The 65,036-nt window shown below is 34.4% G+C and overlaps 8 protein-coding genes and 1 long non-coding RNA gene across 31 annotated transcripts; 3 read left to right on the forward strand and 6 right to left on the reverse strand.

Annotated features, from left to right (window-relative positions):
• Positions 1-4,432: 4,432 nt before the first annotated feature.
• On the reverse strand, positions 4,433-5,539 carry LOC110620699 (NDR1/HIN1-like protein 10). The gene has a single exon (XM_021764519.2). It carries the CDS (start codon positions 5,376-5,378, stop codon positions 4,485-4,487), a length of 894 nt encoding a protein of 297 aa, XP_021620211.1. The 5' UTR covers positions 5,379-5,539; the 3' UTR covers positions 4,433-4,484.
• A 2,839-nt stretch (positions 5,540-8,378) lies between these two features.
• On the reverse strand, positions 8,379-15,922 carry LOC110620712 (exocyst complex component EXO70A1). Its single transcript, XM_021764530.2, has 11 exons — positions 15,591-15,922; positions 15,389-15,484; positions 14,681-14,886; positions 13,519-13,764; positions 12,835-12,973; positions 12,509-12,721; positions 11,348-11,553; positions 10,433-10,630; positions 10,250-10,349; positions 9,103-9,335; positions 8,379-8,971 (listed from the first exon to the last, which is right to left on the reverse strand). Exons 1-11 carry the CDS (start codon positions 15,747-15,749, stop codon positions 8,854-8,856), a joined length of 1,914 nt encoding a protein of 637 aa, XP_021620222.1. The 5' UTR covers positions 15,750-15,922; the 3' UTR covers positions 8,379-8,853.
• A 3,451-nt stretch (positions 15,923-19,373) lies between these two features.
• Positions 19,374-21,526, reverse strand: LOC110620622. The gene is made up of 4 exons (XM_021764423.2): positions 21,145-21,526; positions 20,866-21,027; positions 20,532-20,745; positions 19,374-19,780 (listed from the first exon to the last, which is right to left on the reverse strand). Exons 1-4 carry the CDS (start codon positions 21,349-21,351, stop codon positions 19,662-19,664), a joined length of 702 nt encoding a protein of 233 aa, XP_021620115.1. The 5' UTR covers positions 21,352-21,526; the 3' UTR covers positions 19,374-19,661.
• A 4,924-nt stretch (positions 21,527-26,450) lies between these two features.
• On the forward strand, positions 26,451-27,637 carry LOC110620992. The gene is made up of 4 exons (XR_002488887.2): positions 26,451-26,618; positions 26,708-26,767; positions 27,043-27,126; positions 27,230-27,637. It is a non-coding gene; the product is annotated as an uncharacterized LOC110620992 (long non-coding RNA).
• A 100-nt stretch (positions 27,638-27,737) lies between these two features.
• On the reverse strand, positions 27,738-34,291 carry LOC110620990 (protein CHROMOSOME TRANSMISSION FIDELITY 7). 23 transcript variants are annotated; one of them, XM_021764964.2, is made up of 12 exons: positions 33,962-34,262; positions 33,758-33,819; positions 33,108-33,211; positions 32,147-32,199; positions 31,838-31,884; positions 31,631-31,698; positions 30,179-30,464; positions 29,635-29,905; positions 29,454-29,549; positions 29,249-29,317; positions 28,610-28,959; positions 27,738-28,033 (listed from the first exon to the last, which is right to left on the reverse strand). In XM_021764964.2, exons 7-12 carry the CDS (start codon positions 30,352-30,354, stop codon positions 27,892-27,894), a joined length of 1,104 nt encoding a protein of 367 aa, XP_021620656.1. In that variant the 5' UTR covers positions 30,355-30,464; positions 31,631-31,698; positions 31,838-31,884; positions 32,147-32,199; positions 33,108-33,211; positions 33,758-33,819; positions 33,962-34,262; the 3' UTR covers positions 27,738-27,891. The 23 variants fall into 23 exon arrangements, with proteins under 23 accessions (XP_021620656.1, XP_043815020.1, XP_043815019.1 ...); XM_043959085.1 differs by having other exon boundaries at positions 33,048-33,211; XM_043959084.1 differs by having other exon boundaries at positions 30,179-30,459; positions 32,513-33,211.
• A 3-nt stretch (positions 34,292-34,294) lies between these two features.
• LOC110620989 (mediator of RNA polymerase II transcription subunit 27) lies at positions 34,295-37,548 on the forward strand. Its single transcript, XM_043959077.1, has 7 exons — positions 34,295-34,843; positions 35,182-35,347; positions 35,578-36,043; positions 36,601-36,660; positions 36,755-36,823; positions 36,973-37,016; positions 37,096-37,548. The coding sequence occupies exons 1-7, from the start codon at positions 34,561-34,563 to the stop codon at positions 37,268-37,270; spliced, it is 1,263 nt and encodes a 420-aa protein (XP_043815012.1). The 5' UTR covers positions 34,295-34,560; the 3' UTR covers positions 37,271-37,548.
• A 1,452-nt stretch (positions 37,549-39,000) lies between these two features.
• Positions 39,001-43,295, reverse strand: LOC110620040 (receptor-like kinase TMK3). The gene is made up of 2 exons (XM_021763600.2): positions 40,335-43,295; positions 39,001-39,743 (listed from the first exon to the last, which is right to left on the reverse strand). The coding sequence occupies exons 1-2, from the start codon at positions 42,763-42,765 to the stop codon at positions 39,235-39,237; spliced, it is 2,940 nt and encodes a 979-aa protein (XP_021619292.1). The 5' UTR covers positions 42,766-43,295; the 3' UTR covers positions 39,001-39,234.
• Positions 43,296-47,495: 4,200 nt separating this feature from the next.
• LOC110620041 (ribosome biogenesis protein NSA2 homolog) lies at positions 47,496-50,377 on the forward strand. The gene is made up of 9 exons (XM_021763602.2): positions 47,496-47,633; positions 47,749-47,868; positions 47,979-48,046; positions 48,639-48,747; positions 48,873-48,941; positions 49,172-49,229; positions 49,563-49,798; positions 49,885-49,936; positions 50,043-50,377. Exons 1-9 carry the CDS (start codon positions 47,631-47,633, stop codon positions 50,108-50,110), a joined length of 783 nt encoding a protein of 260 aa, XP_021619294.1. The 5' UTR covers positions 47,496-47,630; the 3' UTR covers positions 50,111-50,377.
• Positions 50,378-51,281: 904 nt separating this feature from the next.
• LOC110619998 (protein LEAD-SENSITIVE 1) lies at positions 51,282-53,160 on the reverse strand. Its single transcript, XM_021763536.2, has 3 exons — positions 52,894-53,160; positions 52,731-52,804; positions 51,282-52,174 (listed from the first exon to the last, which is right to left on the reverse strand). Exons 1-3 carry the CDS (start codon positions 52,911-52,913, stop codon positions 51,492-51,494), a joined length of 777 nt encoding a protein of 258 aa, XP_021619228.1. The 5' UTR covers positions 52,914-53,160; the 3' UTR covers positions 51,282-51,491.
• Between the last annotated feature and the right edge of the window lie 11,876 nt (positions 53,161-65,036).

Here is a 65,036-nt window from a genome sequence, read left to right on the forward strand (position 1 = left end):
ATTACAAGTATAATGTCTGTCATCTTAGCCTATATATGGATTAACTCATATCATTGAAACTAGCATCAATGGCGAAACAAGGGAGAGGTGGGGAATCTTGCAGAAACCCAAGAACCAACGATGTCAAGCGTAGAGCAAGATTTATTCAGAAACAGCTCCCACAGGCATACATGCAACAAACAATTCACAAATCTAACATTTGATGAAATGCTAATCTGCTAGCTATATAAAGCAACCACAATGAGAATTTAGCAATCAAGATTAACAACATTAAAGCTTATTATACCAAGTATATCCTTCACTTGATTGTCACCCAGGTACTGACACAGAAGAAACCAAGCCACAAGAAAAAGGTGTCGTTTCTCTTACTCCGACCTCAGTGAATGAGTAATGCATTTGGGAAGAAACACTCTTGGCAGACAATAGACAAGCAAGAAAATCCATTAAACATCCCACTTAATTTTAAATCCAAATGCGAATTTGGTACTTGGAAGGCTGTCTGATTCAAATGTAAGACTTCTCACATAAAGAAAGTGTGAAATAGATGCATGCACATGAGGAAGAAATAAACCCAGCTTAAAGGTGTGTCCTCAGCCCACATCCTTAACAAGAATAAAAATAAATAGCCAAGGAGAACATTATTTCCATAAACAAATCAACCAATGCGTTGTACATTTTCAGTAGATGATTTGCTTCACCTAGTGTTCATCCTGACATACCAAATTGTGGTCCAGTACTATTGCATTTCATGGCCTTGTGAACCATTAATGCCTCAACTGAAAGGTCAGCCTCAATGGTAGTTTGATAAGCATTCCCATGAGAATGAATGAGCAGTATAATCTCAGGTGAAGAGAAATAAAGTTGTCAAAATGCAACATTTACACCACACTACAAGTGCTACTTTCATTAATGTTTTCTTAAAGGTGATTCGCAATAAATTAAACACTAAGGTTTAGTAAACTTGTAGAAACAACTGCTATTAGAGAATCTGTTTTAATGAAACTAATTACTTAGACCTCCTCTTCTGGCAAATGCATTAATTAGTCCTTGTCTTTTTGTTCAGTATACCTTTTAGCCCCTCTATCAAGTTCAAATGAAGTTTTATGTTAATCAATGTGTTCAAAGGAGAGAAATTTATCATCACATCACAGAGACTAAATAGTTTAACGCTCAGAAAATAAAGACTATATAGTTGTATTTTTCAATTATAGAACTAAATGAGATTCAAACTAATGCCTAAAATGACCAGAGAGACTGAAGAGTAAACAGAACAAAGATACTTAGTCTAATTAATGTATTTTCTGAAATAGGAGGATCAAGTAATAAGTTTCATTAAAATTGAGGGACCACATAATAATTTTCCCAAACCTATAAATAACCAGCAAAACTTCAGATAAGACAAATTTGATTGATGCATGTGAAGTTTAATATAACTTCATTTCTTCAACTAGACCTCAACTAGTTCAGAATTAAAGCTTAGTTGAGTGCTCTCCAAAATCTAAATGGTTAATTTGCTGACAAAAAGGCTAATATATTATGATATGGCAATAAAATGAATCAAATTAATAATTGATGGTGATGAGAAAAACTCAGCAGATCCACACAAACAGATACAAAACCTCACACCCACATGAACATACACATCTATTGATCCAGCAGATTCCAGGAAGATGCTTTTAATATCTGCATACAAATTATATAATGAGCGAAAATAATTGGAAATTTAACAATCCTGGGCTCATTTCCATGTTCATAAACCACTACATGTTTAACTTCGCATGTATCTCAACAATGAAGATGGATCTAGTCTTTTGTACATAAGTCTCCATTTTTCTCACTGGCATAATAAGTGGTCTGAAGTATTCAATCAGTATGGGAATTAAGCAGTAATTTGACCCTGTGATTGGATTAGTCAATTAGCAAGAAATCTGTAATTATAGAATTGCAACTACTGAATTAACAGCATTTCCGATTAAGGAAACTTGCAATCTCTGCATTTATACATAGATTACAATAAGGAATTGAGTGTAGCAAATTGCAGTCTTTTCTTTTCTTTTGCAAAGGTTGCAGGCTCCCTCACTGAGCTTGGAGGTTATGATCTCCCTTTTGAGCTAGCAATGACTTTCACCATAAATTGAGGAAAGAACAAAGTCAAATCCCCTTTTACCCATGATTGCTCCCTGATGCAATCCACAACCAGGGATTCTATTACCAAGCCTTTGGGTTCTTATTATGTCCAAATATATAAATTTGGCCTTAGTGGCTTTGTACTTCAACACTAATCATAGGAGGCTTGACTTATTGCCTTATTTAAGTTGTTAGTTGGATGTTGCATTTAATATATGGGACTACTACATGACTATAAATAGCCATGCTTGTCCATGGTTTTGGGCATAGGAGTGAAAATGAGATGAGAGCTAGAAATCCCATCCTAGTAAAAGTGTAGAGCTCAAGTAGAGAGAGTTGCACTAAGGTTAAAGTGTGATAGCATTGTATCAAGTTTGTAGGCATTGATTTCTTCAAACAAAAAAGTTTGTAAGCATTGATATGATATAAAGTATGCTTGATATTGTACATCAGAAATAGTCATACTATTGCATTATCTTGTTAAGATTAATAAAGTAATGTGCTTTTCTATCCTCAATAATCTTTCCAATTTCTCTAACAAATGGTATCAAAGCAAGAGGTCAGGGACAAAAGAGAGTATGCATTCTGTTGAGCCCATTACAGATCAACCTCAATAACAAGAACACAATCCAAAAACAAAAATGTGCAACCGGTTCCCTTGCTACTAAGATGTGTGACCAAACACAATAAGTTGAATTCCCTAATAAATAATTTCCCAGCAAAGGCCACTTGTCACGGTCCTTCGGTGTCCTTGACACAGGTTGACTTAAAACAGCGAGCTCAAGGAAGGGCTATGACACGCTACTCTAGGAATAACTACTTTAGAATATGGGCATTTGTGAAGAAAACAGCTATATATAAAGAAACCAAAATATATCCCAAGTCATCAATGGCATTGACAATGACACAGTATATACCTTATATCCTAACCCAAATTAACTGTACAAAACAACCTTTGAATGTTCATTAGTTTCCAGAAAACAACAATAACACAAAATTAATTTAATTACTTGACATATTATAATCTTTATATTTTGTTATTTTTAATAAAATCTAAGAATGATAGTGCATGTGGCACTTATGAAAATAACTACTCACAAATAAAACTCGCAGTTCTTCGGTTTCCAATGGAAGTAAAGGTTCCTTTAATCCCTGAATAGCAAATTCCAGCTCGATTGCAATTAGCCTGCAATTATGCTCTCTTATTCTCCTGAAACCGGACAGAAGCAAAAATTCTAACTACGAAATCCACCGAGCCACGATTTCTTCCTTATAAATCTCCTTGGCCACATCCTCACCCACATTTTCGCTCACAGCAATGAAGTGGAATTTTGTTGTTGACTCATTGTTCCCGTCATGAACAAAGGGGGCAACTGAGCAGTGGCGAATCCTAACTCTTCACTGTGGAAAATCAAGGCCGGAGCAGTCATGGTTGATACCGAGCTAGTTGTTGGGATTGTTTATAAAGAGAGTAAAAATCCAAGTGGCTGTTAACTCGAATTGAGTTAGTAGAGACGAGAAACGGTGGCCGAGGTGACACCGAACTCGGTGAGGAGGGGTGTGAAGACGAGATAGGCAGTGATGAAGAGAAGGGCCATAATTGTTAGGAATGCGATGGAGGAGGGTGGGCCTAATGGGGAGTGGGTCCGGAAGGGAAGTAGATGGAGGAGGTCTTGAGTGGCGGCGGAATGCATAGGCATACGCATAGACAGTGGCGGTAATGGCAACAGCAACAGCAGCAGCTGCATAACCGGTGGCGACGTAGTTCGGGAAAGCCAGGTAGTCGTCGGTGACCGTCTTATTGTGCTATGGTTCTCAGGATGAAGCCATTGACCCATTGTGACAATTGAAAGTGGCGAACAGTGTACGCAGATGAGTGATATACTGGTTGCCTGCTACTACTAGAGCAGAGCATGATAACGACCCGTTCCATATTCCATACGCGTCTGAAAGTGTCCGCTCCGTAAAAAATATCCAAATCCGATGAAATCCCCATTTTGTTTATGTCCAATTTGGCACTTGGTTGGGATGAACCGTAATGCCTCAGGCCCAAAATATTTTTCTTGAAATGTATATATTTGGGCTGAAGCGTAATGGACCCAAAATATTTTTCTTGAAATATATATATACACATTCGAAACTCGATTAATCAAGAACTCGCATGGCCATTGTATTCATTTTATTAATTAAAAAATAAAAAAATAATAATTAATATAATAAATACATTTCAAAAAGTATGACAGACAACACTTGGAAAAGTGGCTGTTTTTAGCATTTTTAAAGATAAATGAACAACCCATAAATGGGTGCACAAATATATAGTTATATATTAATTAAAAATTAAAACTAATAATTAATTAAGCAAAAACTAAGCATTCACTAGTTATATCATCATTGGTATATTTTCCATTACCCGTATTGCCCACAAAGCCAACCTCCAAACTCTCACAATAAACTCTCATATTAACGTGCCTTGCCCACCATGTTCCTGATTTGAACGTCGTCCAAAGCGCAAACCTCAGATTAAAACTCAGCTTCCCCTTGTTACTTTTCCTCTCCTCCACCATCTTCTCCACCACCCAGCTCCCTACACCGGCCTGTCTGCGATCTGAGTTATTCGATACTAAAGTCGTTTCCATTACAGTCTTGTTGTTGGTTTCCAAGAAAAATGGATTCGCAAAAGACGTTGCAAGAAGGTTATCGTCCTCGTAGTAGAGATACGCCTCCACCTGATCAAAATATACTTTGAGTTTTGTGTTGGGATTCTCGACTGTGACGTTAGCGTCCCACTTAGCTGAGAAGCTGGAGACGGTGCTGAAGTTAGAGACGCTGAAGGTATTTATACGGAAAATGGGAACTACAGGTCGCAAGATTAGCCAGACAATGATGCTAGACATGCACATAAGAATAACTAATAAAAATAAGCCGCCAACGACGGCGCGGACGAAACCGGAGACTTGGTTTTCTTGTTGTTGCTGATATATTACATGGTTGTAATAGGCAGCCGGCGGTGCTTGTGCATAGGGGTAATTATTATTGTATCCATTGTTGTAGCCTTGATAACCAGGCTGGCCATAAGGAGGATAACCAGATTGCGCCGGTGGATAGCCCATAGGAGGAGGGTAACCCACCATCGGAGGATAAGACGTAGCCGGAGAATTTGCAGGTAGAGAAGGGTCGTCGCCATCGGAGGAGGTTTGGCCGGATTCTTTCTTGGGTGGTTGATGTGGATCAGATTGAGAAGCAGCCATTGGTTGATGTGATGATTATATCTCTCTCTCAACGACCCCGGGAGAGAGAGGGGGAGAGAGAGATTTCTGGGATGGAAGCAATAGGGAGAAAGAGAGAGGAAAGGGAAGAAAAAAAAAGATGTGAAAATGGAGTTTATCAGGTAGACAGATTTGAGATGAATGTCAATTAACGTTGGATACTAAATTTAGACACAATGGAATTGGCTGTCTTTTTTGTCTTGTCTGGTTGATATCACGATGATACTCAGCCATCAACTCGTAATCAAACGACTTCTACTATGCAGCTTACCTCAATCTTAGCTGTTTTTATCCTATTTTTAATTAAAAAAATCTGAAAATTTTTATAATGCTTTCGATTTTGTTGGAAAATCTCTAAATAGATTAAGTTAATATGAGGGATATAATTTAGATGTATTAGTATATTTTAATTATTTTGAATAGTTATTAATAATATTTGATTTAATCAGAAAAGGAAAATGAGTAAGGAAGGAAAATAATGTTAAGACATTTTTATAATTATTTTTTATTAGTACATTCCACAAGGACTTTGGAATCAGATTTTAGTGTAATTTATGTAACATTTGAAGAGTATGTGCTTATCCACTCACAGGGATGCAGAATCCATTTTCTTTTATTTATGAAATACACTATAAATTTAGTATTTACAGGGGAACCTAATAATTAATTTCTCCATTGTGACAGCCTCTCCATAGCTTCTGCCTTTCTGCGGCAAGAAAAGAAAATGCAAGAAATGAAAGAAAAGCATGTTCTTTGAATTGAATGACATTGAATAAGCCACTGTTTGGCTGCTGAGAAATAGAAAGAAATTTTGAAAAGAGCAAAGTGATGACAGGCATTTCAGTGGAAGGAGAGTTGTATTAGATAGACTCATGGATTGCTTATGAACTGTATGCTTTTCCATTCAACAGGTGCAGATTTTGGATACTTGCTTTACATTAGATGAATCATACAAAACATCACAGACAAATGCATTGCCTCGTCTTTGAGAAAGCATTAACACCTCGTCTGGAATAAATAATTTGTGAGAAAAAGAAAAATTCTTACAAAATATGTATTATTCTTTTTTTTTTTTCTTGCGAATTTCTTGATTCCAGATTGGGTAATAGAACCAGAAAGATAGCTTATTCTTCTTTTTGACACAAAAATTGCTCAGCTTGATCTTCAAACCTAGCTCATTTCTCTTCATTAGTTTCATGTTTTCTCAATGAATAGTATTCATTAAAATGCATCCGTTGATTCACCTGCAGGGAGGTCAGGCTATGGATAGCTCATGCGTGATACGTATTGTCGTTTCATTGGTGGTGTTCCTTTTAAAAAAATTAATTTTTTTTATTTAAAAAAAAAGAATAATGGAAAACCAATTGAATCTTATTAAATTTTTATAAAACTTTTATTTTAAATAGAGAGATAATCTTTGAATTTATTCTCAAGAAAAAAAAAGTAAAAGAGTAAGATAAATCGTTATATTTATTCTTCTGCATTTCATCTAGAAACTAACAGTTCAATGGAATAATCATTTATATCCCAAATTTTTTCCCTTTTAGTAGATTGGGAGATGGAAATCAATTTCTAAATATACGGGGATCCATGTATGACTATCAATCCATCTAAACAGTGATTGACTTAATTTATCAATCCATCTAAACGGTGATTGACTCTCAAAATTTGTTTAACTAAAGTTGAATTAAATAATTTCATTTTTTAATATAAAAAAGTTAAAGAAAACAAGACATAAATTTTAAATCCCATTTGATAATTATTTACATATAGTTTTAGGCATATAATTTTTAAGATGAGAAACTGAAATTGGGGAACAAAAAGCATGCTTAAAATAGGTCGTAAAGTATAATTACCCATTTACGAAGAAATTTGGGGATTACTAATGCTTGTTATTGGTAAGAGAATGGTTATGGTTATTCTTTCTTAGTACATAACAATAACAGTTAACTGTATATCCCATCCATAAGTGGCTGTGGGTAATTTGGCACCCTCCAAGACTACCATTTATTTCCATTCTCTCCAAAACATAGCTGCTTTCTATACTCCCCAATCAGGTACGGTATGGTTGATCATTCCACGGTTAAAATCGAAAAATCGAATCAAATTAACTAATAATTTTATTTTGTTTGACCGGTTGAATTAAATTAAAAAATCAAATCGAATTAAATTATTTAACGGTTGACTACTCTATATCCGTTGATTTATTGACCGTCCTACCATAGTTATATGCCTAGTTGATTTGTTCGTTCCATCTTCATCTGTTTGATCCTTCATCTACTCCATCATTTATTTGATTTTTCATCTATTTAATTATTGTATACCGATTATAAATGGATTTGAGATCCATATATTATTTAATTTTATATATACTGTATATATTTTGAGGTGTATTCACATTTGGTATTTGAGAATTTAGAGTATGCAGTTTGCTAAGTTATGTAAAATTGTAAATTATTAAATTTTTATTTTAAAATCGAAAATTTAATCAAACCGAACCAATTAATTTAATTCGATTTAATTTTTCTTCCACTTTAATTCGAATTCAATTAACTTTTTTATTAAATCAATTTTTCAAGTTTTTAATTTCAACTCAAATCGAAATCCACTAAATACATTTTTTAAATAAAAAATTTAAATTTAGTCCTCAACTATACAATAGGCTTAAAATATCAAAATTTATATTTTAATTTAAATTAAAAAATTAAATATGTGTAATTAAAATCAAATTAACTAAAAATAAATATACAGAAATAAAACCAAATTTAACTAAAGAGAGTACAACTCACTCTAAATTTAGTCTTTTAATTATAATTTAAAAATAAATTTAAACTGAAAAATAAAATAATATTTTTATCTCATATTATATAATTTTAGAATAAATTTGACTTGTTGCCTTTCTCATGTCCAACTCCTCCCAAGTGTAAGAATCTTCCACAAGCCATTCATTAGCGATTTCCCAAAACGATCAGAAGAGCAAAATAATAAGAAAAAGAAAAAAGAATAATTTCCTTCTTAGTTCATATTGCAGGGCAATCGGAGTTGCTCCAAACAAATCATTTTTCCTCCTACAGCAATGCCCAATTTCAAATGGAAAGGCATGATTGAAAACTTACATATTTTCCTTGACAGGGAGAGAGTGAGAGAGATGCTATGAGATTTCAACACTCTCTCTCATAAGCATGGCCCAGAAGCAAAATAGAACCTCTCCCTTCACTCTTCAGTAAAGTCATTTGTGATTTATACCACCTAACACCCTGAGTACAACATGGAACTCCAGGTTGTACCCACAAGGATTAAAATACACGAGAAAAAGAGGAGTGAAGAAATAGAACTTCCAAATTCAACGAATATGTCAAACCACCTATTATTTACCGCTTAATTGTACAATGAAATTCAACTGTTAGTAATTGCCTAAGTTTCCAGATCACAAAAATCACAGATTCTTGCAAAATGTTTACCGTTTTTGTTCATTCCATGTCTTACCCTCAAAGAATTCATTCAGCATACGATCAAGATCCTCGGGAGAGTATCTGATGTACTTATGGGGATTTTTCCCACCCTCAATCATAGGCCTGTAACATGGAAGCAATAGTTGAATTCTTTGACAAGATAGAGAAAAAGAAAGGAAGATTGTGAATTCAAAGCATAAGATAAAGAAGAAGGGAGAGGAGGAGAAACATTTCACAAAGATATGAATACATACCCAAAGCGTTTCAAGAAAGATCTGAAAGCAGGCAGGAGGACTTCAGCAACAGCAAGCCTCAAAGACTCTCGCAATTCACTGTCAGGAACAGTCCACTGAGATTGCCTCTGATGAGCCTCCTCGAATTGAACATTGAAGGTCTTGAACCTGTCTTTCACCATTGCTCTTGAAAGTCCACCAGAACCCGAATCACCTCCAGGACCACCACCCTGAACAGTGAGGCATTGCAGAATCTGCCAATATCAGATAGGAGTTGATTAGCATGACCTTTAAATGAGCGAACAAACTAATAATTATTAAATCCAGATAGTCAAACAAGCATTGTAGGTCTAATAGTATACATGCAACCAGAAAACACAGATGCAATCCTAAAGCAAGTGAAAGAGAAAAGCCTCCAATTTGAAGGGATTGGAAGTGTATATCAGACTCACCATAGGGCCCATAATTTAGGAAGCCTCATCCACTAGGACATGCATTTAAAACACTGCAAGCTTTTGCGATACTAAGGTGTGGTAGTTTCTCTGGAATACTGTTTTAAGCAATCAGAAACTCATAAATTTGGCAAGAATATTACCATATTACCTGGTTATGAGCAAGGCATACTCAAAATGAACACGAATAGCTTAGGTTTGTAGAGATATTTCCCAATGGATCTAATACATTGCGTGCAAATAAGAAATACACATTACATTGACTAGTCAATTTTAGATTAAGCATTCAGATCTTTATAATCAAAGATAACAAACTTCTTTAGGATAAGAGGATATCTTCAAGCAAGATCAAATTTGAACTTTTCATATGTCAGAAACTGATGGTGTAAGATATTAGCAGAGCGCATACCAAGTTGCTGCTATTTCTTGTGATAAATATGCAAAGAATAACAAGCAGTCAACTAAATGTTTATAACTTGTACTTTAAAAGGATGTGTTTCCTCCCAATACCTCAGTATTGATCATTGCACTTAGCGGACAGAATGATAATAGGTCCATTTTTAACTAAAACAAATTTTTACAATAAAATAATCCTGCTTCCCGAATATTATACAAGGTCTTGAAGAGGAAAATATTAGCATATTCAAGCAACAGTTTAAAGCATAAGAAAAACGAAAATGAAGAGATTGATGTGTAATTAGTTAAATATGAAAAACCTTTGCCCAAGAAACCCTCTTGTACTGATTAGCATGCTGTTGTACTATCCTTCGGTGGATCTGCACCCAGTCATCTCCCAACAAATCCTTTGCTTCTGACCTGTAAGTAAATAATAGCGTAAAATACGCATGAAAAGAGCATCCAATATATCTTAAATAGAGGACACTGCATTTGAAACAAACCTCCGCACAGATCTCACTATATAGTGAATGTTGTTCATAAGAAATAACTGAGTCAGTGCAGGATCTTTATACTGCCTGGCTTTTCCGTCTAAGTTATTCTGAAGAGCCTGCATAATCCTTGTAGTTACAGATGCTAACTGAGCTTCTGGGTCACTTGCATCAAACTCTTGAAAAAGTTGCTTCAATGTTGTTTGGTAACTATGTGCATCAAAAGACAAACACTTAGACGCAAATGTTGGAAAGATACTTCAAGTACAGGACACCATTGCAAGAGAAGTATATTTACAACATTGAAGTGAGGGTGTAGAGGAGAAAGATGATTGAAAGAAAATTGCCGATGCTCTAAACTTGAGAACATAAAGTGAAGCAAGACAGCTACTAGAGATTTTAGGTCTACGTATATTAGCAAGAAATTTAGGAAATTTAATTTAATAGTATTTTACTTATTTAGGATTTTGAGTTGATTTAGTATTCCTAGAGTATAAGTTTCAAATTTTCTTATTTTGGAATATTACAAATTCCTATTTCCATCTAGGTACTTTGGTAGAGTTTATTATTATTGACATTTAACCAAATTTGAGATTTTCTGTTCATTCCTTTTGAGTGTTCTTTGTAGTTCTACATCATAAAACAGTCGGGATTGAAAAAACCTCACTAGTTCAGGTAAGAAGAAGTTGGAAGACAATTAAATTGTAAGGCAATGCTCCTTAGAAGCAATCAAACATTCAGTTCTGCAAGTGAAGGAGAGGGACTAATACTAAAGTATTACCAAATGTTCTAATGAAAAAGAAGCTTGAACTACTTAACAAAGAGTACTGCATAACTCATGAAAGTGATTTTTTTTTTTTTTTAAAAAAGCTACATGATAAATTAACAAGCTACCTAAAAACAGGAAAATAAGAAATCATAACTTACTCAAACAGGAACTTCACATAGTTTATGACATAGCTGGTCAAGGGATGAACAGTTCCATCAAGAACAGCAGTTTTGGTAGCATCTTTCTCAACTGCTTCCTCAAAATCGCCAAATGTCTCTTGTGCGGTCTGAGCAAGCCGCTTTGTCAAACTCATTGCAGATTCCCTCATTTCAATGCAAGCTTTAGTGCCAAATAGGAATTCAATCTGCACACCAGGGAAAAAATTACAAAATAACAAAAATTAAAAAATATATATATAAAACAGGAAAAGAAAAAGACAAAGGAGGGAATATGCACAGACACAAAACTTAAATAAATTTTGTAAATGTTAAATGTTTCACTAAAGCTTTAGTATGAAAAGAACAATAAAAATGCTTTTAGTTCCGTTGTAAAAATTTGGGATTTCTTCCATCTTACAAAACGTTTGTTCTCTACTAGTATTAACTTTTAACACACTTCTTTTACTTTAGCGATGAAATTAGTTCCACCATAAACATGGACACTTCAATACTTCTAGTCATCCCAGCCCCTAACTCATTTATCTCGGCTGTAAGTTAGCTCCATACCAACGTCCCTTGACTCTTTATAAGAGTAGAAAATCACATTTCAATTTTTCTCAATTGCCATTTCTTTTCTAGCTTCCGAAATTAACAACTAGACCATGTCAACTGAAATGTTGGTGTATGTTTGCTTAAAAAATTATTTGTATAATTCAAAGATTTTAGTATCAAGAAATGGTGTTTGAGCAAATTCATGTGGAACTCAACTTTCATTTATTTTTAATCACCTCCATTGTATTATACACAAAGTAGATGGCAGTATTGAAGGAAGATGCTCAGGTTGCAAGCTTAAGGCCCAGGTCCATTTATGACTTAGAATAAAGAAACATAGACATGGCAGATCATTCAAAAGCTGATCTAATGGGCAAACTAAACAAAATATGTACTTCAATTTGACTCTACAACTTACAAACCCTATCCAAGCTATCTTTATATCATCTATGGGTGGATATTCAAGTAATTTATTACCCATAAGCTTAGTCTGGTCAATGATTCTAATAAGACTTCCCTCCAAAAGTAAAAGAAACGAGCGAACTAGATAACAACAAGCCAGATACTTACGTAATCACGAAATTTGTGCACAATTAGAACTCATCATACCTCAGAGTGAAGTTCCCTCATTATCTCATACATGTCTAACAGAACAAATAATTTCTCTGGTGATCTCTTGCTTTTGGCTATAGCCTCTCCAAAACTAAGAAGCACAGCTACACTGTTTACTGTGACTTCAGCAAAACATTGATCCCTAAGAGAATCAACACCATCAAGAATTTGATCACAAATTTTCTTTTCCGCAGCAAAAAGCAATTTGACCTGTTTTAAACATTTCAATATATTTGAGAGATTGAAAGAAACTAGACAATGGAACACACAAAAACACAGAATAAAACCTTATTATTTAAACTGCATTTTACTTAAATCCTTACAGCAATCCGCATGTAATGTATCCAATTTCCGATCTTGGCCTCCAGAACTTCCCACTGCATTTTCTGCACATCATCTTTGCTGAGTCTTTCAACGCCTAATTTCCTGAGGCTGTCTTCCAGAGCTGAAGCACGGATGTCCCTAACAAATATAAACAGCAAACATCGCCATAAATAATGCATTAACATAAAAACTATTAAAGAATAACATATTAGAAGATACTTTCATAACAGAACCAGCATTCTCCTTCTCACTTTTCTGCATTGTAATTCAACAAGCTATGCGCGGCATACTTTTGAACAATTATATGTCTACTGTGCTGCTAAAGTTTGCCATTGAACAATTTCAATCAATGAACCGTAATGCAACTTGAGATTTTCCTAAATTAGATGCATACAAAACTTACAACTCCATTATTGAAATTCTCTACTCCAATCTACACAGGATAACTTAGAAAAATCTCACCATGCAATCAACCAAAAATTTTCTTTGAATGTCAGTGCTTTCAGCATACAATCAAGTTTCTACAGAAAACACATTTAATATAGCATTGCAGATTATTATGTATTTCATGCTTCCGGCTTAGTTGAAGGGGCAGGTGAAAGATGGCTCCAATTAAGATTAAATGACATGACAACTAAGAAGAGGAGAAATGCAATAGCACATTCAGGAAGAAAAAGAATCACCTGTACATTCTAAATAGCTGCTGTTGATGGCCAGCTTGAACCATTTGTTGTGATAAATCATGTAACAGTGGTATTACCCTGGGAGGAATAAGAGTTGGAACCGTGTAAATGGCAGTTTCCAAGCTCTTGTTTTGATGTTCAGAACCACTCTTTCCAGTAGCTTCACCGTGGTGCCTAGGTGATCCTGGTGATGGTCGTAGAGAGTTGGGAAGGCATTCAAAGAGACGATCAGGTTCCACAGGCTTGCTGTAGTTTCAGAAGAAACTTAATTTATTTAAGGGCCTCATCTAGTCACACTGTTACTAGGCCAGATAAAAGATCTTGACAGCATAAGGCACAAAATCAAAGAAATATGAGTAAGCTTATTTCATCCGACTCAAAAAGAACAAGAAACTCAATGGTTTTCCTACATGAGGATAAATCAAGCAGTCTCAAGGCATCTATCAGGCAAAGGTTGCTTATTGCTGGTCACAATTAATTTCACTGTGCAGTACACTTCAGAGAACTCTGGAGGTGGAAAAAAGTAATTGTAAAACTCCATGTCAAATGCACTAAGACATGATAACAATAGGTAATATTATGAAGTACATTTAACATGAAGACAAATTCGTTAGCAACTGAGCTTGGCATGTCCCCTTCATGCCTATCAAAAAGTAACTCAGCTAAATCAGACAACTCCGAACTTTTGGTACATATAATAAAAAAATGAAGGACATTAAACATGCTGTTCCGCGAATTCAAGTTCTTTAGAGACTTCCTTTAGAGGTTTAAACAAAAGAGGGGATAGAAGAAAAGAAAGGTTCAAACTTATTCATGCTAGTAGCAAAATTCTGCACTTTCAGGTTAAACACATAAGGAAGCAGAAGAAGGTGAAGATGAAGATAATGAGTTCAAATTCCTTCATTCTATTAGCAGAATTAGCTGTATCATCTACACATGTTCTACTAGCCTTACAAGGGCTGAAAACGGTCCTCCTTTTGAAAATTCAAGAATAAATTGTGAGATTCCCCCAAAAAAATTAACTAAAAAAATTGAGTACAAGAAAAACTAACCTGAAAGCTTAATCAGTGTTTGTGTGTAAGAGAGAGATTGTAAAAGTATCAAATTTTAGTTCAAAAAATGTTCGCCAAAATAAGACAAATTTAAATGCCCAAAAAAAAACCTGTAGTTTGTCAGTAGATGTCTGAACTCTTCTTCAAGCTTTGAGATAGCCTTTGTGAGCAATTGATTGGCATGGTTGAGGAAACCATCACTACTCTTAAAATTTTTATTGCTGCTGAAAAAATTGACATTGCTTCTTAGCTGATCTATTGCTTCTAAGTAGCTCTCTAAATCTTCATGTGGCCCTCTCAGAATTTTAGCCTCTGCCTAAAAACTCAGAATTCCCGATGGAAAAATAGTTAAAAACCAGAGAGGAAAAAAAAACTTAGTATTTTTTTTTCTTTTTAATCTAGTGAACGAGAAAATGAAGAGCAATGCCAATGATTCAAAACATAATTTAATATGGCCCTTATGCATTATATCAGAACAGAGTTTATGACACTTCAAATGACCAGAAACTACCAAGAAATGTGCAATGCAGACCAATATGAATCGATAGGCTGGCATGTATAATAATTCCTAAACAGTGGGACTCGCTTAGAATATTTAAATATGTTCTAAGATTTTTCCAAAATTTATACTAGTTCACATTTCCAATTCAGTTTTGTAATCTATCAATGATGAAAGAATCTTCAATAAAATATGATATCAAAATTCACCTGAATCAATACGAGAAACTTATGACTCAATTATTATCTATCACTCTGATGCCAATGGGAATAAAAAAGAATTAGAACAATAAAGGAGAAACAAACAATAAGGAAGGAACCTTTCGCGTGAGGTCGAAATGAGTTAAAATTCCCTCTGCGGCCTTCAATGACTTATCGATATTCTCATGTGCTCTTCTAATCGAATGCGTTCTTATCTACACAAACATAAATACAACAAAAAAGAAACAAACCACCAGCATTACCATCAGATCTCATTTCAACACGCCATTGGAGCTAATTATAGCTAGAATAAGCACGTACCTGAGTGGGACGCATGGCGGTTTCCAGGGCGGAGAGGCGGTGGTCGAAGGAACCGAGAATGGCGACCATGCTATCGGTGATGGTCTGGCTCTTTTGAAGCGACTCCTTCATGAATGCCGCTCTCTCTCGGAGAGCCACCATGGTTTGAGGCACTCCCATTACTTTTGACCTTTTTGATGTTTTTACGTCCTTGTTTGTTTCCTTCCTTCCTTTATGTATTGAGTAGAGAGAACGAGAGGGATTAGTTTCCTCTGGTATTCGCTTTTGAGTTATGTTTCCGTCCTCCTGAACGAAGATGCAGCTGACAGGTGGGGACAAAATATGAAGTAGTTATGAAGGAATATGGATTTTTGAGGGTCAATATCCGGCCGATCAGTGGGTGGGCCCGGGTTCTTTGTGGACCCTTCACCAACTCCTCAGTCCCCTCTCTCTTTCGTTGTATGCAGGTCGCCATCACCCACATTCAGGGAGCCAAAAGGATCAAGGCCCTGCAAGCATGCAAATTCTTTCGCGTGTGTTAGGCCGGTCTTTGTTAAAAGATTTTGGAATAACTTTTTAGTCCTGTGACTGTTATAATTTGAAAAAAAAATTATTATTTAGTTTATGTGTTATTGAAGTTTATAATTAAAAAATATATTAAAATATTTTTATATTAAAAAAAATTTATTATTTAATTTATCTGATAATTTTAATAATTAAATATTTTATTATTTAGTAAACTGTTTATAAATATTTTAAAATTTTAATTTTATAAAATTCAATAAAATTTGATTCAATTTTTAAATGAATAAATTTAAATTTAAATTTTAAATTCATTTAATAAAAAAATTAAATTTAAACTCTACGACACTTATGAATTTAGCTCATTTTTAAGTTTATGAACAAATTTATGAATAATTTTTATTAAACAATATGAGATTAATACGACACTCATGAATTTAACTCATTTTTAAGTTTATGAATAAATTTATGAATAATTTTTATTAAATAATATGAGATTAATATCACAACAGAATTAAGCTCACACTCTTCATAAACTCGCATAATCTAAATATAAAGAATTTTCAAATTTAACATTATATAGTATAATTATACTTTTAAAACTTATAAATATTTAAAAGAACTCATTCTTGTATATATAATTTTTTAAATAAAATTGTTTAACTTTAAATTAAATTTTTTTATATATATAAATAAATTAAACCGTTTTAAAACATGAACCAAATTTGAGTTCATTAATACTAAATTCGAATTCAAAATAAGTAAAATTTGAGTTTTACTGAAACTCGAAAAGAAACCGAAAAAAATTTTAACGATCCAAACTTAGCTCTTTAAAATTCAGTTTGGCTTGATTTATTTATACATCTATTATTTAATCGTTATATTTTACAAAAATTCATTGATTTTTAATTTTGTAAAAATTTTATTAATTACTTTCTTTCGATAGAAAGTATTTTAATTTTTTTATAATATTTAATAACTAAAATTAATAAAAAAAAACTAATCAATATATTTTTAAAATATTAAAAATATTTTACATATTTTTTAAAATAAAAAAGCCAACACGCGACATAGAGATTAAATAGTAAAATTTTTTATACATTTAAAACTATATTTTTTTTCAAGTAAACTATTCTGCCTCAATATTTTACTTCCATTAAATTCAAGGTTATTCTATCAAAATTTTCTATTACTCCTAGGTTGGAGCAACAACTAGGGATTGAGCACATCTCTCCCATTTCTATTCGTAAGATTGTCAAAAGGCTTTCCTTGAGTTTGATTGCAGGGGCGCTAATGTGATCTTCCTTCAGCGGACTGAAACGTGCTTCACTTTAAGAGAGAAACTGTCTCTTGGTGGTCGGTTCATTGGCAACGCTAGATAGACGCAATCAAACAATATGAGATCATCCGTCCAGAGTGATTAGTTTGACCAGGGCTCAAATCAGACTTTACCGAGCAATGATAAACTTAAGATCTCCATATGTAAACTTGCTAGTCGAAATAAAATTTTTAACTTTAAATATTCTTAAGGGTAAAGTGTAACAGTTTTCTTCATCCGATTGATATAAAAGCCAATACCTTATGTGTCGCAAATTTGATGGCATTGGCTGTTAGACGCTCTTTAAGTTGAGACTTCCTTTCCATCTATTGATTGAACTCCCGTAGAGATGGAGTACTAACTGCTCCTGGAAAAAAAGCTGTACATCAATGGTAGAATTCACTCCCCAATGCCACGACTAAGAACGCTTACAGCTTCACTAGTCTTCCACTAAGTTTACAAGCCGCTTAACTATTGTAATTGACTTCCAAGATCTCAATTTTCGAGTTGACAGGGAACGTAGATAAGGTGAGTGAGTCATAAACTTAAAAAATGATCAAAATATACATAAAAATAAATTATATTTACATACTTGCAAAAAACTATATGTTAATATTTATTGAGCAACATAAATAAGTCAAATTAAATTTTTTTTACTTTTTTTCATGGCCAAATAAGCTCAATTCAAATTTTTTACCAATTAAGTCTATATATTTAAAGGTCAAACAAGTTCTAACATAATATAATTTTTTTTATAATTTAAAATATTAAAAATTTAGTATTTTAATTAACATATCTTTTTTTTAAAAAATATATAGATATAATTTTTAAAATTATAAAAATAAAAAATTTTATTATATAAAAATATTTTTATTATTAAAAATAATATCATATTAAACGATGGCTGTAAAAATACAGTATTTAATTGGCAAAAAAATTAATATGAAGTTATAGGACTTGATCTTGGTAGTGCCGTAGGGGTATCTCAGAATGCAACTACTAGTCTTTGCTATCTAAATCAACCCTTTCACTTGATATTTGTCTACACTTAATATATGTTATAATGAAATTTATCCTTTTTAAAAAACTATGTTGATAAAATAGTTACTAACCCATAAGTACGTTATAACAAAAAATGGGAAACTATAATTTTAAGAAAAGTGAGAAACTATAATTTTAAGAGTGAATATTATTAGCACTCCGAGGCACTGGTGGAAAGTGCATCCTGATGGATTTGAGAGGTCTAAGATTTGACTCCACAAACCTCTATTTAAAAAAAAAAAAAAGAGTGAATATTATTAATAATTTATTTTATCAAGTAAATTAAAATTTTATTTTATATTATTATTTTCCATAGAGTAAAGTCATTCCAGAATTGTTTTAGCTGTTAGAACCTCCCTTGCTTCATATCCATATTGGCCTCTATAAGCTAAACTGTTTCTCTAACCATAGGCTCCACCAGAGAGACCCACGAAACTTTCTTCTCCTTTATTTATTTATTTATTTATTTTTATGTCGAAGACCCATGAAACTTTCTGGGTAATTACGCTTCATGACTTGGCACTATTGAACTCTGTGAAATCCATGAATATCTTTACTTTACAATTCAATTGTGACAGAACTTTGGAAGGTGATTTGGAGAAGGCACCAAATTGAATTAGAATTTGATACATCATCTAACCATTTGCAGAATAAAATAAGTTTGAAATTTCACAAAAACACAAAAGAAGAAGGGTGAGGGAGAGCATTCCAATGGCAGAAGTTGGTCATAATTGTTTTCCTGTATTGTCTCATGCCAGAGGCTGAAAAAACACAACACTAAAGAAAACAGTTCTTTGCAGAGTATGCATTGCTGCCACAAGCATTAAATGTTTCACAAAAGAAACCATATGAAAACAAACCAAGTACCATCCAATAAGCTTAAGATTATTCTCTATATATATATCTTAATACTAGTCAATTGACTTCAAATCAAGATCTAACCACACATTTTTTATTTCTACAAAGCTTAGCATAGCATAGACAAGTTTCTCTTTTTGCTTTGCAATTGGTAGAGGCATACACATATGACAACATAGATTTCATCTAACGACTATTTCTTCAGCTCAACTGCACAAAACCCTAAAAGATTATTTATTTATATTAGCCTCCTAATTTTATATTCTTATCCTACAAGTCTACAGGTCTTATTCTATTATTATCTTTCTTGACCACTTTCTAGTTTCCACATCTAAAATTGGAGAAGAGAAAGCTCAATAAGTCCACTCCTGAGGCAACCCCATTTCTGGATGAAGATGACAATTGTTGACCCCTACCCTTCTCACTGAATTCCTCTGTTGGGTTGCCTGAATCTCTTGTCTACTTCTCATACCTACCATAACATTAAATAAGGCACAAAACAGAAGACATTAGATTAAAGATCTAGCAGAGGTTAAAAAAAATTATCAATATCATCAATGCAAATATTCTTTCTTTTATTTTTTTATTAAAGATCTGGGAAAGCTCAGCAAACCAAGCCAAACAGTATTCTGCATTATACAACTGACAACTCGCAAAAAAGCAGTTGAACTTTAAAAGATCTTTTTTTTTTCATTTTTTGTTTTTTTACAGAAAGCAAGTGTAAATATCATAAATAATAACAAGGCCCCAGCCACAGCATTATTATTTTATTTGGGGTCCATCCATTAAAAGAAAATAATTAAAGGAACTATAAGCATACACATATATTTAATCTGATCCCCAAATTGTAAGTTCAGTTTAAGATGGGAACTATAACCATCATTTTTGCCTAAAAATAGTAAAGGTCTTCATCTCCTGACATAATGCCAATTCTTGTTTTGGTTCTTAGTCAAACGGCTCAAGACATAATTCCATTTACTATGAACATGACAAACAAATAAATTGAAACAAAATGCACAGCTTGGTCAAATCACCATTAAGAGTCAAGCAAAGGATAACACAGAGAATCAATTTTCCACCTCATAATCCCTTAATATCAACTGTGTTTCAATTCTACAACGCATGTTAGCTTCACCCTTGAGAAGAAAACTACCCCAATATCAAGATACTCGTAAGAAGAAGACTACACAAACCAAAAATGAAGACAAAGCACGCCAACTTACCTTGCTTCCTTTTTACATCAGTGGTAGCAGGAGTGGTGGTTGTGGGGTTCACAATGCGAGGATGAAAAACCCCAGTACCCCCAGATTCTCTCACAATACCACCACCGCTTCCTCTAACTCCAAATCCACTTCCTTGAAACGGGTCCAGCCGATTTTGGAGAGGGTTTCGATGCCTCTGCATAACCCTAGGCCTTGTCTCCATGTAGCTATCAACCTACACATAAACAAACCATCAATGTTTTAGATCCCCGTATTAAAGCTGACAAAAAAGCAAGGCCTTTGATAGGACAAGCAATAATAAAAAGAAACGGACTTATATTTCCTGTTTTTCCACCTGTGGCTGGGCTTGAAGCTCGTAAAACGGTTCAGACCGGGCCAAAACGGAACCGGTGCCGTACCCATTAAGTCTTTGACCAAGCTCAGCACCGCCATTGAAACCAAGGTACCCAGATGGCAAATGGCTAGCGTATATATCTCGAACCGCCAGTTTAAGCCCCTTTAAAAACCACCAAATAGAGCCAAAAACATCAGTTAGCCAGCCATGCAAGACACCGCCATTAAAAAAGATTAAAGAAAATAAAGAAAACAAAAAAGATTATAAGGCTCAAAGAACCTGGGAGTTGAGAGCAGGTTTTGGAGGGGGACTTGAAAGAGATGAAGATGAGTGATTTTGGAGCAAAGAAAGAGCAGCGAAATGGCCAGCAAGGTCCTCCATGCAAGAGAGGCGATAAGGATTGTATTTTGAAGGAACTTCATTGAGGAAAATATCAGAGGGAAGCCAAAGTTCCCCGTCGTCCAAATTTGGAGGAAACTCCGCCATTAAAGAAAGAAAGAAACAGTAGCTAAGGAGATGGAAAGAGAGTGAAACATAGCCAAACAGGGGGTTGAAGCTTCAACTTGAAGAGTTGGAAGCGGGATTTTTATGTTATTTTTCTTTTTGGGAATAGGCGACAGTAAGGAGCAAAGAGAAGGAGAGGCTCAGGTTTCAAAATGACGTTACGATAGTCTCTCTCTTTATAAAAAGGATTATTGGAAAGTGATGGGAAAAAGCGAGTGAAGAAAAACTATAAGGCCTGTTTGGTTGACAGAAAATACAGATGACAATGCGTAGGTTATTCTAATAAAAATATAAATTAATTATTTCTTCACAATAAAGACATTTTAAATTTTTTATAATAAAAGTTTATTATTTAATTTATTAATTTTTAAAATAAATTAAAATATTAAAAAATATATTAAATCATCCTTTTATAAGTTTATAAACATAATAAGGGAAATTAATATTTATTAATTGAATGTTTAATTAGTAAAATTTCAAAAAAATATAGCAATAAGTTAAATTATTTTCCATTTCTTTTTATGTTTAATTTTTGGAATGTTTATTAAAAACTCATCCAATAATAGGAAAAATTTTCATTTGCTCCATGTTCGAACATAATTAATTATTTCGCAACCGATTATGTGTTGGCTTAGAAGAAGATAAAGCATAATGAGGGTGATAACATGTTGTGAGGTGAGCAACGTGGAGAACAGCGGCAAAAACTAGGGATGAAAATGTTTCCATCCCATCAAATCTTAATAAATTGAGTTTAAATTTTAAAATTAATTTATATTATTAATTTAGATTAAATTTAAATTTTATATATAAAATATTTATTAATTCTTAATAAAATGAATTTGAAATGAGTTTAAATTTAAAAATTAATTTTTGATAACTAATTAATTTTACTTAATATTGTTTATTTTATATTATTATGCCATATAATATAGGTATTTGAAGTTTATATTTATTTACTAAATTTAAATGTATGAATTTTATATAAAGTTGAACGAATCCAATGATGTTTACTAAGTTTTATTTTTAAAGAAATATAATTTATAATATAAAATTATATAAACATTGTATAATTGAAAAATATTTTAGATTAGCTTAATTTACTATATATATTTTCTCTTTTAAAATTTCGTTTACTATATATCTTATTGTATATACATATGTCATTACATGTGAATAATTTTATTAATATATGTTATGCATAGTTTGGCCTCTATAATTAAAATCAACAACAATGTTACTAATATTTTATGATTATAATTAAATAATTTAATGAATTGTTATTAATATAATTTTATTATATTAATTTGTAAAAAAAATATGTTTATATATTTCAAAATTAACTATTTTTTAATTTCATTTATTTTTCATCGAACAGTTACTTTAAAAAAAGTATTATTCATGTAAATTTTATAAAATAAAGTTCAAATTTTCGTAAATTAATCGAAATTTATAATTTAAATTTTCATCTGAAAATGACAAACACAAAAAATAGTGTGAAAAGAAATAGAGGTCCAAACGAGGCCCCTGAGGTACTCAGATCACGTGACCCGCTCGGCACACGATATGAACCTATGAGCGGGCCAGGGCCTTATCGCTTGCTGCTTCGCTCTCCACTTTCTCAAGCCGTTTCGGCTTGTCCTTTTACCTTCCCATTTTTCTTTACTCCCTTCAGCGTAAACCAAAATCTCTACTTTCCCTACTATTTTGACATCTGGATAAGTGGACACGTGGTGGTGCATTCAAGTAAGTTCAATATTAGATGTAGTCGAAGGCGTAGAGGCGGTTATATTGGAACGGCTGATATGTGGCCTGGAAAAAAATCAACGCCAACGGATGGTATTTCTGCTTTCAGTCTGTCCATGGAGTTACACGTGTCCGGCTAGTGTTTATTGTGGAGAAATTACTAATACAAGGTCGCCTCCACGAACCTTGCGGTGTCTTACAGCCTTTTGAATATCGATAAATTTCGATAGAATGGAATCATAAGTATAAAAAAAATTAAATAGTTCGTAAATTACTTTAAATTCAATTGGATAAAAATTTAATTAAATTCAATTTAATTTTTAAATAAATTAAATTTAAATTTAAATTTTAAATTTATTTAATAAATAAAATAAATTTAAATTTAAATTTTAAATTTATTTAATAAATAAAATAAATTTAAATTTTATAATATTTAATTCGTTAAAACTTATTAAACTCGATTAATTTTTAAATTTATAAATAAATTTATAAACAATCTTATTTAAATAAATTAAAATTATTATCATAATAAAAATTAAACTTGATAAAAGTTTAATTTATCTTAATTCATTCATTTATTAAATAAGTTAAATTTAAATTTTTATCCAAATGAATAAAATTTAAATTTGATTTAAATTTTAATAAATTAAATTTAAACTTTTAAAAATTTCGACTTATTCAATTCGTTTACAACCTAATGAATTATTATGAAATTTTATTAATTGTCTTACCTAAAAATTATTCAATTCAAAATATTTTTTCTATATTTTATAAAAAAATTTTTGTTTTTTCATAATATTTTTAGACATTTATATCATTTAGTCCCAAAAATTGTTATATATATTTTTTCATTTATATAATTTTAAGTAGTTGTACTATTTGTTTATCTAGATAAGGTTAAACATGTTTATTATTGATTTTTTTAACATAAATATTAAAAATTTAATTTAATTTAATTGAGTAATTTTAATATAGAAATTAATTAGTAAATCTTTAAAAAATTCAAAAATTTTATAATAATTCTCAAAAGAAAATAAGTCAACGAAAATAATCAGAAACTCAACATTTTAGTTTGTTTAATAAGTGGAGAAAGTTGGTGGATGAGTGAGCACATTAAAATTTGGATCATAAGCTAAAATTAAACCTATTAAAGGTCCAAAGGGGTAGCATCCATAGATGTTTCATGAGGGCAACGGGAATTCTGGACATCAAAAATTTCTAATGTCTTGTTAATTTATCTAAGGGTCGTAGAGACATAGAATAAAAAGGAAATGGTTCTTTCTCATATCAATCAAAGAACCAATTATGACGCTTGTCTTCATGCAAATTGGCAAACACTCCCAAGGCGGGCCTTGTATTTTGTTTTTCAGGAGTCTTTTGTATTTTTTCTTTCAACTCTTGTAATTTTAGGCTTGAGCCTGTTTTAATGAAAACTTTTATTTTCTGACCAAAAAAAAAATCCCAAGCCAAAACCCCAGTCTCTTTTTCTTCAATTAGCAGCCAAATTACCCAAAATCACGCAATTTCAATTTCTTCATTTATCACAATTCACAAACATATGTGCCATTTTCTTCTACCCAACCCCTTTTTTTTATACACCCACATACGGTACTAGTATATATTTACCCTAAGTTTATAAGGACAGTCATATACAATATAGCAAGGTATACAATTACTTACCGTATACCACACCACACCCTCTTCTCTCCTGTCTTCTTCCTGCTACGCACAGACAAACTCCTCAATCAAAACAAATCTCTATGATGCGCTATCGTGTATCACCCCTCAACTTGATTATTTAACGGGCCGGGCAATTGGACCCGCCGGCGACCTGAACCCGAAAGTAATAGTATCGTGAACACACCAATGGAACCCAACATCTCCATCCGTCTCTTTAGCCCTCGAGCATTCTTCACATACTACGACTTTATTGGTTCTTTCTGCTTCCAAGTTCAACCCTTCGAATCCCAAGCCCATTTTCATCAAGTACCTTTCTTTCTCCATCTGCAGCTCACTGACCCGTCTTTCATACCCGGTTCGGCCCAAATCGAGGTTAGAGAACTCAACATTGTTGATTGCAATAGTATTACCGTCTCGCCTCAAAAGCATCACATTGGCAGGGAGATCAACACGGTTCTGCATAATTTCGGCCATCTCACGGCTCTTCCGCCTCCGCTCACGCTTTGATCGCTTCAGAACTATAAGAAAGAAGCAATCCTTCCCGCAAGAAATCGCCGAGAAATCAAAATTTCCGATGACGGGGATTCTTGAGCCGCACCTCGTGTCTGTGAGATAAATAGAGAACTGGTATGGAGACAATACAAGTTTCTCGCTGATAATCGATTGGAAAATTTTGAAATTCAAAGAACGGGAAACAACGACGTTGCCCAGGCAAGTCTTCTGTTCTCCATCGAAGAACACCACCGGAAACGACGCCTCGGCCTTGGCCGTGCCCGCGGCAGCCACCCCCTCCATCATCATTGGCGGGATGACGTCACGAGGTTAGGTGTATTGAAGGGGTTTGGCACATTAAAGCGAAAAGCATTGGCTGACAAATAAACAGAGAAAACAGTTTATATACAAGAGGCGGGGTTCAGGAGAAAGAGGGAGTGAAAAAGGTAAACTTAGAGAGGCGGTTAGGGTATTTTCGGAATAACAAAAAAATTGCAAAACTAGTAAAAGTTGCTGGAAGCTGGAAAAACGACGCGTCGCAATTGGTTTGTGCGAGTTTTCCCTCTAAGTCCCTATTTTGTCGCTTGTCAGGTCGAACTTGCCCTTCAAAGTTTGATAAATTAGTACGAGAAATAAGTTGAGTTAAACTCAGCTAAAAGGATCAAATAAATTTAATTTAAATTTTTTTATAATTAAAATTTTATTTATTTTATTAAAAAAATATTTTTATATTTTTTAATATTTAAACTATATAAATTTTTTTATTTAATAAAAAATATTTACACTTTAAAATTTTTATTAAAATTTATATATATAAATTTATAATAAATTTTATTTTTTAAATTAAAATTAAATAATAAAAAATAAATTATCTTGTTAAAAAATATTTTTTATAAAAAATATTTTTAAATATAAATTATTTTTTATTAATAAATGCAGATTAATTTTATAGATTTTTATTAAATTAAATAAATTTTGATATAATATAATATTATTAAAAACAGTAAATAAGTTTTAAAATTATAAAAATAAAATTTTATTATATAAAAAATTGTTTTATTATAAAAAATAATAGTATATTTAGTGATGAATTAATTTTGAATAAAAATATAAAAGTTTAATTAATCAAAATTTAAATCGAGCCTTTTTGATCCTTAAGTAAAAATAAGGGTCTTACATGGACTTTTATCATCGTGGGTGTTCAACCGTGGACGTATTTTCAGGGGGCTTAAATGCTCGAAGGTTTCTGCTTCGTTTTCTCTAACAGCCTTATCAATGGAAACGCCTTCTTAAGGGATGTTGAGATTTGTCTCGTTAGCGATGCCCACAAAAAGGTTAGAACTTCAGCGAAATATTGGTGTTTATATAACGATAATAATATTAGGGTTGTTAATTACGCGAATTTTTGGGCTTGATTTTGTAGATATTTGCGGATTCGGAGATGATCATACCGGACACATGGCAAATGCCTCTGTTAGATTCAGTTATTTTCTTTCTTAATCTCATTTTAGCTTGATTTGTATTGTGGAAAATGCTATGGGGTAATGCTCGATTCTGTTTGATTAAAGGATTTGCTAGTTAATTTGACAGTTCTATGTGTGAGTTGTTTACGCTCAGTGAATTGGTTCTCTTAACATATTGTCACAGATCATTATAATTTTGAGACTAGATGGCCTACTTGAAAGCGTTTTGTTAATATTATAATAAAAAAGATTTCTAATGCAATTGGCTTGGGAGTCATGAGCTTGTGTTTTACAGGGTGGTTCTGTGAACAGGAGGACCTTGGAGACGCAGCAATGTGAGAACTGAGGAAGAGTGACTTCAGCTGAGTTTCTTGCAGAGGTAGGCTTGTGTGTTTTTGATGAATACGCTGATTGGTGGCATCTATGAATTGGGAGACATGCTCTGCTCTGCATTTATCACTAACAAAATTCTTGGTATACAGGCTCCATGGCTGACATAGACTTCCCACTCCAAGTCAGAGAGTGGTTTATTTGTTGCCAGATTTGATGCCTGTGGCTGTATCCTGTTTCCGCCTGAATTTCACATTTTTAATTAATTGGTAAGGTAGAGTTGTTCTGGCCATACTGCTTCAAATCTGCTGGATGTTCTGTTTCGTTAATGGATGAATAATCAGGAGGTATGAGGCATTTCTCTAGGGATTTTTCCTTCATTTTCTGAACATTGCCTATGGTTGTAAAGCCAAATTTTGTATGAAAATAGGTTTATGTCCTTTTTTTTTTCTTTTTAAAAAATCCTAGGTTCCTGTTTAAGCTAATATGTTGTATTAGCAACGTAATTGTTCTATGACAATTGTATACTAGCTGAAATTGATGAAAAGGATTGTAACCGCTAACGGAGAAGTCCAGAACAGGCGATTGAGCACAGCATCAAATGTCACACGGTTCAGGCTGCGCAGTCATCATGAGCAGCATTTTCATTTAATTAATCAGTTTCATGCCCAACTTTCATCTTTCATTAATGAAAACCAAACCATTATTCTTCATCATAAAAATTTCTATGACAATAGCAAATATGTATATATATTATAAACTAAACACTGCAACACCTAACTACTAGTCCACAAAATTGCTGCTCTTTAGCATTTTAACTGTCGACAGCATTAGGCTTGTACACCATGAATGATGCAGTGCCAGTGTAATTGGATGCCAATGCCTTTCCAGCTGAGGTTGGTGGGGAGAATGCTATCTGAGATTGTTGCAAAGTAAAACCTGTGCAAAAACTTCTCCTGCATATATTGCAGAGAAAAATATGTGAACCAACCACAACATATGAAAAGATTGCAAGACTAAAAGCCACGTACATAAGTTTTTAATCCTACCAAAGGATTGCTAAGATTGACAAGATAAATGAATATGGGTTCACCATTTTAATCAGAAATTCAAGACTTCTGTTTCTAGGTCTCAAACATCAAATCATATTTGCTTGCTAATTTTATGAAGTAGGGCATACCACATAATCAAGCTCAGATGAATTCAAATTCACAACTGACGGAATTAATACAACAGTAACTACTAGTGGAGCTCAGAAATCAATATTCACAAGTTGAGAGTTGAAATTTTTCAGGTTCAGGCATTTGTGGCCTTATCCTCTCAAGAAGTGCAGAAACTCCATCTACCTAATCAGTTTTCTTATTAGCTCATATCAGCAGCAAGATAATTTGGAACAAAGAGAACTGTGAATAAATTGTTAGTTTGATAACGGGCATGGGTGCGTGCAGAAGAGTAATCATAAACACCTAAGTCAGTTAAAGGTACATAGAGAATGAATAGAATCATAATACAAGTTGAAGACCCATATTTACCTCACAGCATCTAGTAACTGGTTGGCAATGCCTTTTTTTCTGTTAGATGGAGTGACCCAGATTGCTCTAATGCCACAAATAGCAGGGGCAGCTCTCTCTTCACAGACAATAGCTCCATTGCTTTCCCCATCCAACACTTCAAGAGAACTGACAGCGGGGGCTCTCTTTGTGGTTTCCCTCTGCAAGATGATTTCCCCAAATCGAAGAATGCTTGAATCTGATTTTGAATTCATTGCAGTAGCACCATCTGATCTTCTATCCACTGAACATGGAAGGACTTTGAATGCTTCTTTTATTGGTTCAGCAACTACACAACCAACAACTCTCCGAGAAGAGATAAATAGATACACCTGCGAGAGATTTCAGAGAATGGAAATCAGAAATTTCTTCTAATTTCAAAATACAGTAAAAGAGACGGGGACTAACTTATCAAAGCATACATGAACTATAAAGACAAATAATCAAACCCAGATATAACGTATTTGCATTTCAAACCAAAACCATAATCGCAAATGGAATATATTTTGAGCACTTTTTTTTATATTTAATTGAAACTTTCTAACTCAAATCATTACAAAATGGACAAATTAAAGCTTACAAATCGAAATCCAATTGGATAAATCTCAAGAAACTTCTTGCCTTACAGAGCTTATGAAAAATCCATCCTTCTCCAAGATCAATTTCCATCATCTTTATAACCTCTTGTACCTTCCAAAAAGAATAGAAACCAAATTAACAAGTAGACCACACAGGCTACTGCACTGAGAAAAAAAAAGTATCAGGCAAATTTCATTATAGATCCACTGAAAACCCAAACCCAGAATCTGAAAGACCTAGTGCATACCTTATTTCTCAGAGCAAAAGGGTCACTACCGAACACCAAAACAACGCGCCCCTCTTCAGAGTAAGGCATATGAATAACCCTTTCGTTCCTGCAACCCTATAAATTTTGAATAACAATAAAAATAATCATTAAAAAATAGAGCATATAAACTTATTTAGCGAAAAAGTTTCTAAAAATTCACCTTGTATTGAACTCCGTGAGTGTACTTCCTGTGAAATATTTTATGGTTCTTCTCATCCTCTTCTTCTCCAGGAGCATATTTAACCCCACATGTGGAACATGTACGGAGATTGAAATCAGATTGACCCAAGTCCAAATGGAACTGCGCATAGCTTCTCTTCTTGTTGAGCACTTTCCCAGAAATCGATTCTGGTTTCCAACACAGATCCTTTGAAATGGGTTTTGCCGATTTATCACTTCCTGGTCTTTTATTGGCTTCAATTCCCTTGTTTCTAGCCATAGACTCAAAATTTCACAAATAAGCAGAAAGCCAGTTGGTTTATAAAATAACCCAAGCTGTGAAAAGCTGTATAATCCCATTGCTTATCTATCGATGTTTTGGAGAAGAAAGAGTATTAAACTGTTAATTATTGTTTCGTGGCATAAAAAATTTCTTTTTGACATAATTTGTCTCAATGGGGATAAACATCAAACCATACAAACATCACCTCCTCATGAAACACAGATTTGAAAAAAAAAAACAATAAGAATAAGAAAATTCGTACCCATCGTTTGATTTTGGAGCTCTGCGTTTGTAGGTATTGATAAATTGGTGCTCAGCATTCTCCCAAAGCGCCAATTCATGGTCATCGTCCTTGAAAATCGAAGGCAGGTCCTGGTCAGATTTTGAAGATGAAGACGATGAAGAAGACTTGAAGAAGGAACTTATTTTGGATTGCATTGAATCCTGTACTTCTGATTTCTCTGTGAGAGATGAGATCCCAACAAGTAATAGCGCGAACTTGTATTTCCAAGCTTTTTTTTATTTCCCGCCCATTTAATTGTTCTTTCCTTAAAAAAAAAAAAAAAGTTATAGGATACTTGCCTTAAAGCCCAAAAAATAGGAAAGCAGTGCATTAAGGGTCCAAAACGCCATAATATCAAATTAAAATAATTAAAATTTTTAAAAATAAAAATTAAATTAAATCGAATGAAATAAAAATTAAAATTAAAATTTTAAATTAATTTGATTCAATTATTTTTCTCAGTTAATTAAATATATAAAAAATAAAATTCAATTGAAATTGAATTTTACAAATTTTTAAAATTGAAATCATTGAAATTTATAAAATTTTAGAAATTAAAATTGAAAAATGTAAATCAATCAGAATCCCATTCTTAGAGAAGAAACTCCATCGTGATACCTTAGACTTGGGAGTTACACCCATCAGGATGGGTGATACATCATTAAATTAAATGGAAAGCAAAAAGACCCCAAGAAATAGAAAACTTAAATGTATTTCAATTCAAACTCATTTTAATTTAAAAATAAAAAAAAACTAGACTAAATTTATTAATTTATCAAAAAATTAAGAAGTTCATCTTTTTTGGGTTTTAAACTAAACCACAATAAAATCTAAAATTTTGAGTCAATTTGGATATAATTTAAATGTCTAAATCAAATCGAGTTAGAGCTAATTGATAATACACAAATCAATTAAAGATTTAAACACCTGAAAAAGTAAAATCATCGATAAAAATAACTATCATAAATTAGACTTAATAGAATAAATTTATTTATTTGCTACTCTTTGAAGAATAATTTAATGACTTCCATTTTCTTCTTACACAAAATCATTAATACTTTTTTGCCCATCTGTTCCTAATCTCAATAATAATTTTTTCCAATGCAACTCAAAAAAAAAAGGAAAAAAAAAAGACTCATTCCAACTTATCTGAAGTTGAAAAAAAAAAAGAAAAAAGAGGAAGGCAGGTTTTGACATAAAATATCATATCCACTATGGATCTTCTATATGTACAAGAAGAAAATGAATGGAAAATATTATCCCCTTTCTATTACATATTTCAAAATTACAAACATGCATGCTACATCCAAAACTTCAAACTTGTAGGCATGCATGCAATTGCAAATTTGTAGTGCAATAAACTAGTGTAACATATCCTGCTTTTCAGTTTGCATTTCTTGATCTAATGAGCAGCTTGTAACAGTCTAATACCTGTTGCTCTAATGCACATTTGTATTCTACGCCTTTCCCCAATGGTCAGACTGCTTTTCTCAGACCGACTGCAAAAGCAGAAAAACAGATTAATGATAACACTAAATCCCATCCACTTGTGCTATGTTTGGTAGGCAGTGCAATGCAACTTATGTTATGTTCGAATGCATTACATTATATCATGGCCTAGCAAATGTTGCCTAATACCTGTCTGTTCCAAGGACATTTGAGTTTACACTTGAGCAAATCTGTACCTGTAATAAGCATATGTTCTGTAAAAATGATTGATCTCAGCCCCTATAAAGAAATAATTTGATTAACCTTAGCATCTATATATATCAACATTAGGATACTAACAATATGTACTTGAGTTGAGTGTCTTCTAGTATTATGGGTATGATCACTGGATGAAAGTGAACTACTTTTAATTATCAATGACCCCATTGAATTCAACACAAGATTCAAGAGCTTGCAACTTCTATCTAACAAGTTAAAAGCAAGGAAAAATATAGTAACTTTGTCATTTGTACATGATCTCCCGAGAGCTCTGCATCATCTCCCGGCACACACTGCAAAAATGTTAAAATAATTTCAACACGAAGCACCAGAATTACATTAAGATGAGCAGAAAGTTAAGGATAAACAAATAATGACTTCTTTATATTGGAAAAAAAGGACTTAAAAAAGGAAGAAAGGATGACGTTTTCTCATTCCAGTTTCTTATAAAAGTGATAGTAAGGATCTTTTTATGGATCAATGGAAAAGCCCAAGAGAGATGATATGGGCCCAAGTCAACTCAAAGTATTAGTTGGAAAAGGAAAATGGGAGGATCCAACAACATTAAAAAGAAGCGGGAGATGAGAAAAGATCCAGGAAGCATACAAAGTGGAGAAGGCATGGGAAATCTCATATCATTTCAGAGAATTATGAGGAAGATGCCACCTGGAGATGCTACCAGAAGCACTTTTAAGTCTACAAATAGAAGGAGAAGGGTAAGAGCATGAATTGATTTCTTAATTGCAGCAGTATTGCTTGGGGCAAGAACATTGGTCTTGCTCAGGAGATAACTACCAGTTATTGAGTTCTAGTTTGTTAATTAGTTACAGCATTCTCTTTGTTCTTAGTTGTCCTTTTGTATTAAATTGATTAAGAACTTATTTTCCCATGCACATCTTACATAAATGACAGATTTAAAATGTAAACCAAAAAAAGAAGATACATAAACATAAAAGAATAATGAAGCAGTCAAGTAGATAACCAAGAATAAAAGCAGGCAAAATTTCAGCCATAAGGGAAAACAATCCTATAGTATATGTCATTTACTTGTTTTGTTTCCCACCTGATAATTAAGATATTCTAATAACTTCCTCTCTTCTACATTTCACAAAAACCAGAGTATTCAGATCACATTCACTACCTAGAAATCCTAAAGGGAGGTCATTTACAGCAATGCACTATATGGTAGCAATGAGGTTACTTTACGAAATTTTGCATGGTGATGGGAAGTCTTTCAAAGTCAAGCCTTTCTTGCTCACAGGTCACAGCTAAATCCATTTTCTCTGATGCCTGGAAGAATAATTGCTGCTTGATACATTCAAGCAAACTTTAAACAATCATATTACTCACAGAAAGCCATTGACAACTGAAAGTAACATCATCGAAATGATTCATTCAATCTTAGAAGATATTATTTGTAAAGGCATGAAAAACCCTTGGGATTTCCTTCTTCTTGTATACTGATAAATCTACAATTTCAAGCAATTACGTTTTAACTCCAGTTCTGTGGAAGGATTTATTCAATTAAAAACACAAAATAATTAACTTTCCTTAATGATAAATGCGATGGTATTTATCTATCATTTGCCTTGGCATAGAAAAAAAAGGATCTAGCAATTTTTTCTTCAAAAAAATATCTCATATTGAACCAAACAATTGACTAATAAAACAAAGAAGAAGAAAACTTGAAGCTTTAAATTTTATTTTAGCTATGGATTTAATTTCAGTGTTTGTTGCATTCTTAGGTGGGGGCAATTTCTTCCGCTTAATTTTCTACAGACATTAAAAAAATAAATCAATGAAAGATAAAATTTAGGATACAGAACTTAGCGCGTTGCTAGGTAAATTCACCTTGAAATCGAACCCAAGCTTTTGCTGCTTATTTGAGGAAGCCGTCGTTTTTCTCATTGGCACTACAAAATACACAAATTCTATTAATCTCTTTTACAATACAATGCCAATAATTAAAGCTCATGCTCATTTTAGCTAAGCCATGCAGAAGCGCAAGTCTCTGTTTGGTAGACGAGAAAACGAAGGAAAAAAAAATAAAAAAACCTTTCAGTTCATTGCGGCTTTGTCCAGGAAAATCTCAGCTGAACTAAGATAAGGATGTTGAATAGGCTAATTCGAGTGAAAATCCGCCAAAAAGTTACTTTCTCGGTGCTTTTAACGTTCGAGCAAGCAAGATAAATAACGCGTTTGTACATGGATGGATGAAAAGCGATTAAGAGGAAGATAAATAAACCTGTTTGCTGCCGCCATAGCCAGAGCTAAAGCAGAAAGCGTTATAATGGGAGAAGAGACCTTGAACTGGGAAGAAGACGATCGTTTGGAAGTTGAAACAATATGGACCGGCTCCGGATTCTAAACCAAGAATTGAAATCCGAACTCTGCGAAGAACCGGGTACCAAATATCTTTCTCGCTGGCTTCTTATCGGGTCGGGTTATATGTATTATCAGGGTTGGTTCAACCCGAAACCATTATTCTATTTAGCGGTGGCGCGTGGCTGCACATATTATTTTCACCCAAAAACAGAAAAACCCTAAAATTCTCGTAAACTGATTCGTGCTGTTTCGCAGGAGCTCAACAAAAAACCGCAAATTTCTAGTTTGGATCAGTGTGCTAGAGTTATTAACAATACTATTGCGTCGGGATGAAACTGAACGCTTTAATGCAGCAGCAGGAGCCTCAGGCGGTGGCGATCCAGAATCCGAACCAGGCTTCATCTGCAGATGCACCGCCCAAGCAGGTGGCAATGGCGATGGAAAGGCTGACCCAAGCAGCTCGACTCATTGCTGACGTAAGGCTTGGCGCTGACCGGCTTCTCGAAGCGCTGTTCATTGCAGCGCAGCCTCACCAGAGTAACAAGCCCTTGCAATTGTTCGCCAAAGAAGATGCTGCCATGCGTCAACATCTCCAAGATCTCCGAGCCGTTGGTATGTTTCAGTAGTTTGCATGTGCGTTTTTCTGTTATTACCAGATTCGTATTTTAGGTTTTTGTGGTTTAATGTTAATTAAAGATGATAATGCAAATAGCCCCAACAATCATACTGTTCTATGAACTTGGTGAAGTATTCTTTATTTTCTTTGCAATTCAATGAAGAAAGTGGATAAACAGCGCATTATTTTCTGAGCTGTTTGATTTCTTCAAAAAAAATAAATAAATAAAAAAGCCTGCAATAGTTGATCTTAGTATGTGCTTATGTGAGTTTTTGTTCTTTCTTGAAATTGGTAGTATATTGTTCATGAATATCGAATTTCTTAATTTTGCTAGGAAGGCAGCTTGAAGAATCTGGAGTTCTTAACGATTCTCTAAGGTCAAGAAGCAATTCTTGGGGTTTGCATATGCCATTGGTGTGTCCAGATGGTGCAGTCGTTGCATATGCTTGGAAAAGGCAACTTGCTGGTCAGGCTGGTGCATCAGCAGTTGATAGAACTAGGTTTGTTTAGAGACCTTTGACATTGTTATGGAAATGCCTGTACAACTTTGTTTCTAGTGCAGTTGTGCATACATTTGGCCCATTGGCATATGGTAGTCATCATGTTCTTACGGGGATAATTAATATCAAGTCAGCATTTATTGTTTAGTTTGTGTGCCCTGTGGGTCTTTTTTGTTTACAATGAATCCGCATTATGTCTTTACATGTATCAATTCAACATATATTTACAGGTTAGCTCTTAAGGCATTCACAGATCAGAAAAGGCGATTCTTTCCTCACCTCGACGATGGACATGACAGTCAAAGTACTGAATCAGCATCAAAAAAGCATTGCAGTTCCCAAGCGCTACCAGCAAGTCTTCAGGAAGATCTTAGTGATTGCAAAACATTATCAGATGTTCTAACACGTCTGGAAAAGGAAATGCCAAATTTTAAAGTTTTCACTTATGAACGACTAGATTGGTTGAAAAGAGCTTCTTCACTGCCAAATTCAACAAATGAAAGTCCTGTTGAAACATCAAAAGGACATACTTTTCATACTTTAAATAAATTGAGAACAGGATCACAGGGCCCTGTTACCACTGATAAGGCTGCTGTAATTGAACTGTTGTTTCCTTCTGTCTTCAGAGCAATTGTGTCATTGCATCCAGCTGGTTCTATTGACCCAGATGCAGTAGCTTTCTTTTCACCAGATGAGGTAACTTTTTTTTATAAGATCTCCCTTTTTCTCAATTCTAGTTCTTTACATTGGTATGACTGGTGAACTCTGTTGCTCATGTTTGACAATGTTGTCTTCAGAGTTGCATCACTTTACCTCTTGATAGATTTATTTTAATTTAGAGTTTAATAATTACTGCTCTGTCTGAAGAGTGGATTTTGGTGCTTGCTTGAATGTGTTCTCCCTATCCTAGTACATGCTATCTATGTATTATATTTTTATTTTAATTTATAAGTTTGGGTGTTGCGGTGAGTCAACAGTAACATGTCTCAACATTATTGAAGTCCATTCACCGAACTTAATCAGCCAATTGTAGCACTGAACCAAAAGATATTTTGAAGTGTCATCTACAAGACGGTTATGTTTTGATGCTCTGAAATTTGAAGTTTACTACTCCCCTGCCCCGCCCAACCCATGGCTCTATCTTGTACTGAATCCATTACTACTTGGTTTTCTCTTTTGCTGTTCCTTCTACCAGAAGGGTAATGTAGCTGCATTTTGCCGGCAATTTATTCATTTTTTACACTCTTTGATAGGGAGGCAGCTACGTACATGCAAGAGGTTTTTCAGTTCATCATGTATTCAGACAGATCACGGTAAACATAAGCTTGTCTCCAATTTCTCTCTTGTTGGGGTGTCAGCTATTTTTCAATCTTTCGTTTCAAGCTGATATCTTTTAACACCTTTCAGGAGCATGCTGCAATGGCACTGCAACATTTTCTGGGGATTGGAACTGAAACAGCACTATATTTCCTTTTGGTATGGTCTTGAAGTAATGGATTTTGCTCTTTTTTTCTCTATTTGAATTCTTCATATTTGTTGCAAGGTAATTTGAATATGAATCTTCAGGACATCCTTTTCTTTTCTATTGATGCTTATCTCGTTTTTTGAATTTTATTTTCTGGAAGCACTGGATCTGCAGCTACCAAACACTCTTTACCAAAGTTTGCAGGTAAAGGTCACTTCTTTTCACTTTATGCTTTTATGTTTTCTTCTTTTTGGATTGTCAACTTGTGTTATTTGTTGTGCAGTAAGTGTGGGCGGCTACTGGCAATGGACCGAGAATCATCATTACTGCTACCCCCAGTACGTCGGCCTTATCGGCATTTTTCTCCTCTGAAAGTTTCATCAACCCCTGTCACTTCCTCAACCAAGGACCAGTTTCCAGGAGCTTATCACATTGGTTGCTTTTCAGAGGGCCTGTAGTTTCTCTCAGTGTAGCTGACACGATGATATTTGACTACTTTTAGATGTCTGTCTTGATTTATGAGGCATTGTACAGGTCCACCCTTGGAAGGTGATACTTATCGTTTACCTTGGTGAGTTCTTAAAAATTGCTATCGCACGAGATATGCCTGATTAACTAAGGGTTCACATTCTGTAATTATGTTCATTTTTTCAAAATATTTGGTAATATCATGGAAAAGTTTTGTATTGTTTATGTATGAAAACAGAATTGTGCAATACATGAAGCTGTTTTTTCAGTTAAAAGCAAAAGGCTGAGCATTTGGTCAGTCAGCTTTCAATCAAAATCATCCTCTTTTAAAGAAACAAACCGAATCAATGTGAGAGATCAATCTGAATCAAACCGAAAATTTTTCAATTTGGTTTGGTTTTTCAGTTTGGGCCTACTTGCTGGGATCTGACCTTTCAAATCAAGGTATTCTTCATTGCAGTACATGAAATTCATCCCAAATAAATTAAAGGTTATCACAAAAAAGAGAAAACCAAGGTTCATAAACATGATTTCAATGCCCTCAATTAATCCAAACAAAATTAAGCTAAGACCCAAATAAAATTTTAATCTCAACAAAATTAAACAGACCCAAATGCCCAAGCGATTAAGCTCCTGTTTGGATTGAATTTAGGGAGGAATTAAAATAAGGGAAGGAAAATAAACTCTCATGTTTGGTTTATAAGGGAAAATAAAAACCAGAAGGGAAAATAACAAGAGGAAAGAGAATATATTTAATTATCCCTCTTTCATTAATCTCAGAAATTTTAAAGATTAAAATTGTAAAACTATGTCATTTTCTTTCCTTTCTCTATTTTTCTCTCTTTTTAAAATAAGGAAAAATATTTTTATTTTATTTTATTTTATTTATTTTACTCTTATCTAAATAAGAAAAAATAGAGATGATTATAATTTTATTTTATCTTCTTATACAGAGCGTAAATCACTCAAATCTACGTAGATAAATACAATTTCAATAGTTAATACCTAATTAAATTAAAGAATTTGAATCGTTTTCTAACTCCAACTCTTAATTATGAAAATAAATATATGAAATATTAATAAAAAATAAAAAAGAGAAGCAAAATTTCTTTATTATTACTATTATTATTATTATTATTATTATTATTAGTTTTTATACAGTGTTAACTGCTTATAAATAATTATAACATACGGAAAAATGCTTCGAGGCATTTAATAAAAAGAAGTTATTTTCTCCCCTTTATTTAATATGTAAAGAAAGAAATATATAAATTCAATCCTGTTAATTCTCTTCCATCTAAATAGAAGGTAAAATTTCTAAGTTTTCATATCCCCTTCGATTTGTTTTCCCCTTTTCTTCTCAACATCTCCTCTGTCGTTGTCAAGACTCGAGAGCCCTCATCCTTTGTCCCAGTTGTCATCCCGAAGCTCACTTCCCATTACCCTTTTGTGGATTTTGAGTTTTGACGACATCAAAAGGAGACAACAACAACAACAACCTGCAACAATAGCGACTCTTTACTTGGAGAAACCAACAACTATGACAGCTTTAATAAATGAGACCAACAAGCTTGATTAGGAAAGGAAGTGTATTAAGAAGAATGGTTAGTTTTTTTTATAACAATTGTTACTTACTTCTATTTCATAAAAAGTAAAACCATTGGTTATTAAACTTTCATGAGATCTCTAAAATAAATAAAAATAATTCTTTCCAACATTATACAAAAATTAGAAATTTCCCGCTTTTATTATAATGTCTATCTACATCACCAATAGCAATCTCACAACAAAAACTTCAACTCCTACATGAGAGATCTTATATGAATGAAATGCACAAACCACAATAGAACCATTGACAATATAACATATTGACATTAAATTCAAAACATCACTTAGCATCTAGACCTACCAAAACAACTCTTCATAAAAGAAAGGCAGCGAAGAAGATCCTCATTTAGCGTCCATCTGCAGAAGTGAAAGACTCTGCAAAGCCAGTTGGCCTTGCTGGGATACTGCTCTTGCTGTCTTCTAAGTCCACACAGCTTAAGTCTTTTCCTTCTGCTTCCTGCCACCCCTTCACCATCTGGTTTAGGGGAAGGCTATAATCGATACCGCAATAATCTTCTGCGTCGTTGTCCGATGGTTTCCATTGTTCGACAAGAGGCGCTAGTACGTTCACCGCATGGCTCATGTCTGGTCTTTGGCTGGGCTCTCTTGCTGTGCAGTGCCCAGCAAGTTCAGCAATGGTGCAAATACTCTCAAATGTTTCATTTTTCACATCAAGGGCAGGGTCAATGGCAGCTCTAAGTTTCTGCTCATCTGATTTTATATGCCAGAACCATGCAGCCAAGTACTGACTTTCCTCCGGTCTGTCCTCATCGAGGGCCATCAACCCAGTTAACAGCTCCATTAATACAACTCCAAAACTGAAGACATCAGCCTTGGTTGTGATTCTTCCCGTCACTGCAAAAAATAGCACCACAAGTTATGTCACCATTGATGGCATAGCTCAAGTAGAATAAATAAGTTCAACTTCCAAAACTAGATTAGCATAACGGAAAATAATCTTACTCTGAATGATTTTACTTTGAGAGAGTTGGTCAACGAGTCAAGTGAAGACACAACCAAATTCTATGTTTTTTTCCAATCAATAGTACACTTGTGCAGACAAATTTCACAGAAATGGAAATTTAAAATTACATTTTCATTTTCTTTTAATTCTTTTGGCCGCAGAGTATAACCTATGATCAAAACTAAATAAATTTTTTAATGGTTTTGAAAAAAAAAAACAAAAAAAAAAAAGCAGCATGCCAATCACTTCAATCCAAATCCTCAACTAGAGTAATTCTCATGAAGCAGTATGCTTATCACATTATAAGCTTCATTCACATAAACAAACATGGAGTGAACTACATTGATTAGTACCCTTCAGCTTCAAATTAAAAGTCATTAGATATTTCAGAGGGAAAAGTTGGATTTTCATAAATTGTATATAACTTGAGCAATTACATTATAACTGCAGCAGCTCCAGAGAATTTGGAATAGTATGCTTACCAGCATATTCAGGTGCCAAGTATCCAAAAGTCCCAGCAAGCCTGGTCACTACAGATTTCTCCCCATCAGGAGCAAGTTTCACCAATCCAAAATCGGAAACTTTTGCCCTGAAATCATCACCAAGTAAGATATTTGATGATTTAAGATCTCTGTGTATGAAGCTTCTGTGAGCTAGATTATGAAGATATTCCATTCCTCTAGCAACATCCAAGGCAATATTTAGCCTCCTCTTCCAAGAAAGAGGCTCCAATTTCAAGCTCTTCCAGTGGAAAAGATGCTTACTGAGAGCTCCTTGAGGCATATACTCATAAACAAGGATTCTCTCATTCCCTTCAATTGAATAACCCAAAAGTGACACTAAATGACGATGTCGGACTTTTGAAAGAACACCAATCTCAGCCTGGAATTCATCCAAGGCCTTGTTGCTAATCACACCAGATTCCATTCTTTTTACTGCTATTTTTGTCCCATCATCCAAGTCTCCTCTGTAAACCACTCCAAAGCCACCACGACCAAGCTCATTCTCAGGGCAAAAATTCTTTGTCACGTTCCGAAGAACTTGAACTGATATGACAAGATTTCCGGCTTCAATGACATGAGATTCACCAATGCCACTACTATTTCTGCTTGCAGAATCACTTCCTGTTATTGTTGAAGCGCTTCCATTGGTATTATTGGCAACAGCAATCTTAACCATGTTATCTGAATCAGATGGATCTCTAGGGTGAATGACTAGGGAACTTGGAGGCTGGATGGTATCTTTTCTCTTTTTACAACAGTGAATGGATAGAGGAATGATTAAAAAAGAAACAACTGCAATACTTGCAACAGGAACCACAATTGCAACTAGTATGGACCTCTTGCTTTTCTCTTTTGCCGGTTCCCCAGAAGAATCACGAGGACTAGAGCTTGTGCCTTTAGTTTGGGAAGATTGGGTGTTAGATGTATCTGAACTTCCAGATGATGAATTGTTACGAGGAGATGGGTCTGGCTGCATATCAGGTGAATCTGAACTTCCAGAAGATGGATTGTTATGAGGAGATGGGGCTGCCTTACCAGCAGCTAATAGAGGATTGCCAGCAATGACTAGATTCACAGTGGTAGAGAATCTTGGTAATGGAGGTGAAATGTTGTTGCTACTAAGATCCAAAGTTTTTAAAGAAGTTAAGGCAGTCCAGTTTGTTGGAACTGTACCACTAATATAGTTGCCCCCAAGCTTAATTTGATGAAGAGAATCTAATTTTGCAACTGAGGGACTCAAGGAACCACTAAGATTATATTTAGGCAAAGCAATGGAATACACCTTATTGGAATCACAAGTCACCCCCACCCATGAAGAACATGGATCATTACCAGTCCATGAAGAAACAAGTCTTGGAGGATAATTCAATCCATCAAGAAACTCTAGAAGTGCCATAACTTCTGGGGCACAAGGAACCCCTGCAGTGGATTGACAAAAGGGATTTGAAGAACAAGACACTTTAGCTGCTTTAAACTCTGGAATTGGACCCATTAATTGATTATTGTTCAAATCTAAATGCTTTAGTGGCATGTTTTTCAAGCTTTCAGGAACTAATCCAACAAGTCTATTACCATTAAGATTGAGATCCTTCAAAAGAGTCAAATTACCAATGTTCTCTGGAATTTTACCTGAGAATTGGTTGCCATGAAGCCATAAGACAGCAACCGACTCCATCGTTGCCACCACATCAATTGTACCACTCAAGCCGACACCTTTCTGATCATTTAACCATAGATTGTGCAGAGACATGCCACCTTTAAAGCTAGGCGGAATTTCTCCAGACAAATTATTGCCAGAAAGTTTCAGGTTTTGCAAAGAGAACAAGCTCCCTAGAAAATCAGGCAGATGACCAGCCAAATTACAATACATACAAGAAAGATTGGTTAATTGTGGAGAACCTTGCAAAGCCTTGGGAAATGTCCAGCCAGTAGTGACATTAAAAGGGTTGTTATCCAATGCCAAGACTTGCAAACTCTCTAAACCTTCAAAGAAATCAGCTGGAATAGAATCAAACAGGTTGTAATCCAAAAAAGCATACTTCAGTTTCGATAACCCACTGAAGGATGGTAAAGGACCAGTAAATTGGTTCCTCTGGAGGCCTAAGTTTTGGAGCATGACGAGCCGGTTGAGATTTTGAGGCAAAGGGCCTTTCAAACCCATGTTCTGAACCTGAATCTGAGAGACCCTTGAGCCAACACAATGAACATGTTTCCAAGATTGACCACATGGGTCATCACCAGTCGCGGGCCACTCCAAGAGCTCTGGATTCTCTAACCCATCTCTGAATGCTTTGAGAATCCTCCAGTCATCGGGATCTGTATCACTATAAACCACAGAAACAAGACAAACCAGTGCTAAAACAAGCTTTATGTGGCTGTTTGTCATGGTAGCAGATCTGCAGAGTTGCATTTTGCTTCATGAAGAACCACTCTAACCAGGCAAGAAAGAAAAGAAAAGCTTCATTTTAGCATCACTGACTGGTTCTTGAAATACCCATTTCAAATTTTGCATGCAAGTGATCATAAACAAAGAAAAAGCTCAAAATTTAGACTGCATGGAGTCTTACACACTGCGGTTTGGTGGTAACCAATGGCTGAGGGAGAGAGAAAGAAACCCAAAGAAAAGGGATTAAAGCTCTAAAGGCAAAGGGAGCAGTGAAGATGGATCTGTGATGAACGAAGAAAAACATTCAATTGATGAAGAAGAAGATGACTATGAAGATGAAAATGTAGCAAAATATGATAAAAAATTCAGAAGACAGAATATGGTAAATAGGTCCTGAACTTCATTATCATTTTGGAAAGTGGCTTGCTTGCCACACATGCCACTTACAATTACATAACACTCTATCTGTCTCTCAAGATCATCAATGCCATGCCCATAAAGGGTATTTTTGTCTTTCGGCCATAGGAGACTGCCATTGCCAACAACTAAAGCTCTTAGTGAATGTTTCATATGAAATTTCGATTGCCACTACTTTTTCGTCAAAGATTTAGACATTGACGTCAATAAATAAATAAATGTTAATTAATAGTTTTAAAATTAAATTAACATATTAATTTTTTTATAATTATTAATTTAATCTGATAATAATTATATTATAAATAAATTAATTAATTTTAAGTTGGACTCTTCTAATCTCTTATTTATATCATAATAAATAAAATACAATTAATAATATCATAACAATTATATAATCAATTATTGGATAATTTTTTTCCTTCCACTTAATTTTCAAATTTATTTTATTTATCTCAATTCAATTTTAATTTATTTCAAAAAATTCATTATAACTCATTATGTCAGATTTTCAAAATAACAAAAAGCTAAACTTTTTTAAAACTTTTCTAACTATTATCTTGCTACATTCCTCCCATATTTTTTTCAAATAGTCAAATTAATTATTAATGTTTTATAAAAAAACAAAACATATTTAAAACCTATAATAATTAAAGCAATTGAATCAATAGCAACATTTCATTTTTATAAATAATAATTTTAATTACTATGAAATAAAACATTTAAAGAAGAAATAAATTATTTTTTAAAAAAATAATTTTTTTTAAATTATTTTCTATATTTAAAATTTTTAAGCGCTTTAAAAATTAAAAAATTTAAAAAATATTTTTAAAAAATAAATGAAGTCTAAGACTAAAATTCGTGTGTAAAAAATACTCATGGAAATTTTAATTAAAAAAATTTGTAATGCTATGGAATTAAGATTTATGATTTTTCTTAATCATTAAACTAAAATATTAATATCTTCTATTAGAATTCTTGCAAAGATTTTTGGATTTTTGGAACAACCACCGGTGACGGTGAGTGTCTTCACCCGCCTGTATGCTTTTTTGTTCTTATTCTTTGTCGGCAACGTTTCTTTTTTTTTTTGTTTTTATATTTATTTTGTTTTGTCTTTTCTTTCCTATTATCTCAATATCTACAATCTACATAAATTCTGAGACTTGTTCTTACTTAAAGATTTTTTTAATTTTTTTTATTTGTTTGCGATAATTCTTTTTTTCGTGTAAGGATTTGTTGTTTCCTCCCTGTAATGATTTTATTTTATGTTAATATTACTTGTTACTTGAATAGAAGGGCAAAATACAAAATATTTCTTTAAAAAATTTTATATTAACGTTTTCAGAGAAAAATATTGTTTAATAAAATAATTTATTTCTATAATTTAATTTTAATTTAAAGATAAAATATATTATTTTAAAGAAAAATTATTATAATGGTATTGCATCTAATGAAGGAAAATGACTTGTGATTAAAATTAATTAAATGGTTTGTTTATAATATACAAAAAGGGTTGGTGGATGATGAGGCTAAGAGCACTTGTGCCAAACCAAATCTTATTTAATTAAGCAAAGCAGAAACAAAGAAGAAATATATTTTGCATTTATAATTATAAGGTTTTTTATTTTCTTTATTCATACAGAAATATAACAAGAAATATATTTTTAAAATTTTAATAAGTGATAATTTAAAAATAATTTTAACTTAAAAGATAAAATTTAATATTTTTTACTTTAACATAATTAAGAGAAAATTTTAATCATTTACCAATTTGAATTTATAATGAATTAAATTATTTGCTTCAAAATTAGGTATTTTAGGTGAAAATTTAGAGGTTTCATGAAGTTCCTAACCATCCAAATCAATCTTTTCAACCCAATTTAAATACATGCACATCAACAATTCAAACTCTATTTATTTTGGCAAATCCTAACTTCTTTAAAATTAAACTTATTTTCAATTTATAAGATAAATATTCAACCAGAAAAGCTTATCCAAACTTTATTACATCTATCAAAGAAATGGGTATGGAAATTTTGAAAAAAAAAAAAATTCTAACCAAGCCAAACATGAGAAGACAAATACATTTAGATGAAATAAATTATATAAATTAAATGCATTGGACCAATCATAGGCCTTTGGTTGGCATATAGCAACAAAGGATGGTGACATGTATTTCTTACTCTACCATATGCTTTTGCTTTTATTTATACTCTATTTATATTTGAAAAATATTTTTATATAAAATATATATTTTTTCAGAGAAAATATTTTTAATAATTTTTTTTTAAATTTAATTTTAATTTGAAGATAAAAATATATTAACAAATTTATATATATTGTGTTAATAAAATTTTAAAAGAGCAGGGAATGATTTTATTTTTAAAGAAAGTAATTTATTTTTATTAAAATAACTTAATTTTTTTATTAGAACAATATTTTTCATTATTTTAAATATAAAAAATATACTTTTAGAAATCAATTTTTTTTTTTTATAAAAAAATAATTTTTTGCTCTGAGTTAGGCTAAAGGTAGATATTAATTGGGGCTCAAAGCAATATACAGTAAAGGGTCCCATCATGCTGTTATGCTAATTAAACCTTTTGATTGTAGATCAAATGGTAAAGAAGTATGAGCCCCACCCAGCCAATCTCAATTTCCTTATGCTTTTCCTCTAAAATGCTTTCTTTTTCTCTTTACTCTTTTTTTTTTTTAATTTGTTCTTTCATCAATTTGATCTATACTGATATCAAAATCTTGTTTTTTTATTATGATATAATATCTGTTTTAACCAAAAAATTGACGTGGATCAGAAATTAAAGTTTTTCTAAAATTTAATACTAAATTTATCATTAAAATTTTAATAAAATAATCTCATGAATTTTCATACAATATTTCACATAATCTAAAATTTCCTCAATAAAAATACCAACAACTATTCTAATGGAATGAGTTGCATAATTAAAACAACTCTTTCACTTTTTATGAACCTAGTACTTTGGGGTGACCTTCCTTCTTTTAACAAGTTTCTTGGTTAAGTTTCCTTTGTAGGGTTAGGTTGAATTGAAATTCTTAAAGAAATATATTCCTAGACTTTTGCTGACATGACAAAATTAACTGATTATTTAAAAAATAAATTTATGTATTTTAAAAACTCAATCAAAAGATTAATTTTATTAATTTTTAATACTATTACCATTAGCATTGCATTTAAATAAATTTAAGAGATTTTCGTTGTATTCCTTCGATCTTCAATTTTCAGTTAAAGAAAATATTATTACTATAAATTTGGTGTTGTTATTATTAGCTTCAATTATGCTAAAATTTAACTGAATTTATATTATAATTAAATTTTTTAAATTATAAAAATTATTTAATATATTTTTAAAATATAGTAACTAGTTAGTATTGGTATATTACATAAATCGAATAATAATTTTATCTTTCATGGAAGGATGGTGGGGATGATATTGCCACTAAAGGAGCCTAATTGAAAGCAAGAACAATCAATTCAAGGCTTGAGCAATAAGCATCTATCAATGATATGTCCCCTTCTTTTTCTCTCTTATAAATTTCCATTTTCCACTGATCATGCCAATTATCTTCCCCTAATTGAGGATCCAATTAGATTTTGACCTATTTGACATTAATTTTAATTATTCTTTGTTTGTTAAAATCACTATCGACTAGCAAGATTAGATATTTTTTCGCTAAAAAAAAATTTATTGTAATACAAAAAATTACAAATCTAAAAAGATCTTTATATTTTTATAAAAAAATAAACCATTGATGCGTCCATTGGAACTCTTTTATTTTTTTTTTTGTTAATTGAGCAAATTGCTTTTTGCCCCTATTTTTTTTTCCCTAAATGATTATAAGTAAATCATGACAGAAAACACTTCTAAATTTTAATTATGATAATGCTTGCTGTATAAGTTAGGTATATATTTATTTTTTAAAATTAAAACCTTATAACTAAAAATAATTAAATTTAAACTGCTTCAAATACAAAAATTGAAAAAAAATTAATTAACTTAATTTTTTTGTAAATTTTATTTTATTGAAAATAGAGGATAAATTTAGTGAAATAAATATCCTACTTTCTTGTTTTTAAAACTAATTTTAGAATAATTTTAATGAATTTTAATCTTAATTAATAGAGAGGCTATTATTTTATCCAAAAATTGAAATTAGTGAAAAAAGGAGGCCTTGGTTGTTTGATCAAAATCGTTAGCCCAGAAAGTTCATGACCCCGAAATACAAATTCGGCCCTATCGGGTCAACATTGGCCCAGATCCAGCATTTCCCGCACCGACCCGGTCAATTGTCAGTTTGCAGCGGTCGGAGTACTCAAATCCTTCCTGCCTCCACCACCCGAAATTAAAAAACCCCATTTCGAAAAAACAAAAACCTCTCAGCTGAGGTTTCTCTCTGCACAAACCCTGTGTGAAAGCTAATACTCAAGTGAAGTCGACATGGTTTGTACTAGCATTCGTTTCTTTCTTTAGCGATTATTGTTTGTTAATTGTTTGATTAATCTGTGATTGATTCCTTCTGATGATTGTTTTGTTTAAATGATAAATTTGATTGTAGCCGCAAGGAGATTACATAGAGCTACACAGGAAGAGGCATGGCTACCGCCTCGACCACTTCGAGCGCAAGCGCAAGAAGGAGGCTCGTGAAGTCCACAAGCGCTCTGAGAGGGCACAAAAAGTCTGCCTCTCTCTCTCTCTCTCTCTCTCTCTCCCTTTTTAATTTCATTTTTTTTATCACTGATTTATTGTGTTAATTGGATTTTAATTATTTTTTTTGGATGGCATTAGGCGTTGGGTATCAAGGGTAAGATGATTGCCAAGAAAAACTATGCTGAGAAGGCCCTCATGAAGAAAACGTCAGTACTTTCTAACATTTCTTAACTTTATATGATCCAAATTTCAATATGCTCTGTATTTGTTACTGCTCTTTGCGTTTGCATATTTAAAGAATAAATGCCTGTTAATGTCCCTTATTTGGAATCCATATGTTTAACTTGTTTTATGTGGGAGATTAGGAGGTTGGCCTAAATGTGGTTTGAATATTTATCATATTGAACCCGTGACCGTGAAGTTTGAATATTTGTCATGCAAGTGCTATTTTAGGGATGATGGTTGTTCTAGAATTTTTCACCAAATTAAGTTGTGCATATCAAATGATATTGATATGTATTGAATGTGAAGGATACATTTTTATGAAAATAGTTGACAGTGTGAATGTGTCCACTGTCCTCTTTGTTCATTATTTTTCCTCCACTTTTGGCTGAACCCTGGATGAGTAGATCTTGTGTTTATACTTGCTTGCAATTTAGCTTCTGAATGTTGAGTTATGCTACATCACCTCATACTTTGTGTACTTTGTTAGTGTTGCTAATTATGTGTATGGCCAGCTTAATGATTCAGCAGTTGATAACAGTTTTGCTTGTGGATAATTTTCTATCATGTCGATAGATTGGCCATGCATGAGGAGTCAACTTCTAGGCGCAAGGTGGATGATGAAGTTCATGAAGGAGCTATTCCTGCCTATCTGCTGGATCGTGAAAATACGACACGTGCAAAGGTTAACAATTGATGGATGTTTGTTAATATAAATCTATATATGTATCATATTTGTTAATATAAATCTATATATGTATCATACCATCATGTATATGTGTACTATGTATGACACTGTGCTATTCACAGATCATGAGCAACACTATCAAGCAAAAGAGGAAAGAGAAGGCTGGGAAATGGGAAGTCCCTCTACCTAAGGTAAGATTATCTTCAGTATTTCCTTGATTTTAATTCTCTGGGAAGTTCTTATTGGGTGTTATTCTAAGCCTTTCTACGTTTTAGCACTTTTTGTTTTGTTAGTGTCATTGTCATGTACTTCCTTGATTTTGTTCCCTTGTGTTATTCTAAGCCTCTCCACATTTATGATTTACTTTATGCTTCTGTTTTTAATTACTGGTATTTAGCTTTAACTATTCTTGCTCCTTTAGGTGAGGCCTGTTGCTGAAGATGAAATGTTTAAAGTGATTAGATCTGGCAAGCGGAAGAGTAAGCATTTCGTAAACTTTCTTTTTTCTTCCCTTCATTTGATGAGAAGTTCTATTAAATTCTTGTATCTTGATAAGTTATTGAGTGGATGCCAATAACTTTTTCCCTTCAATTTGTCTTTTTTTGGTATACTTTCGCTATCAAAAAGTGTCGACGTTTCTCTCCTTTCGAAATTTAGATGTATTTATTTATTTATTTATTTTGGTGAAGTGAGATTTGGGTTACTGTGAGTTTTTTCCTTCATAATAGCACATATGAAAATTATTTGAAGGATAAGCTGCAAACTGCCGCCATTTCTGGTTTTCATATTGTTTCTCTTTTCATTTTTTGCAGCTAAACAATGGAAGAGAATGGTCACGAAAGTCACATTCGTGGGACCAGGTTTTACCCGAAAACCTCCCAAGTATGAGAGATTTATCCGCCCTTCAGGATTGCGTTTTACAAAGGCCCATGTGACACACCCTGAACTCAAATGCACCTTCAATCTGGAGATCATTGGAGTGAAGAAAAATCCTAATGGTCCAATGTACACATCTCTTGGTGTTATGACAAAAGGAACCATCATTGAGGTAATACTTGCATATTGTTTGTCATGCTGGGATATGTTTATTTCATTTGCTATATCTGATTACTCGTTTTGTCTTGTGAGTTTCAGGTGAATGTCAGTGAATTAGGTCTTGTAACACCTGCTGGGAAAGTTGTATGGGGTAAGCCTTCCCCTATCAGCCTTTGTTGCAGCCTACTCTTTTTATTTGTTTTTGTTATGCTTTGCTTTTTCTGAGCTGTTTTTGTTCTTTGTTTGGTTTGGTGCAGGGAAATACGCTCAAGTAACAAATAATCCAGAGAATGATGGTTGTGTAAATGCAGTTCTTCTTGTCTAGTAAACCACCAAAACAGAATATATGGATCACGGTGGATTACTAACTCCTAACAGTTCTATTTACTTGCGTCAGAAGCTGCTTCATCTCTTTTCAATCTTTATAATGTTTTCTATACTTTTTGGTCCTTCGGTTCCTAGTCTAGATTGGTCTTCATCTATTTTTTTCACTTCAATGGATATTTCAATTTTGTTTAGTTAGAGTAACTGTGAGCATCGTGTGAGGCTGTTCTATCAATGTCAATGGCTCAATGCCTAATGATTTTCCTGATTTCATAATGTCACTTCACATCGTGCATCATTAGACATACGTACATGTATATATATGTTTGTGTGTGTGAGCCACCATGCTTGAGAGGTGAACCCACGGGAATCTTGTGGACGTGCTTGCCGCCCAGTTAGATATTTGCTGAGAGCGGCCCAGTTAGATATAAACATCAGTTATAGCTGATTGCCTGATGACAAATGCAGAATTTTGGATCATCTTGCACTGAGAACCAATGAGCAATAATCCTATGCATATTTCCACCTTTAATACTATTTCAAATTATTCTATTAACGCTAGAATTAAGATTGTAACTGATTAAACTCTTAAATTTATATAAATTATAATTTGTGTTATTAATAATTTATAAAAAATAATTAGAAATAATTTGACTTATTACTAATTTGCTCAAATTTTATTGATTAAATTTTAAATTTTTTATAAAATAATAAAATTACTCTTCTATTTTATCAATTTATAAAAAAATTAGAAATAATTTGACTTATTACTAATTTGCTCAAATTTTAAATTTTTCATAAAATAATAAAATTACTCTTATATTTTATCAATTTATAAAAATTTAAATTGTATTACTTTTATATTTTACCAATTTATAAAAATTTAAAGTACCAATTTTTACTTTTTTACAATAAATTTTCAATAATATTTATTGATTCATATTTAATTATTATAATTTTTTAATAATATTGATGAATTAATATTTAATTATTATAATTTTTATAAATTCAAATGTTAAATAAGTTATATAAGTTATGATTTAAGCTTGAGTGTTCAATGAGTTAAATTAATATAAGAGTCCAAGTATACATACAGTCACCAATCCTTTGGCCATCCGGGCAAGTACTTGATCATACCACAGTTGAATCATCTGTGACCGTGTTATCTCTGGTTTAACCTTAAATATATTTTTTTACTTAAACAGACCAACAATCCTTGCATGTTACAATATCACATAAAACATGCAGATAAAGCAACACGATATCACATGATAAAGAAGATGCAACTCGTGTGCTGGAATCATAGTCCCGATACAAACCAATTATTCACTAGCTAAATAGAACAAAGAGTAACTCCGACTATTATTTTTGGTGCCCAATTATCAAGACTCTTGAATTGGTGTTGCTAAAATTTGATTTTCAACCACCCGGAGTGAGCCCGTGGCCAACCTCCTTGTCAGATCCTCCACTGAGACCTTCAGCACATCCCTCCTCATGCCAATATCAGCAGCATATCTGCTAATGCAGTAAACTCCTACGGCTGTTGCTGCCATCCCGTAGATATTGGTTGTGACGAGACGCAATGGTGTAGACAGAACAGCCGCGAGAGGGCCCCCTATAATGGATGCAGCCTGGCCACTCTGTCCCATTGTTCCTTGATCTACAACAAGGAGTCCAGTTTTGCAATAAATTGCAAAATCTTCACAATTGTTCTTAAACACATTATAACACCCAAAGCCATGCTCAAGCAGGAATTTTGCCCGGTGTACCACAACATCATTTGGGTCTGATACTGCAAGGGTACAAGTTCCACCGCGTGCTTTAGCAAGAAATAGAGCAGGGTTGACATCATACTCGAAGCGATACAAGATACCTCCAGCAAGGAAGCAGTTCAAGCATGAGAGGATAACCCCGTGTCCCTCTTGCTGTGTAGCGCAAGTGGCGCAAGGCACTCGAGGGTTGGCTGGCCCTGAGCTAACCAACAGAAGATCAAGCACAGTTCCTGTTCCTACTTCTTGACCTCGTCTGGTGAAATGAATTACTTTATCATCCCCGATGTAGATTCCTAAACACATTAAGAAGTATAACAGGAAAGACTAAAATAAGAAACGGGATCTAAAAAAAAAAAGAAAAATCTTATCAATGCTCAATCTCAAACATGTAACATTTGTAAAAGATGTTTAATTTGTTATATATATATATATGAATATAGCGCACAAATTCAATTTAAAACGAAAAGTTAAGTATACAATGCAGTCTGTTGTAATTTTCATTTCCAGTTCAACAGGGTCCAAACACATAAGCCAATACAAATTTTGAAGCCATACGATCTAAATCTACCTTCGTTGATACCCATAGCAAAAACATGGCAAGAAATGGGAAATGGCACATCCACAGATCAAATGCAATTACAAATAAAAGCAAAGCATCAATTCATGTTTCAGAGGGAATGAAAACGAAACCCATCCAATGTACTTTGTTCAAGTACATAAAACTCATCATCACACTGTTCCATTTGAGACTAAATCAAAAGATAACTATTGGGTACCATTTTAATTATAAACCCATTATAAAATCACATCAAATGAAATAAAACACATCATACAAACACAAACACTAACCGTGATGCGCATATATATATGCAGCCCTCCACGAGTATATATGATCTCCTGGCTTCAGGCTCTCCTTGGCGATCCTGTGATAAAAAACATAATTTTTTTTTTCAAAAAAGTGAGATATTCGAAACTTACAAATTGTATAAGCGAATCGAGGAGGAAAAAAAACCTGTTAGAAAGAAGCCCCATCCCCAAATCTGTCTGCAAGTAAATCTTTCTTCTCTGGAATTTGATTTTCCGTCGGGGATTTTGAAGAAGATGACGGTGATGCGCTTCACCTATAAACCCTACTTGTCAAGGAACAGAGGAGACAGCTAGTTGCTTCTGCCTTTCATTTCTTACACTGCGTTTGATCCAGCATCTATACGGCGGTGTCTCCTGTCGTTTTCCTTAAGGTAATCCTTTCTTATCCTACGCCCACCACGCGGAGATGGCAGAAACAGTGGATTGACTTCTACTTTTCTTTAAGTAAAGTGATTTTACTTATTTAAAATATAATAATTTAAACTTTACGTTTTATTTTAATTTTCACTAATATTTATTTTATAGTTATTAGCATGCAATTGTGATTTGCATTAATTAAGCCCATGAACAGGTTACGTACACATAATTACAACACAACTAAGGAAGCCCACCCACAAACACCTTGAAACCCAACGAGGCCCAATCTAATCAAGATCCAAAAGCCTGCTAGAAAAGCCCATCTGGAAAAAGCCTGTATCTACCCAGTACACCAACTACATGCATCACCGTCCATGCCATCTATGACCAAAACTCTAGCTAGCAACCCAAACTAAAAATACTCAAAAACCAACTAAGACAAAAGCAGCAGATAGCAGCATGGCCTGAAAACAATCAAAAGAGACATTCAAAACCTAGAAACCACAACCCAAAGGATCAAGGGTAAACTAGAAACCAGCAAAACCAAATAAAAATCCAAAAATCGATTATAACATACCAAAATACAAGCCCAACCAATTAAAATTGGAGATCAAAATCGACGCCATAGCGAAGTCATGGGGCAACTGATTTGAACATTTCTTGTTCTGGTATCGAGATTTCATTAATCATAAAATATAAATATTTAAGGCTGCAACATTTAAAAATATATCTTTTTTAAATAAATTGAGAAAATACTATTTTTAATTAATAATAATTGTAATGATACTATATTTTTATTTCTAAAAAATAATTTAATTCATTATTATACACTCAATATAATTTTATTATATTAATTTACAAAAATATTAAGTTAATATCTTTCTTTTTAGTTAACGTAATACATGGTTATAAATTGATTCTTTAAAAAAAAAATACAATTTACGTAATTTATAGAATAAAATATAAAAATTTTATGAACTTTGAGTTACTTTCATAAATTTAGTTATATTTTAGACAAAATAATTATGTAAATAACTATTAAATATGAGTTAATTTTACAAATCTAATTACTCTATATCATACAGTTTATCAATTTTTTACAATATTATTAAAAATTTTAAAATTATTTTTATTTAAATAAATTTAAGTATCGGAGTGATTATGACGGTTAATGTCATAAGAAACTATTCAAATATGATGGAAGATTAGATCAATTTGCTAAGAGAATATGGAAGAGAGAATTAGATTCCTGCATGCTAAGTTGGCAGAAAAAACCAACTAGTCTAAGAACTAACGGTTGATAGTAAAGATTAGCTTGACTGCAGGAAAAATTCCCTACCAAGAGTGATTATTAGAAAGGAACAAAAGAAAATTTTTTGAATAGAGATTTGAACTGGATGCTAGTAAAAACTATAGAATAGATTGGATGGGATTACAATGATGATGATTTTGACATTGGGGATTGCCTCACCACTATTGAAGGAGATTATGTGGAGTTTTTTCTCAAAAAAATTCAATCTGTTTGTGTTAAAAAAGTATTATGTTAAGTCTTACTTCATATCGCAAAATGATGTAATTTCAGTATGTTAATAACTTGCTTTTGTGCATAGTCTTTTCTTAAAGTTTAAGAAAAGACTTATTGCTTATATCTCATTTAAGAAAATATCTTTTTTTTTGTTGAAAGTAAAATAGAAAGGATATCTATGATAAGTTACATAGGTAGTAAGATAATTCTTTTACAAAAAAATATTTTTCTCATTGTTTAGCATTTAAATTATTTAAAAGAATTTGTCAATGAAAATTGTGTTTTTTTTTTAATTAAATCATTTTCTTAAGAATTTCTTTTTTTAAAACAAACAATATTTTGAAATTCAATAAATTTTATAAAACCATTTAACTTTATTTTATTCATTCTTTTTAATATTATTAAAATATTTGAGATTAGATTCTACTTTTAATCGAATATTATGGATCAAAAAATTATATTTTAACCTCACATTAATCCGCTACACTCAATTTAAATTTGGTATAAAGAGTTATACCAAATGTGAACGAATCTTATATAAGATTTTTTATATGAAACAAATCTTATATAATAGGATGTGCTTTAAATTTAAGATTAGATGAGAGTCAGGTCATTAAGAATTTTGATAAACAATAAATCTTGCAATGGTGCAATTACTTATTAGAAGATTATATTAAATTTTTATATGTGGTCAAAAAATTCTAATATATCTCTAATAAACAATCAATAATCGAAATTCTAGTTCTATATAAATCTAATTAATGGATCATCATAATATTTATTTTAAAATTTCTTACAAGTCATCCGACATCCAGAACGAAAAAGAAATTTAAGAAAACATCAATTATAATGAAACAATGTAAATAACATAAATTATTTTCTTATAAAAATTATTTTCAACAAAGTAAAGGAAACCTAAAAGTAGATTTTGAAAGGTTCCACTTTTAAATGAATCATAAGATCGATAATGCAAGGGAATACATAATACCTTATCACTTAAGAAATTATTATTTAATGAAATATACATATATATTCTTTAGGATAAATAGGTAATGCATTATACTTAATAAAGACTAATAATACTGATACGATGAAAATAGAATTATATTATAATTGATCAATTCTGCAAAAAAAGAAAGAATATAAAATGATTAGCACAGTAGATACTTCCATATTCAAGTAAATTAAAATAAAAAATGAAATTTTTAAAATTAAAAATAAAACTGAACCGAAATGAATAAAAAATTAAATTGAATTTTTAAATTAATTCGATTCAATTAATTTTTCAATTTAAATTGAACACTGCACCCCTAAATTAAATAATATTAAAAAAACTTAATTCATAATTTGTTATTTTTTTTAGATAAATTATTGTCAAAATTATCATAATTTAGATAAAATTTTTAATATAATATAAATTATATTCACACATACTATACAATCAATATGAGATTCCGAAACTCTAGCCAATAGCCATGAAACACTTAACTTTTACATAAAAAGGTAATTAGCATTTTAATTTTTGCTATTAATATTTAATAATTAATTTTTATAAATGTGTATTTATTTAGCAAATGTGAGTTATATTCCATTTAACGTTCAAGAGTTTAAAAATGTAATACCTGGCTAGACTCCGACATCGGAATTCCTACCGGCCGGTGGGATTTGGATGTCGGAAACCTCTAGAAGGGTAACATCATGTTTTTGTAGAATGTTTTCATATATTTTTAATGTTTTTAAGCATGAAATTAAAGGAGTTTTTGCATGAAAAGTCTTTGGAGGAAAATCCAGGTTCGGCCGCCGAAAGTCAAGTTCGGCCGCCGAAAGTCAAGTTCGGCCGCCGAACATGCATGCGTTTTGGAGGCACGTTAGGCCCCCGAAAGCATGAGCGAGGAAAGTCCAGGTTCGGCCGCCGAACATGGCATGCATGCGGAGGCACTTTCGGCCCCCGAACGTGGCCTGGCCAGCCACCTATAAATGGGGCACTTAGCCGAAATGGGCGAGCTTTCTCCCATTTTCGGCCACAGCTAGCTTCTGACCTCCCTCTCCCTTAATCTTGTGTTCTTTCTTCAAATCTCCTCCATTTTTCTTGAGTTTTAAACTCGCATTGCAAGTTTTGAGCATTTAAACAAAGTTTTGGAGCTTTGGGAACTCAGGAGCTCATTTTCGTGGATCTCCAAGTTTAGGTCGTCTCCCTCTCGATCTTCAAGAGGTAAGAGCCGATCTTAAGCTCATAGTATGTTTTAAATAAGTTTTATGAAGTTTTATGGGGTAGAAATGCATGTTTAAGTTAGTTGAGCTATGTTAGGTTTTATGTGATTTTTGAACAATGTGGCATGATTGAGTATGTTTGAAGTGTTGTAGTTGGGGCATATGTTTGTTTGAGGCCCCTAGGAGCTTGTATGCATGTTTTGGTTGAGATTTATGCATGATTTGAGGTTTTGGGAGGCAAGGGGTTCATGTGAACCAAGTTTCTGCCCTTCTGGCAGAAACCAGGTTCGGCCGCCGAACCCTCTTGTGGAGGCAGCTTTCGGCTGCCGAAGCCTGCCCCCGAAAGAAGACTTTCGTCTCTGTCTGGGACTTTCGGCCGCCGAAGGTGCCGCCGAAAGTGCCTGACTTTCGGCTCTGGAGGGACTTTCGGCCGCCGAACCTGCCGCCGAAAGTGCCCTGTTGAGCCATTTCATGCATGTTCTTCTATGATTATTTCATGATGTTTTAGGGGGTTTTTGGGTAATTGTTTATGAGTTGTTTAGAGTATGTTTGGCACCTCACTGGAGTCCACCTGTGTAGGATCGGACCCGAGGAACCGAGGTGTTCAGCAGTGTTAGCTGCTTCAGAGTTAGTCCAGAGCTAGCCAGAGGTGAGTGGAACCAACCCTTATATTTTTAATCAAATGTTTTCAAGCATGTTCATGCATCATGAATACCATGTTATGTAATAGGTTGTTGGCATTAGAATTCACGAATATGATGCATTGCATAATACGATGACAATGATGTGGATGGATACTGGATGATCCTCTAGCCCTCAGTATGTTATGACATGATATGAAATGATATGATATGGCATGTAAGATATGATATGAGATGAGTAGTCCAGGTGTGGCCGTATCGCCCCTGGCATAGAGCATGAGTAGTCCAGGTGTGGCCGTATCGCCCCTGGCATAGAGCATGAGTAGTCCAGGTGTGGCCGTATCGCCCCTGGCATAGAGTATGTGGAGTCCAGGCGTGGCCGTATCGCCCCTGGCATAGAGTATTGTTGACTTGTTATGGTACGAGATTGATATGTAGAGGGCTATTGGTGACAGATTCATCCTTGATGTGATATGTTTGTGTTGTGATGCATTCCATGATAGCATACGTTAAAATGAACTGTTTTCTTTTATGGTTTCTGCTCACTGGGCTTTTTAGCTCACCCCTCTCCCCTAACCCCAGGTTTGCAGGGTCAGAGATAGTCAGGAGATTAGCAGGTTACGTCCATGGTCATGTTTATGTAATAGAATAGTAGTGGACATGATGTAATGTAAAGTTATGTAAGGATGTAAACGAGTTATATTGTAATATGACTTGATGTTATATGTTCAGAGTTATAGTATTGTGCTTGGCCCGAGTTGGATAATCTCTTTGTACATGAGTTTTATTTTATGTTGTTCATGTGATGGACCGAGTTTGACGTAGGGTATGCTGACCCTAAGGGTTCTATGAGCTCAGTCATAGTGCATACACAGGTCAAACTGGTTAAAGGTAAAGTTTTAAATGTTTTATGAAAATGTTGGATCATGTTTGGGATTATACCAGCTGTACAGGATGCATAGTAGGCTTGCTACGGGTCCCGGCGGCCTTATGCCGATCTGGATCATAGCGCCGGTAGCGGTCCGGATTTTCGGGTCGTTACAGAATGGTATCAGAGCCCTAGGTTCACATGGTCGGACCTATAGTGTGTCGGGCTCATAGAGGTTATAGTAGGGCAAGCACAAGAGAAAGATCATGTCCACTAGGATAGGATGTGGAGTCATGTCTTGTATGATGATGTGAAATGCCATGATGATGAGCATGTGCATTAATGCTATGATATGTATGTGATGCAGGTTCATGTGTTTCCACATGAACCATAAGATGCTAATGTTTATGTGCTATGTTATGCTTTCAGAAGTCAAGATGAGAGGAACTCGTCGATCTGCTAGATTGACTGGAGCTCCGCCAGAGAATGAGGGCATGGATGCCCATCCCCCTGCTCTGCAGAGGGCACGATCTTGTAGGACGATCAGGGAAAGTACATCAAGGGACCCTGGAAGGTCTTTTGATGCGGGTCGGAGGAGACCAGTTCATGAAGGTATGTCAGCAGTTGTGATGGAAACAGAGGAGGATAACCAGAGAAGAGATAGTAGTTTAGGCATGAGTATGTCAGTAGAGGATATGGGAGAGACCCAGGGAGGCACTCAGGCCTCGGGCTTTGTTCCACCACAGTACCCACCCTACCCGCAAGGGCCAGGGTATCCGATGGGAGGTACATCAGATTTCTTCAGCCATAAACCATATCCCACCTTTATGCCCTATCCTCCCTTTTACCCATCATACCCACAGTACCCCATATTTCCACCCTCACCCTTTTATCCAGGTCCAGCAAACCCTAACCCAGGGAATGCTGCACCTCCTCCTCCACCAGCAGAGCCATTTGTCCTAGATGCCCAAACACCCAAACCTAGCTCAGCAGTTGGGGGTAAGGTAAAGATGACGGACTATCTGAAGTTGGATGCCCCTAAGTTTAAAACAGGTGATGACCTTTTTGAATACCTCAGAACGGTGAAGATGATAACTGATGAGTTGGGAGCAAGTGACAGTAGAGCCATTCAGATGGCAGGGTTCACATTGAAATGCAAGAAGGCAAGGGAATGGTTCAAAAACTATGTGGGACCCAAGGTTGGAGAGCTTATCCTGGGAGCAGTTTGCCAATGAGTTTGCAGGATGGGCTTTTCCAGATAGTTCCAGAGAACTGAAGATGATTGAGTTTGAGCAGCTAAGGCAGACGGAAGAGATGAGCGTAGAGGAGTTTACGTACAGGTTCCTGGAGCTGTTGCCGCTTGCAGGACAAGGTCAGACCAGAAGAAGTCTAGGAGATATGTTATGAAGCTTCACTCCAGGTATTCCTCGTTGGTTCAATCAGCAGAAAGGGAGAGCTTCCATACTATAGTGGATATGGCACGGAGAATGGAGGCTAGTGCCATTATCCAAGGGACAGTTAAGCAGTCTGTGGCACAGTCTTCGGGTCTCCAAGTCCCGGGGACCAGTGAGGTTAATCTCTCCCCTCTGAGCGAGGCTGTCACAAAAAGTAAGAAGGGAGACAGAGGTCTCAGAAGATCAAAGAAGAACAAGTTCTGGAATCAGATAAAGTCTGGTCTGGGATTAGGAGGTGGCTCGAGCTCAGGCACAGAGGTTGCAGAGTGTACGAGGTGCGGTAAGCCGCACAAGGGAGTCTGTCGGTTTGGGACTACAGCATGTTACAGATGCGGCCAGGAGGGGCACATAGCTCGAGAGTGCCCTAAGGCAGCTTTTATGACACCGTCCCATCAGACAACTCCAGGCAGTATGGCTCAGCCATCAACTCCAGTCATGTTTCAGGGCAGTGGTAGAGGCGGAGACAGGGGGACAGCCCCTTCTTCAGCAGGTTCCCGTGGTGAAGGTCCATCAGTTCCAGCTCGGATCTTCTCCATGACGCAGCAAGAAGCTAACACATCGGACATGATGGTGACAGGTAATCTCACTCTTTTATGTTTGATGTGTATGCTTTTATGAACCCTGATGTTTCCCTTTTATTTGTTTGCTTGTGAGCCCTTGTGAGGTTGGGTTGATAGCTTATGGGTTAGAGTATCCTCTTGGGGTCAGTGCACCCAAGTGTGATCCATCTGTGGCAGAGTCCGTCTGCCGGTATAGTCAGAGTCTATGTTGTGAGTAGATGCCTTCCAGCTGACCTAGCGGTTCTAGATTTGACTGTTTGACGTCATTCTAGGGTTGGATTGGTTCTTCTACTAGTGGTACTACCTAGTCTGCAGAGACAAGGTAGTCAGGTTCAGAGATCAGGATGGATCAGAGGTAGTCCTTAGAGGGGACAGAATAGGGATACCTAGAGGTTCAGTATCAACCCTACAGGCTCGTAGGTTGTTCAGGAAAAGTTGTCAGGGGTTCTAGCTCTTTAGAGAGAGTATAGCAGTCAGGTCAGGGACCCCGCCTCAGTGCCCATTGTTAGAGAGTTTAGATGTTTCCCCAGATGAGTTCCCAGGACTGCCACCTGTCAGGGAGATAGAGTTTAAAAATAGAAGTAATGCATGGAAGTGGACCAATCTCTATTCCTCCCCACAGGATGGTATCAACAAAGGTTAAAGAGTTGTAAGAGCAGTGGTAAAAGTTGGTAGTTAAGGGTTCCCATCTGACTGAGCACTTCACCTTAGGGTGGTCCAGTGTTGTTATGAGGATGAAGGATGGATCCCTAGGACTTTGTATCGACTACAAGTCATTGACCAAAGTCACTACCAGAACAAGTATTTGTTACCTTGGATCGACGGTCTATTTTAAGCCAGCTAGCAGGAGCTAGTTGCCTCTCCAAGATAGATCTGAAGTCTAGGTACCATCAGTTAAGATCAAGGAAGAAGTTGTGCAGAGAGCAGTGTTTAGAACCAGATATGGGCACTATGAGTTTCTAGGAATGTCGTTCGGGTTAATGAACGCCCTTACATCATTCATGGATCTCATAAGCAGAGTTTTAGTCGGTTTCTGGATCACGCCGTTATTGGCTTCATTGACGGTATCTCGGCGAGTTCCAGAAATGCAGAAGAGTATGCCCATCATCTGAAATCAGGATTGCAAATTCTGAGAGAACATGGCTTGGATGCCTAGTTCTCCAATATGAGTTCTGGTCGAGGAGCATATCCTTCTTGGGTCATGCGTGTCGGAGAAAAGAAAGTGAAGTAGACCTGAGAAAGTTAAAGTTGTAGCCGACTAGCCCAGGCCCATGGTAATGACTAAGATCAAGAGCTTTTTGGGTTGGGCAGGTTACCTAATGGAGGTTCATCTAGAACCTCTCTAGAGTTGCCGCTCCTATGGCCAGATGGATCAAGAAGAACCAGAGGGTGTGTGGTCTACTCAGAGTGATGAGGGCTTTGAAAAGCCAAAGGAAATGTTGATGTTAGCACCAGTGGTGGCTCTGTCCGCCAGTAATGAAGATGTCACAGTGTCTTGTGACGCGTCCCGGGTGGAACTAGATTGTATGTTAATGGAGAAAATGGCAGGATGATTGCTTATGCTTCTAAGTAGCTGAAGAAGCATGAGTTGAGTCATCCTACACATGATCTAGAGATGGAAATGGTAACCCTTGCACTCAAGATGTGGAGGCGGTACCTGTATAAGGTATGAGGATGGATCCTTACAGATCGAAAAAGCTTACAATACATCTTGAGTCAAGGGAGAAAAAAAAAAAAAAACCGAAGGCAGAGGTGATGGGTAGAAACTGCGTGGTGTTTCTGACTACGAGGTTCAGTATTTTCGGCTGAGGCAGATATTTCGATAGATGCCCTCAACCGGAAACCACTTGGCAGCTTACCCCATCCCTTAGTACAGTAAGAAGGAAGCCAATAGTCAGAAGATGAGAAGAATCAGGACTGCTGTGAGTCAGCAGGAGAGTATGAAGTCGTCCGCAAGAAGCATGTAGAGTTTCAGAAGAGAAGAAGAGTTTTGTCAGAGTGCGCAGCGGAAGCGTGTTTAGGTTCTCGAGGAAGTTGAGGTTGCTGGAGGTGTCTCCTAAAGAGAGGGTGATTCGTTACGGGCAAAAAGGTAAATTAAACTCTCAAATACATTGGACCCTTTGAAATCCTATAGAGGATTGGGAATGTATCCCACGAGTTAGATTTACCTATTTCAATGGAAGAGATCCATCAGTTTTTCCATGTTTCCACGGCATATGAGTTTGTGTCGGGTCCGAGTGAGGTTCTTGAAGGAACCAGAAGTGGAGATCGTAGAGGATCTCACCTATGTGGAGCAGCTAGTTCAGACCGCAGACACGCAAGTTAGAAAGTGTGGGGACAAGGAAATTCCGATGGTGAAAGTCCCTTAGAATCACCTTAGATGATAAGTACACCAGGGAGACCAAGAGTTCATACTCCAGTGACACCGTGTTTCTTTTTAGATTAGAGCTTATGTGTTGTTATGTTTATGCTTGTGCCCGTTTGTTTGAACATTCGGGGATGAATGTTCTTAAGAGGGGGAGAATGTAATACCCGGCTAGACTCCGACATCGGAATTCCTACCGGCCGGTGGGATTTGGATGTCGGAAACCTCTAGAAGGGTAACATCATGTTTTTGTAGAATGTTTTCATATATTTTTAATGTTTTTAAGCATGAAATTAAATGAGTTTTTGCATGAAAAGTCTTTGGAGGAAAACCCAGGTTCGGCCGCCGAAAGTCAAGTTCGGCCGCCGAACATGCATGCGTTTTGGAGGCACGTTAGGCCCCCGAAAGCATGAGCGAGGGAAGTCCAGGTTCGGCCGCCGAACATGGCATGCATGCGGAGGCACTTTCGGCCCCCGAACGTGGCCTGGCCAGCCACCTATAAATGGGGCACTTAGCCGAAATGGGCGAGCTTTCTCCCATTTTCGGCCACAGCTAGCTTCCGACCTCCCTCTCCCTTAATCTTGTGTTCTTTCTTCAAATCTCCTCCATTTTTCTTGAGTTTTAAACTCGCATTGCAAGTTTTGAGCATTTAAACAAAGTTTTGGAGCTTTGGGAACTCAGGAGCTCATTTTCGTGGATCTCCAAGTTTAGGTCGTCTCCCTCTCGATCTTCAAGAGGTAAGAGCCGATCTTAAGCTCATAGTATGTTTTAAATAAGTTTTATGAAGTTTTATGGGGTAGAAATGCATGTTTAAGTTAGTTGAGCTATGTTAGGTTTTATGTGATTTTTGAACAATGTGGCATGATTGAGTATGTTTGAAGTGTTGTAGTTGGGGCATATGTTTGTTTGAGGCCCCTAGGAGCTTGTATGCATGTTTTGGTTGAGATTTATGCATGATTTGAGGTTTTGGGAGGCAAGGGGTTCATGTGAACCAAGTTTCTGCCCTTCTGGCAGAAACCAGGTTCGGCCGCCGAAGGGAGTTTCGGCCGCCGAACCCTCTTGTGGAGGCAGCTTTCGGCTGCCGAAGCCTGCCCCCGAAAGAAGACTTTCGTCTCTATCTGGGACTTTCGGCCGTCGAAGGTGTCGCCGAAAGTGCCTGACTTTCGGCTCTGGAGGGACTTTCGGCCGCCGAACCTGCCGCCGAAAGTGCCCTGTTGAGCCATTTCATGCATGTTCTTCTATGATTATTTCATGATGTTTTAGGGGGTTTTTGGGTAATTGTTTATGAGTTGTTTAGAGTATGTTTGGCACCTCACTGGAGTCCACCTGTGTAGGATCGGACCCGAGGAACCGAGGTGTTCAGCAGTGTTAGCTGCTTCAGAGTTAGTCCAGAGCTAGCCAGAGGTGAGTGGAACCAACCCTTATGTTTTTAATCAAATGTTTTCAAGCATGTTCATGCATCATGAATACCATGTTATGTAATAGGTTGTTGGCATTAGAATTCACGAATATGATGCATTGCATAATACGATGACAATGATGTGGATGGATACTGGATGATTCTCTAGCCCTCAGTATGTTATGACATGATATGAAATGATATGATATGGCATGTAAGATATGATATGAGATGAGTAGTCCAGGTGTGGCCGTATCGCCCCTGGCATAGAGCATGAGTAGTCCAGGTGTGGCCGTATCGCCCCTGGCATAGAGCATGAGTAGTCCAGGTGTGGCCGTATCGCCCCTGGCATAGAGTATGTGGAGTCCAGGCGTGGCCGTATCGCCCCTGGCATAGAGTATTGTTGACTTGTTATGGTACGAGATTGATATGTAGAGGGCTATTGGTGACAGATTCATCCTTGATGTGATATGTTTGTGTTGTGATGCATTCCATGATAGCATACGTTAAAATGAACTGTTTTCTTTTATGGTTTCTGCTCACTGGGCTTTTTAGCTCACCCCTCTCCCCTAACCCCAGGTTTGCAGGGTCAGAGATAGTCAGGAGATTAGCAGGTTACGTCCATGGTCATGTTTATGTAATAGAATAGTAGTGGACATGATGTAATGTAAAGTTATGTAAGGATGTAAACGAGTTATATTGTAATATAACTTGATGTTATATGTTCAGAGTTATAGTATTGTGCTTGGCCCGAGTTGGATAATCCCTTTGTACATGAGTTTTATTTTATGTTGTTCATGTGATGGACCGAGTTTGACGTAGGGTATGCTGACCCTAAGGGTTCTATGAGCTCAGTCATAGTGCATACACAGGTCAAACTGGTTAAAGGTAAAGTTTTAAATGTTTTA

This window comes from Manihot esculenta, chromosome 8 (genome assembly GCF_001659605.2).
Source record: "Manihot esculenta cultivar AM560-2 chromosome 8, M.esculenta_v8, whole genome shotgun sequence".
NCBI lineage: Eukaryota > Viridiplantae > Streptophyta > Magnoliopsida > Malpighiales > Euphorbiaceae > Manihot > Manihot esculenta.

What these genes read in the sequence shown, in the direction of transcription:
- LOC110620622 (XM_021764423.2), bottom strand. Translation starts at nt 21,351, where the DNA reads ATGGCGGAGTTTCCTCCAAATTTGGACGACGGGGAACTTTGGCTTCCC. An exon ending in AACCTGCTCTCAACTCCCAG is followed by an intron (nt 21,028 to 21,144) that starts GTTCTTTGAGCC and finishes TGGTTTTTAAAG; the next exon opens with GGGCTTAAACTGGCGGTTCG. An exon ending in AGCTTCAAGCCCAGCCACAG is followed by an intron (nt 20,746 to 20,865) that starts GTGGAAAAACAG and finishes GTTTATGTGTAG; the next exon opens with GTTGATAGCTACATGGAGAC.
- LOC110620712 (XM_021764530.2), bottom strand. Translation starts at nt 15,749, where the DNA reads ATGGGAGTGCCTCAAACCATGGTGGCTCTCCGAGAGAGAGCGGCATTC. An exon ending in CAGCTATTTAGAATGTACAG is followed by an intron (nt 12,974 to 13,518) that starts GTGATTCTTTTT and finishes TATATTTGTTAG; the next exon opens with GGACATCCGTGCTTCAGCTC. An exon ending in TCTTTCTTGAAACGCTTTGG is followed by an intron (nt 8,972 to 9,102) that starts GTATGTATTCAT and finishes TCCATGTTACAG; the next exon opens with GCCTATGATTGAGGGTGGGA.
- LOC110620040 (XM_021763600.2), bottom strand. Translation starts at nt 42,765, where the DNA reads ATGCAACTCTGCAGATCTGCTACCATGACAAACAGCCACATAAAGCTT. An exon ending in CTTGGCACCTGAATATGCTG is followed by an intron (nt 39,744 to 40,334) that starts GTAAGCATACTA and finishes TATTTTTTGCAG; the next exon opens with TGACGGGAAGAATCACAACC.
- LOC110620699 (XM_021764519.2), bottom strand. Translation starts at nt 5,378, where the DNA reads ATGGCTGCTTCTCAATCTGATCCACATCAACCACCCAAGAAAGAATCC.
- LOC110620990 (XM_043959092.1), bottom strand. Translation starts at nt 30,354, where the DNA reads ATGCAATCCAAAATAAGTTCCTTCTTCAAGTCTTCTTCATCGTCTTCA. An exon ending in GCTCCAAAATCAAACGATGG is followed by an intron (nt 29,906 to 30,178) that starts GTACGAATTTTC and finishes GTCTATGGCTAG; the next exon opens with AAACAAGGGAATTGAAGCCA. An exon ending in CTTTTGCTCTGAGAAATAAG is followed by an intron (nt 29,318 to 29,453) that starts GTATGCACTAGG and finishes TCTTTTTGGAAG; the next exon opens with GTACAAGAGGTTATAAAGAT.
- LOC110620989 (XM_043959077.1), top strand. Translation starts at nt 34,561, where the DNA reads ATGAAACTGAACGCTTTAATGCAGCAGCAGGAGCCTCAGGCGGTGGCG. An exon ending in CTTTCTTTTCACCAGATGAG is followed by an intron (nt 36,044 to 36,600) that starts GTAACTTTTTTT and finishes ACTCTTTGATAG; the next exon opens with GGAGGCAGCTACGTACATGC. An exon ending in ATGTATTCAGACAGATCACG is followed by an intron (nt 36,661 to 36,754) that starts GTAAACATAAGC and finishes AACACCTTTCAG; the next exon opens with GAGCATGCTGCAATGGCACT.
- LOC110620041 (XM_021763602.2), top strand. An exon ending in GGGAAGTCCCTCTACCTAAG is followed by an intron (nt 48,942 to 49,171) that starts GTAAGATTATCT and finishes TTGCTCCTTTAG; the next exon opens with GTGAGGCCTGTTGCTGAAGA. An exon ending in TAGATCTGGCAAGCGGAAGA is followed by an intron (nt 49,230 to 49,562) that starts GTAAGCATTTCG and finishes CATTTTTTGCAG; the next exon opens with CTAAACAATGGAAGAGAATG.
- LOC110619998 (XM_021763536.2), bottom strand. Translation starts at nt 52,913, where the DNA reads ATGGGGCTTCTTTCTAACAG. An exon ending in ATGGGGCTTCTTTCTAACAG is followed by an intron (nt 52,805 to 52,893) that starts GTTTTTTTTCCT and finishes TTTTTATCACAG; the next exon opens with GATCGCCAAGGAGAGCCTGA. An exon ending in ATATATATATGCGCATCACG is followed by an intron (nt 52,175 to 52,730) that starts GTTAGTGTTTGT and finishes TAATGTGTTTAG; the next exon opens with GAATCTACATCGGGGATGAT.